The sequence below is a fragment of the Nicotiana sylvestris genome, chromosome 1, assembly GCF_000393655.2.
Source record: "Nicotiana sylvestris chromosome 1, ASM39365v2, whole genome shotgun sequence".
Classification (NCBI taxonomy): domain Eukaryota; kingdom Viridiplantae; phylum Streptophyta; class Magnoliopsida; order Solanales; family Solanaceae; genus Nicotiana; species Nicotiana sylvestris.
In genome coordinates this window covers 178,571,636-178,643,724 of record NC_091057.1, presented here as the reverse complement: position 1 = coordinate 178,643,724, position 72,089 = coordinate 178,571,636, and the positions used below count along the sequence as shown (strand labels likewise).

At 36.4% G+C, this 72,089-nt stretch overlaps 5 protein-coding genes across 6 annotated transcripts; 3 read left to right on the top strand and 2 right to left on the bottom strand.

Moving 5' to 3' along the window:
* The first annotated feature begins 16,147 nt into the window (after positions 1 to 16,147).
* LOC104247131 (CDPK-related kinase 5-like) lies at positions 16,148 to 23,790 on the top strand. Its single transcript, XM_009803084.2, has 11 exons — positions 16,148 to 16,874; positions 18,598 to 18,728; positions 19,001 to 19,042; positions 19,152 to 19,260; positions 19,368 to 19,446; positions 19,558 to 19,854; positions 19,931 to 20,043; positions 22,467 to 22,574; positions 22,666 to 22,728; positions 22,817 to 22,984; positions 23,121 to 23,790. Exons 1-11 carry the CDS (start codon positions 16,353 to 16,355, stop codon positions 23,259 to 23,261), a joined length of 1,773 nt encoding a protein of 590 aa, XP_009801386.1. The 5' UTR covers positions 16,148 to 16,352; the 3' UTR covers positions 23,262 to 23,790.
* Positions 23,791 to 24,296: 506 nt separating this feature from the next.
* Positions 24,297 to 29,253, top strand: LOC104247132 (pentatricopeptide repeat-containing protein At5g39710). 2 transcript variants are annotated; one of them, XM_009803087.2, is made up of 4 exons: positions 24,297 to 27,535; positions 27,726 to 27,845; positions 28,366 to 28,421; positions 28,852 to 29,253. In XM_009803087.2, exon 1 carries the CDS (start codon positions 24,938 to 24,940, stop codon positions 27,239 to 27,241), a length of 2,304 nt encoding a protein of 767 aa, XP_009801389.1. In that variant the 5' UTR covers positions 24,297 to 24,937; the 3' UTR covers positions 27,242 to 27,535; positions 27,726 to 27,845; positions 28,366 to 28,421; positions 28,852 to 29,253. The 2 variants fall into 2 exon arrangements, with proteins under 2 accessions (XP_009801389.1, XP_009801388.1); XM_009803086.2 differs by lacking the exon at positions 28,366 to 28,421.
* A 2,845-nt stretch (positions 29,254 to 32,098) lies between these two features.
* On the bottom strand, positions 32,099 to 33,925 carry LOC104247133 (protein ANTAGONIST OF LIKE HETEROCHROMATIN PROTEIN 1). The gene has a single exon (XM_009803088.2). It carries the CDS (start codon positions 33,752 to 33,754, stop codon positions 32,387 to 32,389), a length of 1,368 nt encoding a protein of 455 aa, XP_009801390.1. The 5' UTR covers positions 33,755 to 33,925; the 3' UTR covers positions 32,099 to 32,386.
* Positions 33,926 to 34,576: 651 nt separating this feature from the next.
* Positions 34,577 to 37,495, bottom strand: LOC104247134 (acetyltransferase At1g77540). The gene is made up of 2 exons (XM_009803089.2): positions 37,196 to 37,495; positions 34,577 to 34,959 (listed from the first exon to the last, which is right to left on the bottom strand). Exons 1-2 carry the CDS (start codon positions 37,448 to 37,450, stop codon positions 34,888 to 34,890), a joined length of 327 nt encoding a protein of 108 aa, XP_009801391.1. The 5' UTR covers positions 37,451 to 37,495; the 3' UTR covers positions 34,577 to 34,887.
* A 2,002-nt stretch (positions 37,496 to 39,497) lies between these two features.
* On the top strand, positions 39,498 to 44,509 carry LOC104247135 (zinc finger protein ZOP1). The gene is made up of 5 exons (XM_009803090.2): positions 39,498 to 39,849; positions 41,526 to 41,726; positions 42,355 to 42,478; positions 43,413 to 43,508; positions 43,591 to 44,509. The coding sequence occupies exons 1-5, from the start codon at positions 39,841 to 39,843 to the stop codon at positions 43,947 to 43,949; spliced, it is 789 nt and encodes a 262-aa protein (XP_009801392.1). The 5' UTR covers positions 39,498 to 39,840; the 3' UTR covers positions 43,950 to 44,509.
* Positions 44,510 to 72,089: the final 27,580 nt, after the last annotated feature.

The following is a 72,089-nucleotide window of genomic DNA, read 5'->3' as shown; positions in this document are numbered from 1 at the left end:
TTTAAAATGTCTTTACTCTTTAGCCACTACTTTAATAAACTTTAACTGCCGGGACAAAAATACACTTCTGCTAATGTCCTTAACTTTTGAACTTAACTTCAGGACTACATGTCCTTAACTTTTGAACTTGTAACTCTAAGTTCAGGACTTTAGGACTACATGTCCTTAACTTTTGAACTTGGAACTCTAAGTTCAGGACTTCAGGACTACATGTCCTTAACTTTTGAACTTGTAACTGTAAGTTCAAGACCAAGTGTCCTTAACTTTTGAGCTTGTTAGTCTAAGTTCAGGACCTATTGTCCTTAACTTTTGAGCTTCTCAGGCTAAGTTCAGGACCTATTGTCCTTAATTTTTGAACATGTAACTATAAGTTCAGGACCTATTGTCCTTAACTTTTGGGCTTCTTAGCGTAAGTTCAGGACCTATATATTGTCCTTAACTTTTGAGTTTGTTAGTCTAAGTTCAGGACTTCAGGACCTATTGTCCTTAACTTTTGAACTTGTAACTGTAAGTTCAGGATCTATTGTCCTTAACTTTTGAGCCTGTTAGTCTAAGTTCAGGACTAAATGTCATTAACTTTTGAACTTGTAATTCTAAGTTCAGGACCAAGTGTCCTTAACTTTTGAACTTGGAACTCGAAGTTCAGGACCAAGTGTCCTTAACTTTTGAACTTGTAACTGTAAGTTCAGAATCAAGTGCTCAAAGTAAATCAAAATAAGTCTAGTTTCATATCCGCTAGTGCTCATCCAGTTAGTCAGTTGAAACATACGAAAATATGATTTAATTATCAATATCGTCTTACTTGAAGTTTATGATATGTAGATATTAAAGCAAATTTAATATATAATATGGACTTTTTATGTGGCAAATCTAATATATGTTTACTGTCGAATTAAGGTAAGCATTTACCTCATCTTTTTTCTCCAATCTCTATATTGGGAAGCTTTTCATACATTATGGAATTTTAGTGAAAGTATAAAAAATAATTGCTTAGATAGTTAAAAGAGCCGAAGTGCATCAATGGAATTAATTCATGGCAGACGCATACACGACACGAGCCAAACCCATTGAAGATGAAGAAGAGTCTGCCATTTGTTCTTCTCCCTAATACATAAAAGGGATAGAAGAAAGGGTGACACAGTCCTTTCATATTAATTTTAATAGACTAGTGGCTTCTATTACTAAGCATTAAAAATGCTGAATAAAAAATAAATACCACTTTAAAAAGTGGCTATCCCACGCGATTTACACTACGTTGTGGTATCCCCGAAATGTTGTCATTAAATGATTAAATCTAATTGCAGTGGTCATGCTACTGAGAGGCGTCGACATTTGAAAAGTAAATAAATAAATAAATAAATAAATAGATAATTTAAAATAACAATTGATGCTATTTTTTATATTTATATTTTGCTTAATATTTATATATACATATTTAATTAGTATTGAGAAATTTTGATGAAATGGTGTTTTGGAACAAGATATATCCCCTCGTGCCTTAATTGGAGGTGTGACATATACATCTCGCTGAATAGTTTTTTTGTAACTCATCATCTATAATAGATATTGAATCCTTTGGAACAAAATGAGAATATGAGGTACCCTAAATTAAACAAATTAATCTAAATAATAAAAAGTAATTTATATATATATATCATTTAATTACCATAGTTAGATGATAAGCAAATGCGTGAAAAATTATGCCTTTTGATGTAATATTGTGTGCGAGTAAATATTTAACTTATGCGGGAGCAAGAATTTGAACATTGGGTCGTTTGGTTGGTGGGATGCAATAGACAAAGATATCCCATGGATATTCTACGAGAGTAGTTATTTCATCTATATGTAATAATTAACCCCACCAATTTCGTACAATATAATTTTCGGGATGAATTAATAATCATAACCAGATACAAAATAAAATAATCCTGCATTTTATGACGGTTGTTCCTTATCCCATTAACAAAAGACCCATTTACCTTTTAGGCTTTCACCGTCCCAAGTAATTATACCCAACAAAAATTACCATGTCTTTCTTGATTAATCTAACGACTTCCAATAATTCTTCCTTAAGAAGGTAACATCAGAATTAGGATTTAAAAAAGGTAAGAAAATATAATTTACACATATATACGACATAATCTAGTCAATATATACGATAATACCTTCTAAGTTCTAAGACAAACTCGTGAATTGAATAAAAACTCACATTTTGATTGAATTGACGTTAAGATCAAAGTTCTTAGCACCTTAACTTGAACCAATTGTCCAATGTCCTTGTGCATCTCGAAAATACAAGCAACAATTAAATTTAATTTGTAATTTTAAAGATATGTGATTTAGTTCGATACCAATTAATAATCAAGAAATTTGAAGTAGAAATAAAAGAGACAAGTGAATCAAACCAATGTAACTTAGCAGTAGTGACCTCGAGAAGGTGACCTCAAGACGGGCTAAGAGCAATAAAGTAAGAAAAGTAAAGCAAGAGCAGTAGAGCTAAAGGACAATGTTGATGAACAGTAGACAAAAAGCAGAGAATATTCTTCTCAGTGATTATCTGTTGTTACAAATGACTGGGATCCCCTTTATATAATAGGGGAACCCTAAATAAGGTACATTTCTATTTTCAGTAAAGAATCTTATTGGGACAGCTGTATAACCGTCTAGTACGGATTCGTACAGATCCATCCCGGAATTTACGCCACGATCTTGTGGACGTGGCGGGAATCTTGTCCTTCTGTAACAAACTCATAACGGTATTGTCTCGGAGTTGGTCGTACTCGGTTCCAGTGTTCCTCGAGCACTTATGTCTTCGAGCCTCTTATTCTACCTTCGAGCCTGAGCTCGGCTTCGATGTCCCTCTAGAACTTAGATCCTCGGGCATTACACTCTGTCTTTGAGCTCGAGTTTGGTTCATCGGGCTCGAACTCGACCTTGCCTGAACTCGGGCTTAAGCTACCCCTCGAGTCCGGGAAATCGGGCATACTTGATTTCGACTGTATACCGTCCTAGTTTTTGGGTAATCATCCATTGTTAGTATATAACACGCAAGGGCAAAGTCACCTTTTACAAAGGGCGGTCAACTGACCCCCTTCACTGAAATATTATGAAATATTACACTGTATATATAAGTAAAATATTGATTTTAGATGTATAATATATATTATTGAACACCCATTGTCGTAATTTTTTTTTAGTTCTTTCAAGTTTGAACACCCTTAAAAATATTTCTGGCTTCGCCATTGATAACACGTAAAATTTAACTGACATAAAAAATTTAATGGGATAATAAAATCAAATAGCTTCTTCATATTCGAAATCTGGTTGATACGAATTGTTATTACAACCTGTACAACTAGAGCAATCACAAATAATTCTCATAAAATATACCGTATATTTTTCTTTTTTACTAAATATATTACAGTAAGAGTTATGTGCATGTGTGGCTGCATATCATTGACAACAAAATTGATTTTATTTATTTGTTTATTGTTGATTGCTGATATTGTCACGTTGCGTGAGCAATGAGTATGATACGTAAAGTTTAATTTGGTGTTATGTACAAGTAGTCAAAAAGATGATTTGAGGAATCCCAAAATATTTGTGATTTCCGTGAAGTTCAAGTAATATTAGTTATATTTGCGTGTTTTTCTGGCAATAATAAAGTCTCTCCATGACTTTTAGTTGGATCATGATTTATGGGGATTTGGTCTCTCTCCACATGGTCAGATTGTAAAACACATTTCCTGACAATTTCACTATTTTATAAGTAACTTCTTATTTCATAATCTCTTTATTCTCACTCTTTCTTGGTAAAAATATATAAAGATTGTTGTCAAAGAATCTTATATGACGTATTTGAGGGGTAATTCTTGGCTTAGTTGTAGTACCATCTGTGGAGATTTTTGCAAACTAAATTGCTAAAGGATCTGTTTGGAATAACTTAAAATACTCAACAACAAAAAAAAACGTATATATCATATACTCATGATCTTTGAGTTTTTATAAGTTCCTGCTAGGTCCTATTAAAATGACAAATATAATCATTGGAATTGAGTGTGAAATGTATTTAAAAAGGAAAATGAAGCAACCCAATTGAAAATAAGATCCTTTATGCAGTCCTTGACTTTGATCTAATCGTCAGAATTTAAATTCGATGGAAACAGATAACAAACTTCCTTTTTTATTTCTGGTATATACTACCAATTAATGTCACCTTACACCCCTTTTGTCCTCTTTTATATGATATAAAAAGAAGAAAATTTGGTTTCCATCAACTTGTTCATACGGATAGCATGTTCTTTTAGTTTAACTAATTCTAATTGTTTTACACTAAAACTGTGACACAACTCACTAGTTGGAAATAAATGAAAACTGAATATGCTTAATACAACTCACTAGTTGGAACAACAACAACCCGGATACACACTACCTTCCCCAGACCCTACAGTGTGGGATAATACTGGGTATGTTATTGTTGTTGTTGGGTGTCAAATTATAAAAAATTAGATACATCAAAAAGTTATAGAGAGTCAAGGTATAGTAAATATATATAAATAAAATAAAATAATTTACCTATAAATACAGGTATATTTCGGCGAATGAGTGTTGATTGACACCCCTTGATAGCTTCTGGACATTCCATATAAAGCTAGCAGTGTAATATTTTACCCAACATATTATAGAAAATTATTTTTTTTAGATTATCAATTAATGTTCTGGAGAATTGCAATTATCTTTTAAGCAACTCGATGGTATAAATTATTTATACACCATTAATACATAAACGTATACTCGTCCAATTAAGGATCACTGGACGTGACCGATTAAGAACAACTACTGCATCTAAGGGTGTTTATAAAAGCCCGAAAAACCGAATCAAACCGAAAACCAAATCAAATCGATCAAAAAAATCGATACCTTTTGGTTTGGTTTGGTTTGGTTTTGGTTTTGAATTTTAAAAACCGATCAAATTTGGTTTGGTTTTGGTTTTAATCGGAAAAAAACCAAACCAAACCGACTATAGGAGTAGCTATTTCAAATTTATTATTACATATATATATATATATATATATATATATATATATATATATATATATATATATATATATATGTTGTTATACAAAGTTTTAAAATTTTTATGGTAAATGTTAATAGTTTGCACTTTTAATATAGTTCTTTACCTTTACATTCTAGTTTGATTTGTAGTTTTCTTTTGTTTAGTGTAAGAATTCATTTCGTGTTAAAAATAACATATTTAATTGAGTCCTTAAATTATTCATCACTATTTGATTCAATTATCATCAATATATTTTGGTAAATAATAGATTTCTCAAAGGACAATTGATTTGATAGTGTTACATTGAAAATGTGGTCGCCGGAATATGTGTTTGGTAGTGTATGTCTTATATTTAAGAAAAACCCGACAAATAACCGAAAAAATCGAAAAACCAAATCAAGAAAAACCGACTTAATTGGTTTGATTTGGTTTGGTTCTAATATTTGAAAAACCGACTTACTTGATTTGGTTTTTTTAGGGAAAAACCGATCCAAACCGAACCATGAACACCCCCTAACTGCATCTTAGAAGCTAGAAAACATTAAATACATCCACAAAGCCAAGGAGATCAATTGAGCAACAAGGATAAATTTCATGGGTGGTCATTTAACTTTGTATTCATTAGGCGAAAGTTACTTTTTTCTCCTTTTGTTACCTAAAAATCATTCAACTTTGTTTTCATTATCTAAAAGTCACTTTTCTTTCTTTTGTTACACAAAAATTATTTTACTTTGCTCTATTTATTTTAAAAGTCACCTTGGCCAGATTTTATAATACTTTTGCTTGAAAAGTCTATTATGCCCTTGACATTATAAATCCTCTTATTTATGTAATACCTTCTATATTATATACTATATAATATATATTTTTACCTAGGTATTTTACATATAATTAAAATAACTTAAATTATTTCTTTTTTTATTTTTATAATATATCCATACATTTAATTTTTCATGGCACTCAATTTGTTTAATCATATTTAAACATGAATATAGTTTAAATATAAAAATAATTTATTATTTATTTGAAGTAATAACAAACAAATTTTTTTAACAAATGATTGTTTTTCATAGTCAATAATAATTTTAAAAAAGTTTTAGAGATATTTGTGTTTAATATTAAAAAATTTAAAAGTTTTATCTATTAATATTATTTATTTGAAAGTATTAATTTGATGTGTTACTGTGCTAAATGTAGGTATTTTATTTATTGAATTAATTAATATGTCTTGGCTGAAAAATCAATGAGCTTTAATTTTATAATTTTCATTTAAAATATTTCATTAAGCATGGTTAAGAACATGAACTTGAGATTTGTTTACGGTAATATTATTGACAAATTTAATAATGCTACTTATATATCTTGAAATTAACGTTAACAAAAATTACATGTACGAATATATTATAAAAATAATAAATGAAATAATATCAAGTTATTTTAATTATAAGTACAATACTTGGGTAAAAGTATATTATATAGCATATAATATAGAAGTTATTACATAAATAAGAGAATTTATAATATCAAGGGCATAATAGATTTTTCAAGTAAAAGTATTATAAAATTTGTCCAATGTGACTTTTGTGATAATAGAGCAAAGTAAAATAATTTTTGTGTAACAAAAGAAAGAAAAATAATTTTTAGTTAATGAATACAAAGTTGAATGATTTTTACAAAACAAAAAAAAAAGACTTTTTTTGGGTGATGAATACAAAGTTAAATAACCACCAATGAAATTTACTCTCCACATTTTATTGAGCACAAATACAAGGAGTCACAATATGCTCTATATTTTTCCTGTTAAACTTGTCTCGAAAACTCATTTACATATATATTTAAACTTTGCCGATGATCTTTTAGCCCCTTAATCTTGTCTGGAATGAAATTATTACCACCTGTAAAAGATCACTCCCAAAGTTTAAATCTAAATATAAGTCTTGAAGTATAAATCCCTATTCATATGGATTACCACTTTAAAGTTATTTTAATTTTCAATCTCTGTCTTGAGATCCAAGTGTGGATGAGACAAGATCTACTACATTCAGTCAAAAAAGGAAATAGAATAAAAACAGATGTTCTAGAAGCTTAGCAAAAACTACCATTAAATATATTTTTCCCATTGAATAGTGACTCGGATCCAACCCGATTATATTATATAAATACAATAAATAAGAAAGATTATGTAGGCGGCGCTCGGACATAAAAATGTGAGACTTAAAAAAATAGTTATGAAGTTAAATTAAAAAAATATTTAAAAATTATAAATATATTGGGATTCCTTTGAAAAATATTGCTGGCTTGTGAGAGTAAAATATTATTTATTTAATAGAAGAGACAAAAACAACATTTTAAACTTGAGACTCATCTTATAAAAAATTTAAAGCTCGTCTTCAAAATTTTAGTTAATTGTAACCAAACATTGATTTAAAATTATTTTTCAAAAAAAAGATTTTTTTAATGTCCAAACGGCTCCTACAATCTCAAAATATAGGAGATTTAGTACCAACTAATGTTAATAATGTAAAAAAAAAAAATGGTTAAAAGGGATATTGTATTTATATGCTAATTAACAAAAAGAACCACATTAGGGGCATTACTGGGGTATCGAAGAGACCCCATAGTTGTAAAGTTATGCATGATTGTGTTTAAGTTACAACCCACAAAAAATCTAACTAGTTCAGTTCCTATGATGTCTGCCCAAAATACATCATTGACAAACATCGGAGGAACTGATAATGTCATAGATTTGTTCAAAAAAATTTCCTTTGCTGCTTCCTTGGTCAATGCATCAGCTACTCTGTTCTGCTCCCAGTAGATGTGCCTCACTACCACGCTACTAATCCTTTGGATGATTGACCTGCATTCACAAATTAGAGGGTCATAAATCAGACTTCCATTCAAAAGTATATTGATTGTTTCAGCTGAATCAGTGTTTATTTCCAATGGAACTAAATGGTTTTGCTCCGCCAGTTGTAGACCCCGTATGAGGGCCTAAACTTCTGCCCTTGTGTTTGTTGTTTGAGGGATATTGTTCATGTAGCCCAATATCCAGTCGTCATTGTGGTTCTTGAATACTCCTCCTGAACCTCTTATTCCTGGGTTCCCCCTTGCTGCTCCATCTGTATTCAGTTTGTAAGAACCTCTGGTTGGAGGTTCCAATTTTAACAGGATCTAGTGAGTTACCTTTGTTGAGTCATTCTTTGTAAGCATAAGGTATTCAGTTGCTTTTGAGACTGTGTTAGTCTCATTGATGTGCTCTTTCTTGTTATTGAATAAATTGTTATTTCTGGTTAACCAGATGTGCCACAGACAAAAGACAATGAAGCTGTCCCAAAAGAGATAGTTGTTGAAAAGTACATTTTTGATAGAGTTCCATGTTGATTGCCACTGGTGGTCATTGAAAACTGGAGCATTATTTGAACCATTTCCTAAAGATTTTGATAGAAAATTTCATTCCAGAAATGGACAACATTAGGACATTCAAAGAAAATATGGGCAATATTTTCCTGTCCATTGTTACAGTAATGACATTGAGGGACACAGTTGATTCCAATAGAGCGAAGGAAGCTCCTAGTTGGAAGTCTCCTATGGGTTATGAGCCATATGAAGTACTTGATTTTGTTGGGAGCTTGTAGCTTCCAGATCCATTTAAAGGAGCGTTCCTCCCCAGAATGGAGACTGGTTGTAGTCCTACTTAGGAATGAGTAAGCAGAACTATTTGAGAACTGGCCATTAAGAGTCAAACCCCATATAAGATTATCATCCTTAGTTGTAACAGGGAAATGAATACAGAGTTCAACAGGTTCAGAATACTTGGGGAATGTTAATGGACAAAGCTGATGTGTCCCAAATGCCCAGGTTGTGGATTGAGCTAACCTTGGCATCTAGGTCATTTTTGGGTTAATGGGCCCTAAATCATTTGTCTGATTGCTGGTTGATTATGGATTCAAGTGTCACTTAAAAAATTGACCCTATTTCCTTTGTGGATTACCCATCTGCTTGCTTTGTTGCATATCTCCCAGCCCTTTAGAATGCCCTGCCAAATTAAAGATTTTGGGTGTCTAGGGTGTCTAAATTCCCTAACTGGTCTAGCAGTAATGGACATGTTGCAATGTTTGTGAATGAGAATTCTAGCCCAAAGACTATTGGTATTCTTATAGGTTCTCAATGCAAGATTTGTGAGGGAAGCTTTATTCTTGATACTAGCCTTTTGGAGCCCTAGTCCCCCCCCTCAGCCTTGGTCTTAGTGACCACCTCCCACTTGATCATATGTAACTTCTTCCTTTCAAGGGTGGTGCCCCAAAGGAAGTTTCTTTGAATTCTATCAATCTGATTGGTAATTTTGGTGGGTAGATTTATGTATTGCATAACATGACTTGGAATGTTGTTCACAAATGTTTTTGCCAGGACTGTTCTCCCAGCCATGTTGAGGCATTTAGTTTTCCAACCAGCCAGCTTGGATTGCATGTTATCAATAATAAATTAAAAGTCTGCAGATGTTTGTTTTTTGTGAAGAATGGGGAATTCAAGGTATTTTCCAAAGGATGTTGTGTGCCTTACGGACAAATAATTGGTGAGGTGTTGTATGACATCCTGAGGGATGTTTGAAGAAAACAGGCCTCTTGATTTGGTGAGATTGATTTTCTATCATGGCTGCTCATTTAAGTTCTGCAATATTGAATGAATGGTATTGCAGTTCCTATCATTGGCTTTAGCAAAGAGGGTGAGGTCATCCGCAAAGAAGAGGTGGGATATTTTTGGTCCAGACCTACTTATACTTATGGGATGCCATTGGTTACGTAGGATTGCCTTATCAATAGATCTTGATAGTCTTTCCATGCACATAATGAATAGGTAGGGAGACATATGGTCTCCCTGCCTAATGCCTCTTGAGGGTTTGAAAGACTCTATTTTTCCTCCATTGACAAGAATGGAAATGGATAATGTACTGATGCATGACATGATGAGTTTAGATAAGCCTTGGGGGAAATTAAAAGCAGCTAGAGTGTCTCTAATAAAAGTCCATTCCAGCCTATCAAATGCCTAGGTCTATTTTTAGGATCATGTTACCACTTTTCTCCCTCATTTTCCTGAAGTGTGTGATATATTCTTGGACATTGATGGAATTGTCACAGGCTCTCCAATTAGAAAGGAAGCTTGTTTGGCTTGGCCCAATGATGTGGGGTAGAATAGGCTTTATCTTGTTCATAATGATTTTTATGACTAACTTGTAAATGGTGTTACAAAGTCCAATGGGCCTGAAATTTTTTAGCATTGGAACTTGGGGGCATTTAGTGATTAGGCACAATAGAGTTTGGTTCATGGTGCTATCTATAGAGCTTGTAGAGAAGCATTTTTGACAGAAATTTGTGACAGAGTCCCCTACTATGTCCCAATACTTTTGGTAGAAGAAGGGGTGGATGCCATCAGGGCCCGGAGATTTGAAGGGTAGGGAGAATACTGCCCTTTTGATCTCACTCATATGAAGAGGTTTGTCCATAAAAGCTCTTTGGGTTTCAGACAGAATGAGCGACATGGTGGAGTGGCTTGTGGGATCCCAAGGGGCTTTAGTGTGGGATGTTGTGTATAGATCAGTAAAGAAGCCCACAATTGCTGAATGAATGTCATTCTGGTCATCAAGCCAATTTCCATTCTCCTCTTTAAGAGAAGATTTTGTTCCTCCTTCTTCTATTGAGGGTGGATGTGTGAAAAAATCTGGTACTAGCATCACCCTTATTTAACCAGTTAATCCTAAACTTAAGTTTCCAAAAGTCTTCTTCATTTTTGAGGATTAGGTTGAGTTCAACATTTAACTCTGTTTCAAGGTGTAGCAGGTAACTATTGAATTGGTAGCTAGGAGATTTTTGGATTCCAGAGATTCTTGTCAGGATTCTCCTCTTTTGATGAAAGATGTTTCCAAACACTTCCTGGTTCCACTTTGTGACCAGAGTCTTGAAGCTTTCAGTGGATTGAAGAAGGGTGGAATGGTGTGAGAAGTCCTTATTGATGATGCTAAGGAAAGAAGGGTGGCTAGCCCACATTGACTCAAACTTGAAGGGCCTTGATGGTTTGTTGTTTGGAGGCCCTTCCAAGTTAATTTGTAAAGGGCAATGGTCTGAGTGGGTCCTAGAAAGGTGTAGTACAGTATCTTCAGGGTATTGTTCAATCCAGCCTTCATTTGCGAAGCACCTATCTATTCTTTCTAGAATTAGAGAGGTTTTGTTACTATACCTTTTATTTGTCCAAGTGTATTTCCTTCCTTTATAGCCTAGGTCTAAGAGGTTACACTCATTTATACAGTTCCAAAACAGGTTGCTACGACTCAGGTTTATGGGATTGCCCCCCAAATTTGTCCTTGGCCTTTAAGACTTCGTTGAAGTCTCCTCCTATAAACCAATTGGTTTTTATGTTTTTTGATATTGTGATTAGATTCTCCCATAGGAGTTTCCTATTTTCTAAGAGATTGCTAGCATAAATAGCAGAGAAGAGCCATGAAGGGTGGTCTAGACTTACCTTAACCATTGATGCCTTGAGGAGTAGTTTCCACTTCTTCAACTGCCACAAACTCCTCTTTCCACATAAACACTATACTCCCAGATGGCCCTACTACCGGAAACTGAATGATCATATTGAATTGAAGTTGCTGATCTAGGGTCTGATGTTCTGCCATCTTTATTTCATGCAGGACAAACATGACAAGCTTGTGCATTTTCATCATTTCTAAACAGTGCCGTTTGAACTCAGCATTGTTTCCACCCCTAACATTCCATATGATGTAGTTCATCATTGGAGTTGGGGGTGGTTGGTGAGTTCCCTCTTGAGGGCTCTTTGGTCCTTCCAGACCCGACATTGAGGTGGGGGGGGGGGGGTTCCTCTTGAGACTCAGGACTGGAGTTAGGTTGAGAAGGGGTTTTATCGGACCATGTGTTTGGGTTGAGACTAGGCTCATTCCATACTTGGTCATTGTTCTGGGGGCATAGTATTACTATTATCTCGCTGGTTTCTGTGCTGAACTCTATCGCTCTCACTGAGTCCAGAAGTAGTGAGTCCGTTCTTGGTATGGCATAAGGTTTCTTCTTCCTTTGAGGCATTCTTCTTCTTGAGGATCTCCAGCGCTTTGGAGATTCCTTTCTAGATGTTCTGGAGAGGTTGGGAATTTCTCTTCCCTTTTGGAGCAGAAGATGATGGTTTGTTTTGAGTTGGCTGGTCGATCATAACGAAGACTGGCTCCGCTGATGGATCCTCTTTCATTAGATCTGGGAGGAAAGATAACATTTGGAAGCTTTGTAGAATGTGGTTGTTGAGAGCTTGAGGGTCCGTTAATGGGGAGTTGCTATCGCTATTGACCATCGATTGACATAGGAGAGGTCCAAAGGCTGCCGGTACTTTGCTTAGTGCTTCCACCTTGTCTCTAGCTAGGTGGACTGGGTTTTGCACTATCGGTGTCACCTTCTGATTGCCCAGGGTGAAATTGTAGGAGAGTCTCTGGCCTTGTAAATCAACCTCCAACCAAGAGGTCGGTTGGTGGTCCGGTGGTGGTGGTAGGGAGGTGATGATGGTTGATTGCATTTCTTTTGCCATTTTTATGTTTCTTTGCCTTGCTACTTTGGGTAATAAGTGGGGTGAAGTTAAGGGGCTGTCGTTCCATCAGAACCCCTTTTGGTGTCAAACTTGGTCAGTGGAAGGGTTACTAGACATCGAAACTAGGGGTGGGATTGTCATTAATTGGGGATCTAATGCAGGTGACGGTTGTAATCTTTTCATCTGGAAATAGGAGGGGGGTACCAGATAGGGCCCTCGATTGTTGGTGATGACTGTTGATATTTCTCTATTAGAGGTTGTTTCAGGAGTGTTGGTAGGGGAAGCGTAGGTTTGTGTGTTTGGGTAGGGAATTGGGCTGACAGTTGTACCCTTATTGGAGTACCCGTTTAGGGAAAAGGGATCGGCCCCATTGGGTGTTTCGCCACTCTTGAGAAGTGTGGTATTGGGAGTTGGGCTAGAGGCCCCTTGGACGCTGGGCTCATGATTGGGGTCGGTGGGGTTGTCAGTAGCTGGCCCCGCTTTTCTTTTGGCACTTGTACTGGGCTGGGCCCGTGTGCCTGTTTTTTGATCTTGTTGGGACAGACCTTGTGGGTTAGTGTGGTTTTTGTTATGTATTGGGCCATTGGGCCTCTTTTGGGTATTTTGGGCAGGGTTAACTTTTTTTGAATTGTAACGAAGCGTTTGAGTTTGGAGAAATTTACCTGAGTTGGCATCAAAAAGTTTATCTGTAGCTCGTCCGTCTGTGGAGCATGTTGTGGTTTGTTCATTCTGCCATCATTTTTTATTATTGTTTTTGCTTGTCCCTGCTTGCGTTTTCAAGGGAAGGTGATAGTTTTCCACTCACTTTCCTCTGATATGACTGCTTTCTTTTGATGAGCTTCGTGTGGTTCATGGGTTGTTGTGGGTGTGGGTGCCATGCAGTTGCAAATTTGTGCAGTGTGCTCGATTTTGCCACAAATAGTGCATAGAGTCCCCTCTCCTTCGTAGATCACAGCCTGCTTATGGTCCTCTATTATTACCGATATTTCTACTGGAGTTTCCAGTGGTACTTGAATACAAATATGGGCATATCTTCCCCTTAGGGTAGATGATGTACATTGGTCTATCTTGAGAAGTTTACCCATCTTCCTACCAACTTTCTCTAGGATGTCCTGATCTTAGAACTCTGTTGGTAATTGAGGGAGTCGGATCCATATGGCAGTAGAAGTAAGAGTGGCTTCTTGAGGAACAAACTTTGGTTCCCATTTTCGTACAGATAGGAAATTTTCAGAGATGAACCAGAGGCCTAGGTGTAGAGCCTTAACCATACTTTCTTCTAAACTAAATTTAACTATGTAGAAGTCCCACCCTAGGTCAATCAAGATTAACTATTTGGATTGCTTCCATAGGTCGTTTAGTTTAGATCGAAGGAGATGGTGAGACATCTTTCGCTTAAAAACTTTGATGATTACAGAGTAACGCCATGGAAGGTAAAGGCATTTTTTGTCATCTTGTGAAAGGAAAATTGAACCCTCAATATGCTTCCCTTTGTCAAGATCTGGAATTGGTTGGTGGTCGATCTCATAGTAATCAGTTTGGTTGCTCGCTGGTTTGTCCAAGAGCATTTCCTTATAGGAGTGAGGAGGTAATTCTACCTCCATTTGGTTATGCTTATCTGGGGGTTCCGGTGGGAGTGGTGGCTTGATCGGAAGAGGATCCATACTTGATCTACTGTTTTTAGGTAGAATAGAACCTAAGAGGGTTAATGTCGGTCGTAAATGTAACATAATGTAAATTTTTACTTGCATGCTACGCCCCCTATACCAAATTAAATAAAATAATCTTATCAATCAAAAATTACAGTGAGATTATATAATATTTAGTATAGTTATTAAATTATATATATATATATATCGAATGTGAATAAATTTTTATTATCATAATAATTTATAAAAGCCACAATGAGATAAATATGGTAGGAAAGAAAAGTACTTATTTAGGGATCGATTGGTATGGGATAAGGGATAATTAATCTCGAGATTAAATTTGAGATAAATTTATTCTATGTTTGATTGAGATAAAATCGTTGTATAATTAATTTTGGGATTAATTATCCTGAAATTGTGATATTTATTTTTATTTTTATGGGGGGGGGGGGTAACTAATCCTAGAATAATTAATTATGTGATAACTTATTTCCCAACCAAACAAATCCTAAAGTAATTTTTACACAAGGCAGAATAGTTAAAGACCCCCATGAACTTGACCACTTTTAATGAGTGTACGCCTTAACTATACGTGATTTTAGCTACCCCTACGCTTAATTTTTCGAATATTATTACCCACCTAACTTACCACATGGCTTGAAAGTTGTTTCAAATGACTTGAGTGCACATGAGAGTGTATTTTTTTTTTGCCACGTCAGTTTAACATTCCCTTTCCCAATCCTTTCCCATCTCCTAACGCTAATAAATTAATTTTCCCCCAAAAATTAAGACCCCAATGGTAACAATCCCCATTCTCACCCCTATTTATTCTCTTATTTCTAATTCTTCGCCCAATTCCATAAAAGCCATTTTTGGCTCTTATCTTTGCCCAAATAACAATCATTCTTTTACTTGGAAGAAACAAGATAGAAAGTTTTTTGTTGCAGTGGAAAGTCGGCTCCTTTAAAAATTGCATGGACTACTGCAAAATTATGGACGACAATTTTTAGGATGTATTCTTTATTCGGCAGAAAATTCTTGTCGATTTTTTCAGTGGTATGAACTTCTATTTTCGGAGCGAGCAAACATTGTTATTCTCACAATCCTAAACTATTTTCAAAATATATTCAAACTCTAGTCATAAATCACAGGAAAAATTTGACTATATATCATACTAATAGAAAAAGGCACACATACATTCAAATGTGGTGTGAAAAGTAGAAATTTTGGCGAGAAAATCAAAGAAACCCAGTAGCCTTTAGCTCCTCTACAGTAGGCTCTAATTTACCCTAAAGCAAGATGATCTAAAACTTAGCAGACCTCAACGGAGAATCCAATTTACTCCCAAAATCAAGCTCAAGCGCTCACAATTGTCTCAGCGTTGATGGAAGTGAAGTGGTGAGAAACCCTAGGGTTTCTATGTGTTATTGACCAAATGAAACTGATGGTCGATTATGGAAATGGGTTAAATTTGAGGGGTTAATTGTGAAGGCGGGTCGAATATTTTAACAAAGTATCCAAATTATTTCCATCGTATATAGCCACATCGACAAATATTTCAATGTCTACAACGCGTGTATTCACAATATAAAGATTTAATATGTTACATGAGTAATAACATCCGAAAAATTAAATGTAGGTATAATTAAGGTACATGCTCATTAAAAATGATCAAAGTTCATAGGGGTCTTCTAACTATTCTGCCTTTACACAATGGAGTGGACGATTCGGAGAATTCCACAAGACTTGACCACAGGAGAGTGGAGCCAATTAGGGCATAGTTAATTTGGGGAGTAAATTCTCACGTGGATGACGCGTGGCTTTCGACATAAAAGTACTACTCCAATGCAGCTCCTCCTTCAGTCCCCCTCCATCCATTATAACGGAGCTGCCCATCCTCCATCCATCCATTACACACATATAACATACATAGTGTTTTCTTCCCTCAGGAAATCTCAATCTTCTAACCACCATTGTCTAAATCTCTACTCCTTTTTTTTTCACACCATTGTTCTCGATTCTTGAATTTTACTATGTTTTCCCTCTAAGATTCTGTTCCAATAACCATGGGTGCTTGTACCTCAAAGCCTCCTAATAAACCCAATCCTTTTGCCCCAAAAGATTCCCTCGAAATCCTTCCACCACCGGAAACTCCAAACCCACAGAAGGACAACAATGAAGTAAAAAAGTCACCTTTTTTCCCTTTTTACTCACCTAGCCCCGCTCGTTATTTTCTATCCAAGAAATCTCCTGCCCGTCAGTCTTCTGGTTCTAAGAGTGGTAATTCTACTCCGGCGAGGTTATTTAAACGCCCTTTTCCTCCTCCTTCTCCGGCAAAACACATAAAGGCTTTGCTTTTAAGGCGGCACGGTAGTGTGAAGCCTAATGCTGCTGCTATTCCTGAAGGAGAGGAAACTGAAGGTGCTAACTTGGATAAAAGTTTTGGGTTTTCTAAGCAGTTTAAGAGTAAATATGAGGTTGGAGATGAAGTGGGTAGAGGCCATTTTGGGTATACTTGTTCTGCTATTGCTAAGAAAGGTGAACTTAAGGGTCAACAAGTTGCTGTTAAGGTCATTCCAAAAGCCAAGGTTACTCCTTTCTCTCTTTCTTGTTCCTTATGATTATACTGCATTGATTTATATGTATGTGTTTTGAATAATTTACATGTCTGATCCTTGAAGTCTATGTTGAGAAAAGTTGGTTCTTTTAGGAATTTATTTCCTTTGATTAAAATTGTTTTGGGTTTAAGTTTTGTTCTATCTCTTTCTCTGCCTCTCTTCTTTGTGGGGGTGGGATGAGCAGATCATCCTCTTGCTCCCTTAATTCTCCCACCGCCGACATGTATTTTATTTCTTTAGTTTATTCTCCCTATCTTGTGAATTTGGTTTTTTTTTTTAACTTAAAACTGTTGTGATTCAAAATCAAATTTCAAGATTCTCAAGTTACTTTTTTTTTAAAAAGATAAAAATTCAAAATCCCTTTTTTTTGTGTGTGGGCATAAGCACTCCCTTTCTAGGAAATTGCTAGTAAGTGCTGTGTTAGTCTTGGCTTTTAGTAGTAGCTTTTGTTAAAAATTCCAATTGAAGTTTATGGGGGTCCATAAAATGTTTGAAAAGAGTATAGTGGCTTACACTATTAAATATTGAGGAGTTGGTGGGTTTTGAGCATTATAGAATTGTGCAATCTCTTGTCCATTTCCTTTGATGAAAACATAAATCAATTAGCAAACTTGCGTAGTATAGTGTCCCGGTCTGACTCCTAAAGATTTTTACTTTTTGGTTCACAAAATCACCTATGCAAGTTAAACTATTCATATCTTTCTCAGAACTTCAAGGGCTGACTTTCCTATGTGACTGATGCTAGTCACTGCTTTAAAAACTGATGAACATTGTAATTATCAACCAAAAAAAGGAACATTGCATATGATTATCTTTTTGCTCCAAGAACTTCTCTTTAAAAGGTGCCAGTATCATCACTAGGAAAAAGATATCCCTGTGATTACGCTAGAGCGTGACATACCAAATCAAAGGTAATCACTTCATGAATCCCGCATGGTTTAGACAGGCCTACAGTAAGTGACAAAATTTCAAGCAAGCTGTACATTTACATAGTGACTAACAAACTTTAATCTGATACTTTTCGCCATATCATTGAGGAGGCTGCAACTGGTATCTTATATTCCGTTGGTGTTAGAAACTTAACATCGACTCCTGCAGCCAATTTTCTTGTCACTTTGAGGTGATGCCATGACTCACTCTGTTTTATGAAATCTTGTTCAATCACAGGGTGTTGCGTGTAAGGAAATAGTGTACAAATTGATCATATATAGTGTATTAATCTTTTAAGGGAAAAATACCTTGTCTTAGACCAAATGAGAGATTCAATCACACTGTTATGCTTCATTCTGTTTATATCAATAACTATAAGAAAGGTAGACTAGTAAACAGAAAGAATGTATAAATTCATGAGAATAACTATTTGGGTGCTTAAAGAGCTTCTATAATTGACTACTTTGAGGGAAAAAAGAAAAGGTTTCGGTAGTAGATAGGTTTAGTGAATTTTTCTGCATGATCTCATAAGACCATATCATGTTTTGTAGCTTACAGATGGAGTTACATTGTTGCTAACGGTTACTTATGACCCGTTATAATTGTAAAACTAAAATGAATTCACTTTTGGGGGGTTTAAGTTTTGTCAGATGCAATTTATGTTACCATATTCAAAAAAAAGTTGTCAGATGCAATTCTTCACTGTATATCTTACCCTCTTGACAGCAGACTATCAATTTACTCCAACTTTGTTGCCTTTCAGATGACAACAGCTATTTCCATCGAGGATGTCAGAAGGGAAGTTAAAATTTTGCGTGCCTTGACAGGACATAACAATCTCATACAATTCTATGATGCATTTGAAGATCAGGACAATGTCTATGTAGTGATGGAGTAAGAATCTTAACCACTCGTTAGTGAGATCTAATCTATTTTTCTGTAAGGTTTTTCCTGTTTGTGTTAGTGATGCTTCTGGTCAGGGGATAATTCATGTAAGCTCAACATGGAGGAAGTTGTGTGGTGTTAAGCCACAACTTAGCTACTCAGAGAAAGTGCATGACTCTAAACTTTTATAGCATCAGGCTTAGAAGAATTTGTTTTGAATCCCTAGCATGGTTTTTTAAGGATATGAAAGCTAAGTGAACTTTATAAAAATTTCTGTTCAGGTTATGCCAAGGAGGAGAGCTCCTTGATAGAATACTTGCAAGGTATGTCTTTGGTTAATTTATGGAATTTGACTTCTAATCTATGGATTTGTCTTTTCTAAGTTAACTTTTTGGGTATAGTATTTTATTTCCTTCTCATATCTTTTGGTAGAGGTGGGAAGTATTCAGAAGAGGATGCAAAGGCCGTTATGGTACAGATATTGAATGTTGTTGCATTCTGTCATCTCCAGGGTGTTGTGCACCGTGATCTTAAACCTGAGGTAAACACATTCCTCAAACTGGCCTTGCAAATTAGAACTCTAGTTATACTTTTTTTTAATCTTCACTAGTTACAAATGTATCTCATTTTTTCCATGTCCTCTTTCAGAATTTTTTGTTTTCATCGAAGGACGAATCTTCCCAGTTAAAAGCTATAGATTTTGGCTTATCAGATTTTGTGAGACCAGGTTAGTCTTCATCATGCATATTTGCATGATTTCTATATATTTGTCTTCTCTATACCAATCAAAGAGATATTTGCCTTCTCCATTAAATGCTTTAAATATGATGTAATGCAGATGAAAAGCTTAATGACATTGTTGGAAGTGCATATTACGTAGCACCAGAAGTTCTTCACAGATCATATGGTACAGAGGCTGATGTGTGGAGTATAGGTGTGATAGCATATATTCTTCTGTGTGGTAGTCGTCCATTTTGGGCTCGCACAGAGTCTGGAATCTTCAGGGCTGTTTTAAAGGCTGATCCAACTTATGATGAAGCACCTTGGCCTACACTAACTTCGGAGGCTAAAGATTTTGTCAAGCGACTATTGAATAAAGATCCTAGGAAAAGAATGAGTGCTGCTCAAGCGTTATGTGTGTGTTTTCTCCTGTGAAATTTTTTGGCATTCTCTTTCTTTAAATAGCCTCTTCTAATCACCCCCTTGTGCAGGTCATCCTTGGATGCGGAATCACAGTGGTGCAAAACTACCACTTGATGTTCTTATATTTCGACTCATGAAAGCATATATGCGATCATCCTCTTTGCGTAAGGCTGCTTTAAGGGTGTGTATATTATTTAGCTGGAACAATTAATAGTACCTGATATATCTGTCTCTGCCCTTGATAGCTTATCTATTTATTTTTTCCTATCTTTTGGTTTTAGGTTTTGAAATGGTTTATAAGAGTTTTATTCTCAAAAACAAATAGTTTATAAGGTTTTTAAGCCACCTTTCCTTTTTGTCTTTAAATAAAGTTTCTGCGATTACTTTCTTTGGTAAGTTTTTTGATAAGGTAATCATTAATAGAGGAGCATTGACACTTTCTTTGATAAGTGATAAGGTATTCAACTATAGTGGACAAAAAGCAGTAAGCTAGTGCGTCAAAACATTGTTACAAGTTGTGCAGCTCCTCTATCATATCTAACAAGGAATCAGTATCCTGTACAAAGACCAGTTTGCACCAAAAAGCTAGCAGAGAGAAAGCTCTAAACTTAAGGATAAGTAGTTCTGTTGCTGCTTTAAACAAGTCTGTTTTTCCTTTCTGCCCAGAGAGTACACCAAATAGCTTGGGGTATAGTATTCCAAATTTTGAGGGATTTTTTGTGGGCACCATCTCTGTTCCAGCAAGTAAGGAACTCTTGAGAGGAGAGTGGGATAGTCCAACTCATGCCAAGAATAGCGAAAATAAACTCCACAATTGAGAAGTGACCTTGCAGTGAAGAAAATGCTTCTTCAAGATGGTCTTCACAGAGACATCTACTACAGAGTTTGAAAGCCTCTTTGCTGAAGGTTGTTTTGAGTGCAGCAGGCCTCCCTAGCCACTAACCAAGAGAAGCAGGAGACTTTCAGGGGAGTGTTGTTAAAACCAGATTTGATTCAAGGCAGGATTTTGTAGCAAGATTTCACTGAAAAAAGACGCTTTGGGTGTCCTCTAAGGGTTCGGTGAACCTTCTACCCCAATCCGTGCAGTTATGCAGTGTAGGATACTGGATAAGTCTCACCAATTACTTCTGAAAAAGAAAGATATGTCTCACCCATTATCAAGGATATGTGAGAAAAAGCTTATATTGCCAAAGGTATTAATCATCGGAATGGACAAGTTGCTTTGATTTTGGGGCAGTGCGCAATTCCATTTTTTCATAATTTTTTTTTAGTTCCAGGGATGTTTTACTATAAGATCTTTACTGTTAGGTACTTCCTTGATTCTGAATTACATAGATTGTAACTGGATAGTGATAGTCATGGGATCTGTGAAGCTCCTTCCCGTTATCACAAATAAGATACTTACCCAAGGAGAGAGGTCCAGGAATCAACGAATAACCGAAGAGGAAATAACATGATAATTCTTCTGCATTCACGAAGCTATATAGTTCTTAGGCCTCGGACGCAGCTGTTGTCCTAATTCATCTTGAAAGTGATGACAATAAAGTCTTACTAGGATAAAATAAACTAGTCTGGTGAATATATCAGCTTAGAATATATCTGCTAAGCTGAGGGTCTATCCGAAACAGCCTCTCTACTTTCCCAAGGTAGGGGTAAGGTCTGTGTACACATTACTCTCCCCAGACCCCACTTGTGGGATTCAACTGGGTTGTTGTTGTTGGTGGTGGTGGTGAATATATCTGCTAAATCCCTTTTAGGCTGTGAAATTATCTTGATAGATTATTATTCTACGATGGGAAAAGAGATTGAGGCTAAACTAACTTGTTTTACTTTAAGATCTTTACTGTTAGCTACTTCCTTGAGTCCGAATTACATAGATTGTGACAGGATAGTCATGGGATCTATGAAGCACCTGGCCATTATCACTAATAAGATACTTATCCAAGGAGAGAGGTCGAGGAATAAACGAATAACCAAAGAGGATATAACATGATAATTCTTCTGCATTCATGAAGCTGTACAATTTGTCAGTAGTTCTTGGGTCTCGGACACAGCCGTTGCGCTAATTCATCTTGAACGTGACGACACTAAAATCTTTCTAGGATAAAATAAAGAAGTCTGATGAACATATCTGCTAAATCCCTTTTAGCCTGTGAAATTATCTTGATAGATTATTATTCCACGATGGGAAAAGAGATCGAGGCTAAAGTTACTTGTTCCTATTGGTTTTGTTTCTTCACTCTTGAGCTCTTAGTCTCGATAAGTTCACTTGGACAACTTTCAGGATGCATATTGCTCTTACATGGTTTAGTTTAGATGTTCCGACAAGAAAAGCAAATGATATTGCTTCTTTCTCATATTGTGGGTTCATATAGCTCTATGTTGTACTCTATTTACCAGAATTCTGAAAGGTGAAAAAGGGGGGAACTCTTTAATTTAATCCCTAGGTATTCAGGGTGAAGTTAACCTGATTAATGCTGAATTTTTCTAAATTCTATTGATTTATGTAAATTAATATGGTGATTCTGCCTCTTTTATCAGCTCTGATGCTCATAGTCTTGGTACATTTGACTCGGTAAATTGATAATATTTTTGCCTTTGCAGGCAATGTCGAAAACTTTGACAGCAGATGAACTGTTCTACCTGAAGGAGCAATTTGCATTGCTGGAGCCAGACAAAAATGGCAGCATAAAACTAGAAAATATAAGATCAGTTAGTATCTCAACTCTCTCATCTTCAGCTCTTCCACGTTTTTTGCTAAAGCCTGAAGGTCTTATCTCCTTACTCTTTTCGTGCCATGTAGGCGCTGATGAAATATGGAACAGATGCTATGAAGGAGTCGCGCATTCCGGATTTTCTTGCCTCGGTACTGACATAACTGTCACTTGTGTGTTTCCCTGCTTCTTCTATGCTTGGAGCTTATGAATAACTGTTTTTTATGTCATATTTGACAGCTAAATGCACTTCAATATAGAAAGATGGATTTTGAAGAATTCTGCGCAGCTGCCTCAAGTGTTCATCAGTTGGAGGCACTTGAGCGCTGGGAACAACATGCTAGGTGTGCATATGAAATTTTTGAGAAGGATGGCAATAGGGCTATTATGATAGAAGAACTTGCATCTGTAAGTTTCCTTACAAATGCCATGTTCTGCTCTCGCATTTGCATTGTATATGATGACTTTTTGAGTGTACTGAGTACTTACTGTATGTATCATGACATGTTTACTGCCTGAAATTGTGATAAAATCTCGCTTTCAGGAACTTGGACTGGGTCCTTCAGTACCAGTTCATGCCGTTCTACATGACTGGATAAGGCATACAGATGGAAAGCTCAGTTTTCTTGGATTTGTGAAATTGTTGCATGGTCCTTCCACTCGAGGACTTGCAAAGGCGCAGTAATATGTGAAACATGCTTTGGAGAATGTTGGATGTACCGTGTCTAGACAGTGTGGCTGAGATAAACCTTCAAGCGTTTCAACATTTCAGTTATCTGCCACCTTGCACTGAAGCGTCAAAGAGGCCTGCCCTGAATTGGACTGTCTGGAGTATCTTTGATTCACGGGTTCCACTTTTATAGCACGTATTGATAGCTTTTGTTTCCATACCCTATAGTGTAAAGATTTCTGATGGTGTGTGGATTGCTGATTGGATTTGCAGTTGTGTGCTACTAAGGGGAATGATCCTAGTTGCAACTCCTGCCAACAGGGATTAACAAGATGTAGTTACTTCTAGATATGCCACTTAAATTGGGAATGTGGTACTCAGTATAGAAAACATAGGACCTTAGTTGATTCAATGCTGGAATTGGATGATTTAGTTGGTGTATTCTCTATTTGTTGTCCAATTTGAGTCCAGGCTAAAGTTGCCTGGCTGTTAAATTGTACCCTTTTCCCTAGCCAGATAAGGTGCTTCTGTTTCTGGTGCTTAATTATACAACTCCATAAACTAAGGCTGTTAATTATCTCAATATCCGAACTGAAAATTGTAGCAACCCTATCTATTTTAACATCCAACCAAGTATTAAAAGGTCTGTTTAATACTAATGGACTTTGTCAAAAAATACATTCCAAAATCAAAGGGAAGTTAATGGACATGGATTTTGCCAGTTAATTTCTGGCTTGAACGTGATGCAAACCTATCACTAACGTACTTCATACTGTATTTGAAAGTATATGTTTATTCCTATTTACTACTTAAAGGGTCAAAGTTTTGAGAATGCTCTGCTTATAACATAAGACGTGACGAAACAGAAAACATATGAGTACTAGAAAATGAAATACTTCAACCCTTAACCTAAGTTTGAAGATAACATGTCCTTCAATTTTGCATGTTGACAAACTCTATTTAAACGAAGCAGATGTTGGTGATTCAAAAGAATATTGTGATGGAAACTCTGAAAATAATTGCTTGTACTAAAACAATAGGTGATCAGGCAGAACATAGCCCTTGATGGGAAGGTGTGGAGGGTGAGCATTAGGGTTGATAATTAGTAGGTAGTTGAGCGTTTCTTTACTCCTTTCTGGTTGTAAGGCTAGCCGGTTAGTGTCTTGTTTTAGTATGCTAAGTGGTACATGTGTTCGTACTTTTTTTCCCGCTCCGATTTCCAAGTACCTTGCCATTATACTGATTATTGATATTGTTTTTTCCATTTATTTTTCTGATTCTTAGCTCGCTGGTACTATCTTTCTGACGCATGTTGTTGTTACTGTTCTATTGTCTCATTTCATCTTCTTGTGCTGATGATATATCAAAATAGTCTTTCCACTCTCAAGGTAGAGATAAGGTTTGCATACACACTACCTTCTCCGGATCTCATGCGTGGCATTATATTCTGTTGTTCTTGCCCTTGGTTCTTTCTAAAATTCCAAATGAACTTTCAGAGGGTAATTGCCGGGTCTATTGAAGTCCTATGTTCCATATAACAAACTTGTTACTATTTTCTTTTTTCGGATGTCAGCGGGGGACCCTCCTAAAAAAGTGGAGTATATGATTCTGTAATGTAATCGCTATTTCTTCTACTTGTAACTGGTCCATGTTACAAGTTACAACAGTCGCCGTTGCTCCACTTTTCCGACATGCTTCTTGTTAAACCCTACCGGAGGGCCCTCCATAGCTCAGCTCGGCAGGTCCAACCCAAAACCCTAGACTCACCATTCCCTTCTTCCTCCGATATCATTTTTGTGAACAGGGCAGTTTCTATCCTCAAAGGCCACGACCCAATTCCCTTAAACTCCTTATCTTCTCAATTCACACCTCAATATGCTTCTTCCCTACTTTCCCAATCCCAGTTTGATAAACCCCTTGTTCTAAGATTCATCAACTGGGCACGTCATCGCCAATTCTTCAACCTTCAGTGCAAGTGCATTTCCATTCATATCCTCACTCGTTTCAAGCTCTACAAGACCGCCCAATCTCTCGCCGAGGACGTCGCTGTGAAATCTGCCGATGACAAGGGTGAATTTGTCTTTTTATGTCTCAAGGACACTTACCATTCTTGCAAGTCTAGCTCTGCTGTGTTTGACTTGATGGTAAAATCTTACTCTCATTTGAAAATGATTGATAAAGCCATGAATGTCTTCGAATTAGCTAAGTCTAATGGGTTTATGCTTACTGTTTTGTCCTATAATTCTATTCTTGATGCGTTGATCAGGGTCTCACGTAATGGGTCTTTTGAATTAGCTCAAAAGTTTTATGATGATATGGTTAATTCTGGGGTTTCGCCCAATGTTTATACTTACAATATTATGATCCGGGGGCTTTGTGTAAAAGGGGATTTGAATAAGGGTTTGGCTTTTTTCAAAGAAATGGAAAAATGTGGCTGCTTGCCTAGTGTTGTAACATATAACACAATAATCGGTGCTTACTGTAAAATAGGTAAGGTTGATGAGGCAGTTGAACTTTTGAAACTAATGCAAGTTAGGAACTTGGAACCAAGTGTGGTCACGTATAATGCTATTATTAATGGGTTATGCAGAGAAGGAAGGATGAAAGAGACGAGTGAGGTTTTGAAAGATATGAGGGGAAAGGGATTAGTTCCTGATGAAGTGACGTATAACACTCTGGTAAATGGCTATTGCAGAGAGGGTAATTTTCATCAAGCACTTGTTTTGCACTCGGAAATGTTAAGGAATGGGTTGTCTCCAGATGTTGTGACCTATACTTCTTTGATCAACAGCATGTGCAAGACTGGGAATTTGCATCGCGCGATGGAATTCTTTGATCAATTACGTGCTAGGGGATTATATCCTAACGAGAGAACTTACACGACATTAATTGTTGGCTTCTCTCAGCAGGGTTTTATGAATGAGGCTTATAAACTTTTGAATGAAATGATTTCAAGTGGCTTTTCCCCTTCAATTGTGACTTACAATGCTTTAGTTAACGGGCATTGTGCATTGGGCAGGATGGAAGATGCTTTAAGTGTAATTCAAGAGATGGAACGGAGAGGGGTGGTCCCAGATGTTGTAACTTATAGTACAATGATATCTGGGTTTTGTAGAAACCACAATTTGGAAAGGGCATTCTGTGCTAAGCAGCAGATGGTTGAGAAAGGGGTTTCACCTGATGTTATTACTTATTCATCCCTAATTCAAGGTCTTTGCGAGCAGCAAAGCTTGACTGAAGCTCGTGAGCTTTTCCAGGAGATGCTGAGAGTGGGTATTCAACCTGATAAGTTTACATATACTACACTTATTGGTGCATACTGTTTAAAAGGGGATATTAAAGGCGCTCTTAACCTGCATAATGAAATGATAAACAAGGGTTTCTTTCCTGATGTCGTCACTTACAGTGTCCTAATCAACGGGCTCAACAAACAAGCTCGCACTAGAGAAGCAAAAAGGCTTCTGTTCAAGTTGTTGTATGAGCAATCCGTTCCTAATAGTGTCACATATGATATGCTGATTGAAAGTTGCAATGATCTTGATTTTAAGAGTGCAACAGATCTTATTAAAGGATTCTGCATGAAAGGTTTGTTAGATGAAGCGGACAGAGTTTTTGAGTTGATGCTGCAAAAAGACAAGAAGCCGAGTGAAGCGGCTTACAATCTGCTTATACATGGTCATTCTAGGGGTGGGAATTTACATAGAGCCTTGCATCTTTATAGAGAAATGGTAAGTTTTGGGTTTGTTCCTCATACAGTTAGTCTTATTGTGCTGATGAAAGAACTATTTAAAGAAGGGATGAGTGAAGAATTACATCAAGTAATTCAAAGCACATTGGGGTCCTGTAAACTTGCTGATGGTGAGCTAGCAAAAGGTATTGTTGATGTAAACTACAAGGAAGGGAACATGGATGCAGTATTCAATGTACTTACTGATATGGCCAAGGATGGCCTTTTTCCGAATAGTGGGAAAACTGCTTTTTCTCACATGCCATGATAAAGTATTTATCATCTGGAATGATCACACTACTTTTGTCATGTGCATGTTAGAGTGCATCAAGCAGCAGAAAACTGGGCTGCAACATGTTGCTTTCCACTCCTCTATGTTTCTCATACCATTGTGAACATAGGAAAACAGTTGGAAAACTTCTTTTCAGAAAACAGTTGCTAGAAATCCTCTGAAATAGAGTTGTTGGGAAGCTGTCACCTTATTCAGTCAAGCAACTTTCTCGTTCGATATGGTTAATTTCCTGATTTGCTTGTAATTCAACAGTTTCCCACAAGCTGGAAGGTCAGATATTCAACTCCTATTTTTGGATTTAACATGTACCTCAATTTTATAAGTTTTCTGCACATGAAATTCTGCATAAGACTTTTGAACTTCTTGAGAGAGTTCAATTACATTTAACCTTAGATTCTCGCATTTGGAGATGTCAGTTTATGGTTATCAACTGCAAATTATTTTGGTTTTTTCTCTTCAGAAATGGCACCATCTATCAAGGCATGCGGAGAATATGGAACACCATCCTTGCTTGCATATGGTGGGCAGATTGGAAAGAGAAATTGAGATGTTATGAATACAAAGCCAACTAATTTAGAAGGTAAACTTTAACTGTATAGTTTTGCGTTTCTTTAGGGGTGTAAACAACAACTTGTAAATGGGGCAGATATGTTGGGATTCATGAACCCCACTTGTGGGATTACAGTTGTTGTTTCATGGAATTTCCTCCATTGATAGAAGGGAGGTTTTTGGCTTTTGGGGTCATCTTGTACTATTTAAAGATTAAAGCTCCTCCTTAGTGCTGAACTGCTGATTGTTTTATTAAGAATACCTTCCCTTTCAAAAAACATGACACTATCATATTAATCATTCCCTCCCAGCATCTATGTCATGTATCTCATGTAAACATTGCCTTTTGTATTGGCTGATTAACTGAGCCCATGCCAACTAGATATACCATACTCTCATGTCTTTCTGTAATATATCTGCTCTACGTTAATTGTTGGTCCATATATCAAAAATGTGTTGGCAAAAAGCTGAACACCCTTTTTTTTTTAAAGTAAAGGCTGAACGATGTTTCAAATCCCTTTAAGCAATAAGTAGGGGTTTATTTGGAACAGGTGAATCAAAAATAAGAAAGAGACGAGTTCTGTTTGAGAAAGTGTGCAAATTTCAGGTATGACATCGTCTTTTGCTAATATGTTTAGTTCTCTTACTAAAATTATACTTAGACAAAGACGTGACCGTAGGACCAATTTCTTATGCTTAACCAATTAAATTTAGACAATGATATGACTGTAGAGGAAAGAGCATTTTTTTATGATTAACCAATCCTAAGCTGTTATTGTTTAACTCTTCTTTGCTAGTACCTTTTTTCATGGTTTTGGTATGGTTAACATAGATACTTTAATCAGATGAGTACTTTGCGGATGCTTGTAATACACTCTCTTTAGCTACCTGCATTGACGGGTTTTTTCATTTGCATCATTCTGATAAGATGATAGTTGCAGTCTTTGTGATAATGCCTAATGCTATCAGCATCCTTTGAATTTCCGAGGGGCATATATTGTGAAGTTGTTTGCTAAGCCAGTGCATGTTGCTTGTAGATGATGTTCCTAAAATTGGTGGTCAATGCAAGTTAGCGAAAGCTGAGCATTTTAGTACAAGCTATAATAGTCCTCAGTTTGCCTTGTGGCTACGGGGTTGCGGCAAGCATGTCACAGCTAGTTGCTTCATGGAGTGCAAAATTGGCATTGACATAATCTCTCCTCATGCATTTGGAAGTGAAAGCATGCTGCCTTTAACAAGAATCCATGTTTAACTGTATCGATGATGTTTCCTTGGTTAGATGCTGGACCTCTCAATATTCGTTCAAAATTGCCCCTGGCTTTTATGTTGGTCCACTCCAACATTAGCAGTTTGTTCCCAGAGCAACTCTGGTGCTATATATTCTTCATATTTCTTACATCAATTTTAAGCAGCTGAACGGCACCCCCGTGTTTTGGAAAGTCTGGTTATGCTTACTTAGTAGTGTTTTATTTGATTTACCAAAATCCTGTCCACTGGACTTTTTAATTCACCTCTGTTTTAATCGGTTGTCTTCTACTTCCCAGGACGACATAATTGGTATTTCCAACACATTGGTACATAAAACTGATGATCTTTCCAATTTGTGTCTCGTCTTCAGTTGAACGTACAATTCTCCCCTCAGTACCCCCAACCCTTTTCAATAAGAAAAAGAATAAAACTTCCCTGTTATGAATGAACTTGTGTAAAAAGGTATAGCGTACTTGTTTGAATGGCTCATTTAAGCACAGTATCCAGCAATCTCTAACAAGCGATACCCCTGCTTTCTTGCCTTACTAAACTTGTGCTGACCGCCGGGAAATTTTTAATTGCTGCTAGATGGATTTTATTTGTTTTAACAGTTGATTAAAATGTTGGTAAATCTTGGTGATTTTAATCCTACTTGGCTGATGCTAGGCAAGTATAAACGCCCCTTATTTCTGCAAACGGGCTTTCACTAAAAAAAATCTTTTAATCTTCGAAAACTAAAGGGAAGAGGGCCAAATATACCCCTCTACCTTCAAATATTGTCTACATATAACCTTTGTTATACTATTCGGCCAAATTTACCCCTATCATTAGCAAACATTTAAAAATTACCACTTAATCTGTTAAGTAATCCAAAATCTCCCAAATTCTTTTTATTTAAATCACTTGTTGTTTTTCTTGCTCCACTATTTACAGAAATTACTATTAATGTGAATGCTAAAGTTACTAGACTATACAAATTATTCAGGAATATTTTTAATTACCCAGGCACCCACTTCTCTTCTGGTAATAATGGGTTTGAAATTGGTTTAAAATTATATTTAGTTTTCAACCATATACATACCGTAGAATCAGTGGGTCTATTTATTGTGTATTATATGCAGTTGATCATCTAGTGTTCAATCGACTAACTTAAGAGTGCACAATGTGTAGACATTTGATTAAACCAAAGTTAAATTCGACAATGTAAAGTCTCTGAGGAACTTCAACTTCAATCACTAATACTTGCAAAGTCTTCGTACATTTGGTGCACGAATTCATTAGAATTGGGATGTTATAAATACTTTTAGAATTTAGACAAACTACCTAATTTAGATTCCTCAATTTACTATACTTTGTTTCTTAAATGTTATGTTATTTAATATTTTTTTCTCCAATTCAAAAAGTAGGTAAATGCCAATTATTTCGAAAATAGTGGACCAAAAAGAAGAATCAATGACTTAATTAAAATAATTTGGGAGATTCTCGATCACCTGACGGACTGAGGGGTAATTTTTAAAAGTTTATTGATTGTAGGGATAAATTTGATCCGATAATATAACGGAGGTTAAATATAAACAATATCTGAAAGTAGAAGGGTATATTTGGCCCTTTTCCCAAAACTATTTTTTTTCTTTAGGAAAAATAAATAAATCCAGACGTTATTGTTTCTGGTATAGTCAGACATCTCTAGAACAACATCCCTATATAACAACACTTCACTATAAAAGTCAAACTTTTTCGGAACCAATTAAATCAAACGGGCATCTCTTGACAATAACACTTTCTGTTTTTCATAAAATGTCCATCAATGAGATATTTCACTTGAAACTTCTCCTAGCTAGCACACAATTCCAGCAAGCACGTTAACACATTCTTCCTTTACTTCTTTCTAATATGAGTACCTAACTGTAATTTCCCAAACAATGTCCTGAATTACATTGTCTATATCTGGAGCATGTCAACAGAAAGTAGAAACAGACATTTCCCACTTCCGTTAACTGCATTAGCTCCCCGGCCTCAACTCTCTAACCCCCAAGAAACAAAAGGGCGAAAAACAAAAACAAGAATTGATTCAACATATTACAGAATTGAAAAGCAAATTCAAATCTCTTTTTTGACTTCTGACCAGGAAATCCAACTTAAACTTGCCTTAAAACCAAACTGTCAGGTCCTATATGATGAATAGGTTAATCAACAATATATCAAAGAAAATGAGACTTGTAATTTTACAACCCAAACATTATCTGGTTCAAATGAGTGTAGCTCATCCTCTAACACCCTTGGAGGGGAACCATTCTCTTTTGAAGACGTTCTTTCCTGTTCGCAGTGTGTTCAACACAACTTTTTAACTTCTAAGAATCATAAACAAAGGAGAACAATAGGAAGTCACAAATGGCACTTCCTGATAAAAGGGTAACAAATGGCACTTGGAAAAGAAACAGTTCCTATTGAACATATTGGAACATACATACAAGAACAGCACATTGCCTCTAAGTTTTTACTTTTTCTGATGTTTAGGTAAGTATATTTTGACAAAAGTTTTAGGTAAGTATCAGATTCTCAATAAGACAATAACATTGAATATACCCAGCTAGAATAACTAATGTGAACCAGAAGGTATGCAACACCTGAGTTGCACCAAGTTTCGCATCTCTTTGCTGAGGTAGAAAATTTCCATTCTAGCTCACACTTAATTTCAGTATTGTAGCTGATACAATGCTAGAGGACTTGTCTATGAGCAGTTTTTCATGCATTCAAAAGTTAAGGACGACTGAAGCATGGGCCAAAGTGGAAGCAATTCGATCACTGTCACTAAAAGAAAAGAAAAAAAGTATATAGCGAGCAAGCTGGTCCAGACACCACCGTCCTCAGAAAAGGAAGCAAAAAAGAACACAAGTCCGCATTAGGTTGATGATCTGGGATCCCGTTCTTTGAGGTTGGTAAATCCAGAAATTTGTGCAATCAGAAGGTCATAACTCAAACTAACAATTAGACAAGGTGAAAATTGTAGCTGCATAAAGCCACATATCTCAATGATTTACAGAAAAGACGTAGATCTTACTATATTTTTCATTCAACATAAGATTTAAAAAGCAGCAACTATGCCTCACAGGAATCAAACAAACCGAATCCTTGAGGTAGTTCAAGGTTATCAACTAGACTACAGGTACTGCTCAGTAAAAAGAGGATCTTTCCTACCCCTTAAGGTTTGTCAAAGAGCAATATCAGCTAGCAGGAACCAAAAACTAGAATTAACAAGTAGTAAACTTATCCTTACATCAAAGCAACGCATTAGAAGATTTCCCCTCCTCCTGGTAAATTCTTTCATCTCAAAGATAGGCGTTGATATAGATCATCAGCCAAGGCCTGCCTCAAGCTTTCACCATAATAATAGAATGACTTCTCGTTCTCTAACACCCTTGGAGGGGAACCATTCTCTTCTGGCTCCCTCCAAAGCTCTGGCTCCGGCTCCCTCGCAATCTGACACAAGTTATGCAACACACAACAAGCAACAATCGTTTGTGGCGCATGACTTAGTCCCACATTCAAATTCTGAAGAATTTTCCACCTCCCCTTCAACAAACCTATAGCTTCCTCAACCATCTTCCTCCCCTTCATCAAGCCCTCATCGTACGCGTTTTGAGCAGGCGAACCAGTCCTATTCCATGAAAACGGAGTGAGCAAAAAAGACAACAAAGGAAAACACCAGTCCCCAACAATATAAGGCCTCACATGTTGTCCCCTAACATTAACCCCTTTGTCCCAAACAATATCACCGGAAATCAACCTATTATACAACAAACTATCCCTAAAATGTGTAGCATCGTCAAATCCACCTGGGGCTTTCACACAAACATCCCAAAATATCTTCTTGTGATCAGCAACAACCTGAAGCAATACGGAGGGGAATCCATATTTACTAAAGTACATAGAAGAGTTAACAGTGTCTGACGGAAGATGCTGCAGCCTAACAGCCGTTCCATCAATAGCTCCACATATATTAGGGAGTGAAGTCAGCTCTTGAAACCCTTGAGTGGTCTCCACAAGACGGCGGCGACTCACCGGAATCTTGATAAATTCAGGGTAAAGCTTAGTAGCCAAGAGGCGGGTGACCATGTTAGTAATTTTCGAGATCAGGTAAGGTTCAAGACCATAACGGGTAGCTAGGGTTTTAGCAGAAAAGCCGTGGAAGAGTCTAGAAAGTACCATAGCAACAGCGTAATCAGACGGGAGAGAAAGTTGGGACTGGGTAATGTAGGGTTTCAGCTTATCGACAACGGTGGTGAAAACTGGATATGATAAGCCGTACAGGGAACGCCACTGAGCGTCACGGAGAGGAGCTTCCATGGCCCAAATATGTTCAGTGGAGAGAGCACGGAAGGCCGAGACGGAGAATTCGGCGGCAGCGGCGGCGTGAGACGGAGAAGAGGGGTTGTTGTTGTCGTTATTAGGTGAAGTTTTGGGTTTTTTGTTGGGTGAGTGGTGGGTGGCTAGGTAAGAGAGAACAGAGGCGATGGTGAAGAAGAGGAGAGGGGCGGCAGAGGTGGAGGTGAGGAGGGAAGTAGGGGAGGTGGGTGAAGCGATGGAGGAAGAATAAGAGGAGCTGGAATCGGAGAGGAGAGAGGTGGTAGGGTCAAGGTGGTTCTGAAGGTGAAGAAGATTTGTTAGCATCAGCAGAAAAGATTGATCCATTGTTTACAGAGAGGGAGATGGAGGAGGTTGACTGTCGATTTCGCCGGAGAACACCGACAGGTTGGAGTCACCGGCGGCAAATGTCAATCAAGCCACTTCATATCAGAATCAGGCTACGAGAAGGGGGTGGAATAATTACGATAAAAGAGCAAATAAGTCCTCGTAGTTTCACAAATGTATCAAACAAGCCCAGTTTCATTGTTTTAGTTGGTAAACAAAATTAAATTGAACGAGTTCTTGCACTTTAATTAGTGCTATTGGTTCGGTTTTTAATTATTTCAATTTGGTATTTTCTATATTCAATTTCCTAAATATTATATTACTACCATATTAAATTAAATTTGGTACAGTTTAATTTTCTCTTCGATTTTGACCTATATAACTTCAATTTGATCTGGTTGGATAGAAATCATATCCTTTTTTTTTGGTCTTTTAAGGATAGCAAAACAACGTTATTAGTTCAATTGCCCGTAATCTCAAACTATAAAGAACATTTGAAAGTATAAAATAAAAAGTAACAAAACGAGGGCATAAAATTTTAAAGTTTTGCCTCTGAATAATTTTAAATATTGTTATTCTTGTCTCATTTTACTTATTTGTGTTGAGATATGTAGCTGGTCAGTCCTTTAGCTGATTGTTTCATGCCACACCACTTATAGTAAGCAAAAGCCCGGCTATTGTTTCGTTAAACATAAAATGCTTTTACTTAGTGCTCACTGCTCATTGCCAATAGCAAAAGACACAGAGATAGGTAGATGCCTATATTAAAGTAGCGAGGGGCCTATTGCGCACAGAGAGACATACTTGGAAGTCAAGGGAGAATTAGAGGAGCAAAATCCAATCAATTATGAGAGTGAAAACACAGAGTTGTACTTGAGAGGTATGTTATTATAAACTCTGAGCTTTGCCATTGGTTCATCGAAAGCAGGAAATGGATCCAATTTATAGCAAAACACTCTACTATACTGTACATATACGAGACAGATAGTACAACAGAACCCAGCGTGAGTTTGCTTGCCTACGCTTACAAGGGCTGGATCTTTTGCTCCTACATCAACCAATTCGCACACAATGAAGACTCCATTAAGCAGAAGCGCAAGAGGTAATAATTCAGAGAGAAACAACATGCTGCTTCAAATGTGAGATTTCAGGTCCTCTTTGTGCAAAATAGAATTCCAAGAAGGGTTCCTTGGAAGGAATGTATCCTGCATGAGGAACAATACATTAGTTCAGCCTTACAGCAATAATGCAGCTTTTAAATGAGACACTGACCGAAACGCCTTGATTTTGTTTATACTAATCTAATCTATGATAAAATACTGAAGCCAGCCATGGAAAATACAACTATGCCTGGAGGAACTGAAAAATTATTGTTAAGAGCAACTTAGATCACTCTTTATCAAAAAAGAAAAAGAAAAGGAAAGAACAACTTAGATCACTATTTGGTTTGAACTTGGAAGGAGGCCATATTTTCTAGTTAAACAAAATTCATACATGAATAAGTAAATCCTAGTTATTTTTTAGTAGGATAATGTAACTGTAATAATAATATTACCAACTAAAATAAGAGCAAGTCCATATCATGCAACTGGTTCTTAACTTGGAACTGAAATTATGCCAAGAAAAGTTACAACTAGGATTCTATACAAAAAGATCACAGCAGAGTTCATGATTGATTTTTGATAACCAAGAGTTCCCAAGGTGTCAGCTGGCGCATGCCACATGGTTTGAACCTCAGTGAATAACGAGCTTGCCCCTCTACTACCCTTCTCCACTTAAATACCAGGCTTTGTATCCGACTAGGATTCGAACTCGTGATGTGCGGTTAATCCACACTTCACACGTGGCGCTCTTACCACTAGACCAAAGATCTGTGGGAGAGTTCACCTTTGATATTTAACAGCTACAGCGACCAATCTCTCTGTTGAAATCTACAGAATGAGAAGACACAGGCAACTAATTCTTCAAGCCAGGACTATGTTCTGGTGACTCATCCTTTATTTATCCATGGAAAGGGGGAGGGAAGTGGTGAGGAGCACCACTTCTAAGATTACTGTACCCACTGCAATACGTTGGTGTTTGTTTGTGAATCATTAAGGAAGCAGTTTAATGAAATCAAGCAGGTTGGAGCTCAGATGACTGCTATTGTTGCAGATCTTATCATAAGGAGGGACAAAGGGGATGAGCTTGTAAATAAGTTCCCGATGCCAAATTCAGATGTTTATGAGAAGAGTTGCAAGCATCTATGTTAATTCTTTCCTTTGATAACATGTCGGTGAAAGACCTTCAAGATTTGAGATAGATCTTGTTCCACCTAAAGCTCTTAATTGTTGGCGTTGTTTGTATGATAAAATAGTCGGTAACTATGCAGGATATGATGCCAAATAATATCAGTTTTGGCTTGAATGTTGACTAGCGCAAGAGGATGAGAGGACACTCACTTGTGATCTTTTACAGGAAAATAGGACTATCTTTTTAGTCAAGGTTTCTCTCCAATTTAAACACAATCTTCTATTTCTTTAATTTATAAGGACATAAGGTCCCAGAGTATTGGGTACAAGAGGATGGATCTATCTCCAAAATCCGAAATGGAGAGACATTTGAAGACCATTTGAGATTCTTTGAGGGTCTGTAAACTTGTGTTCATTTTCAGTAGTTTAGACAGCTACAAATGATCAACCATGACACCTAAGGACATAAGGTCGCAGAGTAAACACGATTTTCTATTTCTTTAATTTATAAGGACATAAGGTCATCAAAACATCAGTTTTTTTCCTCGTCCCTCCTTTTAATGTGCAACTGCAGTAAAATTGTCAGTCACCTTTGGTTGTACCTCAAACTAATATCAGCTGGTGCATCGGAGGAAGAAATCAACTTGAATTATTGCAGGCTGTCTTGGTTAGAAAGCGGAAGCAGAGAGAGAGAGAGAAACATAGTTTTTTGTAGCTAGTTTTAACAAAGAGCAATAGCTTTTAACTAAAACTAACAGTCAAAAGCAATATTATGGATAAAAAGAACTCGTCGGGTAAAAAAAGTTGCATCTTGTATTTTCAGGAAACATAAGTGCATGACATAATATTGGAAACTAAACCAAAGAACATGTTAGAAAGAAAAATATAAGCTGTACAGCTTAAAGAGAAGTTGATATGCATAGTAGGACACACGAGTAACTTGTATAGCAGTACCCCTTCCATTAATTAGGTGTGCCATTTTTTGCTTATAGGCTATAGTTTAACAAAGCAAAAGACAGATTAAAAAAAGACCTATCTACTTGAATTTTAACAGTTGAAGTAGGTATCAGCAGAGCAAGAAATTTAAGAATCAAAAAGATTATTAAATAAAAGGACAACATTCATATGGAAATTAATAAACTCAGGACGCAAAATGCACAATTTGCAAAATCCAGGAAACAAAATAAATAAAAGACCAAAGGAGACTCACAGAGACGTAAGAACAGGAGGGAATGACGTGTAGGGAATGGGATTGGGCGTGAGAAAAAGCGGCAACACAAAGATGAGAAGCGAGCCCTAATCCGCGCTTGCTAGGAGGGACATAGGTATGGAGAATGTCCATGATCACTTTGTTTCTCAGCTCGTACTCCAAAAAGGCTTCCTTGTCCTCCGTCTCGAATCTTCCTACTCTCTCGTTCCATACTATCTTCGGTACCTCCTTTCCTCCACTGCCTGCGGTAGCCATCTTACTTCTCCCTTTGGCGTGTCTGGATTTGCATTTGGGAGTATATCTACACAGAACACCATTGAATTGGTGTCGGAAGGAAGAAAATTCTAAACCTAGTCCCTTATCTTCGGGCTTTGATTTAAAATAGTCCTTTTAAATAAACACTTGAACGGTTTTAGTCCTTTTATGTTTACCAAAATTGAGCACCTTTGCTCATTAGTATTGACGATAGGCTATAATTACGTATTTTCGTCGATTATTACATTTTAATTCACTGTACTTCAATTGGGTTTGAGTTTTAATCGCTAATGTTTTGTACTAATTGTGTGTTTTATGCCTTGTAGGAGTGATTCCGAGCTATGTAGATGTTATGGAATGAATTTATGTGATTTGGAACTTTGAAGTCTGAGTAAAAGCCCAATGAATTAAGCCGAGATCGTGTTCGGGGGATCCCGATAGTTAAGAACGAACGAAGAATCGAGTAGGCATATTGCGCATTATCTAATAAAATGCACATAACTTTTCGTACAGAACTCAATTTGGGCTCCACAATATATGATTGGAAAGCTAATTCAAAGGGCTACAACTTTTATGTTTTACGTTTCTCAAAATTCCAAATAGTCCACAGTAGAATCCGCGGACGTCCTGACCTGGAAAAATATCATTTTTCGTGTAAGAGAAAGTATAATTGTTTTGGCCCGACCCTACTTGGTATATATACACAGAAAAACGATATTTTGAAGACCTTTGACATACTTTGAGCATAATTTAGACCTAAGGAGGCTAAGGAGACCAGAGATTCGACCTAAGGAGGCAAGAACACATTAGGAGGAAGGCGGAGAATTCTTCTACGAGTATTTCACTTCCTTCTTCCTATTTCCATTATTGGTTATGAATTCTAGTTGTGTATTTTTTGCATACCATTATGAATAGCTAATTTGTTATCTTGGGTTTTGATGGAGCCTCTTGGAGGATGAATTCTTGTTATGTTTTGATATAATTTAGCCTTTGAATTTATCTATTTGTTCAACTATGTGCTTATTTCAGTTGATTGAATGGTCATCGATTGACTGTGCCTATTTATTATGTGTTGCTTGAGAAAGGATACATATTTAGATAGTTGTTGAACAACGTCACTTCTAACGTTTGTGAGAAATCAATACAGTGGGTTTAAAAGTAGGTTTAGAAATAACAAAACCTTGAAGTGGTCATAGTGAGCGGTTAGATGAAGCCAACTGGCGTAGTTCGAGAGAATATGTCTAGTAAATTATTGTAGTTGCTCGAGAGAAAATTACGACACCTAAAGTGCTCACGATCAGTAGAGAATACATAGGCAAAATTGTAGGGAACATAGCGGGAAGAATTCCGACAATTGGAAAAATCATAACTCTAAACCTCCTTAATTTAGTCTCCAACCTTTTATCTCGTTAGTTGATAATTTTACCGCTTTCTAGTATTTGCTAGTTAATTAGTTAGACATATAAATTTCAATTTTTATAATTTAGAAAATTGTTCAAACTTGTCTTCTTAGTGATATTAAACAACTATAGTTAAGCCTTAGTTCTCTGTAGGATTCGACTCCGGACTTTTAGACCGGATTATATTTGCAGCAACCGCTTATCCTTTTTAGGACTAGAGTTGGGCGTGATCAGTTACTAAAATACACATAATGTTATCTTTTATTGAATTGACTCGTGATAAACACGTGAGTAGTTTAAATTGAAGAAGCCATCATGACGAACTTAGACCGAAATCATTTTCCCTACTTGTACCTAAAGGAAATTCTTATTCAATGTAATTAAATACACCATTCACTTCTTTGATCCTTAGTTATATGAAGTAACAAAGGAATGTATATTTATATATGTCAAACCCTCAATAACATCCATTATTGTTGAAATCTTATAATTAAAGACTTTTCATGAGGTAAAAATTAGGAAAAGTGAATAGGGAAAAGTATATAAGATAATTTTCAATTAAGCGGCATGTACGCTTTTCGAATTCTATGAAATATAACTATAAACGTGTGATATAAATATAACAAGTACAAAATTTGCTCAGTTTTGGAAAATATAGATGACTAAACTGCTCATGTGCATTTTTTCAAGGATTATTTTTAACCAACCCAAAAATTAAGAGACTACTTGTGTCAGTTCTTCTCTCACACGCACCAAACCATTTCTCAGAACGGATCGGGCCGGCGCGATACGAGCCTTTTAATTAAAAATTAAAAAAAATAATAATAATTTTGGGGTCAAGATCCTCAATAATTTTACCTTATTTTGCTCAAGAGTAGGGTTTAGAAGAAAAGGCCGTTGATTTTGAATAGCGAAACAAATTTGAGTCTGGGAATCAGCGTTCCTTCGTGTGCTCTTTGCATTCAATCCATTCGTATATCCGTTGCAGTCATGACTGAGGTATGACTCTACTACTCTTGCAATTTTACATGCAGCTTCTAGATATCTTTTTTCTGTTTCATTCTAAATTCATATAAATTGTAAGTAGATGATTGGAATTACTGATTATGGATACCTTTTATGTACTCCTGATTGAAGAACTGACTCAATTTTGCAAACTGATATTTTCGAGTTTCTGGGTTGGTAATCTTGGGAACATGACTTGGTTTAGAGTTCTGACTTATGCTTTTGTAACTATGTTAGAAACATTAGAAAAATGGCTAAGGTGTCATGATTGAGTTTACTATTTGAGTTTGTTATGCACCTTTAGTTGCAAGACAGGTCAAATAATGTAAAACCCTCTTTCAAAGAACACAGAGCAAAGCACTGTCGAATTTGTGCATGTTTTCAATTTATGATCTCGATTTGGAATGTTACCACAGATGATTATCTTTCTCAGGGGTTGCTTATAGTGACTCCTCCTTCATGCTTCTTTCATGGTACAGTTGTTAAGTGTTATGTGTCAATGTATCCGCCCACATGTCTCATATCATCTGTATTGCTTATGGTGTTTAATATTCTCTATTGGCTTACTTGGCCCTAGATTTAAACTCATCAATTTTTATCTTTCGTTTCTACTTTGTTTCACATTTCACTGGTTTTTTGGAGTTGTGCTGGACACATTTATTTAGTGACTTGTTTGGATGGTTGTTACCTATTGTGTTGTATCGTATTGTTACTTTAAATACAATATTTATTTTGATTGTTACATAAATTTATTGTATTGTATTGTTAAATCTGTCGTTACATAACGACAAAAAGTGCCACTTTATGTAACAGCTGATTTGGTGTGGTCACGTCGTTACCTTTTTCCCCCCTCTGATCTCGCCCTTCATTATTAAATAATCTTGTTTTATCATTTTTCTTATCTTTTTATATTATAATTCTACCTCGAATCATAGTTTTTCTTTATAATATTGCAAGTTTATTCTTCATATTGATGGTGTGTGATATCATAAAATGATGACAAACGATACAATCTATCCAAATATTATATTCTATATTATAATATGATACGATACATTATGAAACGATATGTAACAACCATCCAAACAAGCTTGTAGTGTTTGGATTAATTTGTGGGGTCACGGGATTGCTTCTTTTTTTCTTTTCCTGTACAAATCAAAAGCCATACTCCTTTTTTTTTTGTTTTCAAAATTTGGCAAATTAGCTATTAGTGAAATTTCTGGCATTCCTATAATCATATTTAGTTACGAACATTTGGAATTTGAATAACTACAACAGTTTCATTCCATCCATTATAAAGTATTTTGTTTCCTCAATCATCTTTTATTTGGGTTGCTTTTGTTTCTGATTTAGTTAAGTATTGCCTTTTTATTAATGTGTTTTGTGCTATTTCAGAATATCCGGCCTTCTTCCAAACTATCGTGCATATTAGTTAAGAATTGCCTTTTTATTAATGTGTTTTGTGCTATTTCAGAATATCCGGCCTTCTTCCAAAGTATCGTGCATATTTCCTGTTTCCCTAACCTGCTTACTTACTGAACTTTGATTCCTACTTCCTTTTCCTGCCACTTCAGATTAACGAAACCCAAGATAATTATACTGATGTTCAGTTTCTTGTGATTGATTTGCAAATATTATTTTAGCTAATTCTTATTTTTCTCATTGTACAGTTTTGGGTTAGCCAAGGAAATAAATGGTGTGATTTCTGCAAAATCTTCATATCAAATAATCCTACGAGCATTAGGAATCATGACCTTGGTACACGTCACAAGGAAAATGTGGCCAATAGGCTCAGCACAATGCGACAAGAGAAAGCTGCAAAAGATAAAGATTTAAAAGAAGCAGCCCGTGCACTGGAGCAAATTGAAGCAGTAAGTGCTATTATATTGGAATATATGTTAACATATGAGGTTAAACATTTTTGACCAGGGATTTCAGTTTTCTGGTACAAAGGATGGCATATCTGGGGCTTCGAATGGAAAAAAATGATGTTAGTATTTGCCTTCCAAAATAGGATAAAATGGTTATGTGCAGCATATGTAAATGTTATTTTACTTTGTTTTTTTTTGTGTGTGGTATTTGTCTAAACCTGAAGGCTTTTCATATATACCTGGAAAGCAGATTTACTCTTTTGGATGCACAGACCAGTTAACATTGCAGTCTGTGTATTCACTTATCAGTTTTGAAAAATGTTAAAAGAAACTCTCTTTCTCCTTTGTGTGTGTTTGGGGGGGGGGGTGTATGGAGGGCATAGATGCATTTCCTCTCTAACTTGGAAATGCATTTTAAGATAAGGTTTTGTTTCTGGATTCATTGACATACTCTTATTACATAGGGTTCTCTTTAACTTCCACGGGAACTATTAATTATTTTATTGTGTTAAAAGTATTTACATAAATCCGACCAGTTTTGTGTTTTGACTTGTTTTATAATTTGAAAGAGAAATGGATGAACCAAACAAAATGTGATGGATTAATTACGTCTTTCTTTATTTGCCAGAAAGCCCAACGCAGCTACCAGAAGGATATGGCTCGAGTTAAAGAGGCCAGAAGTACCAACATACAGGCATTGGTTACTCATGATAATGGTCAAACTTCTGCCAAGGGATCTGCTGTATCTGAAGGTGTATAAATATCTGTTGTGCTATTACGTTACACCTTTTACTATATATTATAATTGTGCTGGCTCTGAATTAGAAACATTATGTTTAATTGGTTATAAGTGGAGATACTCTCCCCCCCAAAAAAAATTGGCTATAAAAATAAAGATATGTCATGATTAGTTCATAGTTTTTAATCATTTTCCAATCTTCAGAAGAAAAAAAACATTCAATAAATTAAATTGCATATGAGTTAAATTGGTAACTGATAACATTTCAGTGATTCTCCCACTTAACTTTCTGGATTACGGATAGTTAATGGTAAAGAAGTGTCTTATCTTTCATGTATAAAGAAATAATCTCTGCTATTAGTTTTCCATTTTTCTTGCTTGGTTTTTGGTTTGCTAAGGTTTTTGTATCTAATGCTGGTTCTTTGCAATTCCTTCGCGACCACCTTGGTTAAATACAGTGCTGCATATCACACTTTTTACAGAATACTTTGATTACGTTATGCAAAAACAATAGAAAAATTAACTAATCCGCTTCTTTTCAAAGAACTGCTTTATCCGGTCATTAAGAGATTGACTATATGAAAAAACATCACGTCTTTCTCCATTTTCGCGTATACTATTCTGACTTCCAGATGATTTACCTTTTGCTTTGGATACACCTTTTTGAGCGGGTAAAAAATTTCATGTCTGAAAGAGCTTGCTCATTTTGTTTTAGTGGCCAAGTTCTCTTCAAGTGTTTTAGGTGACACAAGGTTGGTGAAGTAGGAAATTAACAATACTAGGTTGGATTCTAACTATTGACAATACAAAGGTTTATGTACCTAAGAGTCCTCCCTTTCCACATTTAGGCTATCTACACCACTTATTTCAAGTTTGAGTTAAAATGTTGGTCTTCTTAATGTTGTCTTGAGTATTACGCTTGAGCTAACACTGTTTTGGTATAACAGAGTGGGAGTATGACAGCTCATCAGGCTATTATTACAATCAAAGTAATGGATGTCACTATGATCCTAACTCTGGCTTCTATTATACAGATGTTTTAGGTAAATCTTCTTTCCCAAAGCCCCATTTAGCTACCCCATTCCTTTTTTCCGGCAGCATGTTTAATTGATTGAAACATGACAGGTAGGTGGGTAACACAGGAAGAGGCACTTGCTGCAACTCAGGTTTCTTCAACCTCTGCCCCAAAGAAACCTCTAGGGAAAGCACCTGTATCAATGATGAGTGCTGGATCTTCAGAAAATAAAAGCACAGAAGCTCCCCAAAGTGGTCCTCCACCAGGGCGTGTTGTTTCAACCCCTCCAAATCCCATGAGATCTGTTAAAGGTAAACCTTCTTCACTGACAGTTAGCAAAAGAAAAAGGGAAAATGAGAAGCCAAAAGTTGTCACTGAGGAGGAAGCAGCAGCACGCAAGGCCAGGGAAGCTGCAAAGAAGAGAGTTGAAGAGAGAGAGAAATCACTGCTTGGCCTTTATAAGCATTGATTCTTATGCTTCATCAAACACTTTCTTGTTTAAAGGAGGTGAGTTTTCATTATGATTAGTGCTGGCAAAATGGATAAAATTTTCAAGTATCCGTCCAAACTGCCCATTTAATAACAGGTTGTATAATTGACTCATTTAAAGCGGATCAAATATTGCTCATATCCATATAACCCATTATAAAAGATGGATGATCAGAAGGTCAGAAATGGATTCCATGAGTTTAAAGTTTGCCAGCAAGTTCCATTGTTCTCCGATCTCTCCCCCTAACTTCGAAGAAGTGACCAAAAAGAATTTGTGTTTGTTTTCGTTGGTTAATCTTTTTAACCGTGGCTAAGTTTGTTGTCTAGTCCTACTCTTCGCACAGAAGGATACTCGTCGGGTGTGGCTAGGCTTTTCTTTAGCTCTTCCTTTCTCTTCTGTTTGGATTTTCCTCTGGGTACGCAAATATTGTAAATTGTTATTCAAGATATATTTTGCTCTGGGTACGCAAAATTCTTTGTTATACTTAGCCTAGTAGAACCTAAATTTGACAGTACATAATTTATTTGTGATTACAGAAAGTGTGCTCATCTTCTCCTGTGTGGCTTGGATAAAGAAACAAATGGAAAATGGTACTAATATTTTGGGACCGGATTTGCTCCAGTAGAAGATTGCCCAATAATGCTTAATGGCACATTTGATTTATACCATGTGTTCAAGGAGCATTTGATGGCTTTGATCTTTCCATTATTTACCAATTTTAAAACAATTAAGAAGGCTATAATAACGTAGATGGAAAGAAAAAAAAAACTAGAAGAAACTAACCATGTTTCAAGTAACAATGTTTCAAGTAACATCTGAAGAAGATAAGTGTTCTTTTTTTGAAAAAAGTTTAAGATGTCTGGACTAGACGTTGAATAAAAGATCAAAATGTATGAAAACGGTCCTTTTTGTTATAAAATAAAGACCGTAAAGTAAAGATAAGTATAGAGAGAACCTGATATATTATTTGAATTCAAACTGATGTACATAATGAATTGAAATCTCTTCTATTTATAGAAGAAAGGAAGTTGTTGTGTAAGCTGCTGTGTATGTTGCTATTATACCAGATATGAATAATCTTCTATTGAGAGTAATGTTTATCCATAACAGAGTACTAAAAGGATAAGCTCATTATACCAGGTATAGATAATTTTCTACTGGAGTAATGTTTATCCATAACGGAGTACTGAAAGAATAAGCTCATTGTACCCGGTATGGATAATCTTATATCGGGGGTAATATTTATCCATAACGGAGTATCGAAAGGATAAGCTTATTATACCCGGTATGGATAATCTTCTACCGGGGTTAATGTTTATCCATAACCGGGTACCGAAATGATAAGCTCTTCAGGAGGCTTATTTCCAATAAAGTACTAAATTGATAAACATATTTACGGCGGAGTCCCATATGAATAAATTTCTTCAGGAAGCTTATTTACAACAGAGTACTAAATGAACATCCATAATATAATATATTTATAACACTCCCCCTTGGATGTTCATTAAAAGATAATGTGTCTCATTAAAACCTTACTAGGAAAAACCACGTGGGAAAAAAATATAGTGAAGGAAAAAGAGTACACATATTTAGTAATACACATTGCTAGGTACCTCATTAAACACCTTATAAGGAAAACCCTGTGGGAAAAAACCTTAGTAAGAAAAAAAGAGTGTATCGTGTATTTTACTCCCCCTGATGAAAACTTTGTTTCAAATATTTGAGTCTCCGCATTCTAATCTTGTATTTGCATAACCAATACGATCTGCACCACCTATATATGCATAACAATTACACTGAGATAGAGTATTTCAGGACCAAGGAGTTCATCATCCTCTTCTGGAGGTCAGAACAGATCCTTATTCACTTCAAGTGATCTAACACCCATTGATGTACTTAATGGGTGTGCTTTGTCCATGAAAAAGCGTTTAAAGTCCCTTTTTATATAGGCAAATTGATGGATAAAGATCTCGTCTGTTGAATATTTAATTTGCAGACCAAAGACAAATTTTTATTTTTGCAAGATCTTTCATCTCAAATTCTTTCTTAAGACAATTGCCTTTTGGAGCTTTTCTGGAGTTCCAACAAATTTTATGTCATCAACATAAACATCAAGTATAACAAATTCTGATGACATTTTCTTTATAAAAATACATGAACAAATAACATCATTTATGTAATCTTTTTTCAGCAAATATTTACCGAGGTGGTTATACCACACGCGCACTGATTGCTTTAAATCGTACAAAGATCTTTATAATTTGATCAAGTACATTTCTCAAGACTTTGAATTATATGCTTCAGGCATTTTCAATCCTTCAAGGATCTTCATATAGATTTAATTAAATAAGTCATATATGTTAAGACTTGTATCTAAATGGTATGACATCTTCAAGTGTCTGGACTGTTGGTCCGATCCTCACAATCTTTTACAATATTGTGCACTATATTGTATCAAATATATCGTCGACGATCATTTTGTGTCAGTTCCTAAGCGACATAATTTGATGAGATCTCATCACTTTCTTTATTTTCAGATACCTGAACTTATTCGGGAGTTTCATGAAATGTTATGTCGTGGGCTCTTCTAGAGCTTATTTCCTCCTCATTATGATCATTTTGATCATTAGCTCCTACCATTTTTCAAGGATTTTTACCTTTGGAACCGATTAGTCTACCACGCTTCATGCGTACAGTAAACTCTATCCTTCAGAGACTTTAATTTTAATAGGAGCATTTGTAGCTGAAATATGATATTAAATTTTGGATAAGCAAATGCTTCTGGCATTTGACTTGAATTATCTTCTAAGTGGGGATCATATTAATGATAATTCGATTCATATAGCATATTTTTCAACTGTTTATTTCATCCCCCAAATGTTAGAAAAATTAACATATATCCCCAATCTTCTCTGGGAAATATATCTTTGTGTATTGTGGTAGAGAAATTAATCATATACCACACATCAAAAGATAGTAAAAATATTTGATTTCTGATCTTAAACCAATTGTGAGGGGAGGACTTTATCATATATTGTTGGTCTGATGCATACAAGTGATGTATGCAATTTAGAATATCTTAGACCAATACATGAAGCTTTGTTCTCATAAGCAATGGTTTAGCCATTAGTAGGAGGTATTCAATGCTAAACCAGCTTAGATATAAACCAGTATTATCAAGATGAACTGTCTTGATTTCATAATTTGAAAGCTATGCTCTTAATTGAGAAAAACAATCTCAAATGCCAAACTACAGGTTGAAAATAAACATACATGTAACCATCATATATATGCATCTATAAGTGGTTCACATGACAGCTGAATGAGCTCATATTCACCTTTTATATATTTCAGAATCAGGAGTCTTAGTCCTAACTTTTGTTGGCATAATCAATTTATTATGAGAACAAGCAACACAGGAGAATTCTTGAAGAATCTTCTAGTTCTTCAATATATACTTATCTGAATTCTTAAATAGCTCATTCAAAAATGGCAAATGAAAACTTCAAGTTTATCATGGCATGTTCTATCTTTTAGTAGACTTCTGGTTTACTATAGCATAAACTTTTGCATTAGTAAACTTCTGATTTACCGTGACTGCTTTTGCATTAGTAAATTGTTGATTTACTGTGATACATGATATAACATAAATTGAAGAATAAGACGGGTAACTTCTCACATACATATTATTTTACCCCTTATGACTGCAGAAACATGAAGATTTTCAATCTTCCAGTCATTTGTAGTCTCAATATGATAGTCATTTGTATTAGTAAACTTTAGGTTTAATACTTCATATGTTTTGACCATTATCATATAATATGAATGACATATTTGTATATAAGATCTTCGAGAGCCTTCATTTATTATCCACAATCTAATATTTATCGGATACCACTAGTGTCATGTGTCTTCTAGGCAAACAGTTAGCTCTTCAGGAATTGTTGATACATTTTATACTATCAAATATTGCTCATACACTTCTGGTGTCATGAAAGAAAATCACAATCAAATAAACAATGTAAAACAATTGTTTAAGTACGAGAAAACTCTTCTTCATAATATTTTCCTACTTCAGGAGGCAATTTCAATTGTGTTACTTCTTCAGGAGCAAATTCAAAATACGAAATATTGAGTATATATTCTCTTAAGTATATTACCTCTTATGGAGGTGAATTGTAATATATTCACGTCAAGAGCGCGTTCATATTTACTAGATTTATTAATATTGTCACATTCACTTCAGGGAATGGGTTAATATTATCAAAAGTTCTCATCCTTCAGGAAATCGAACATAGTTATCTGAATGCGCATTAATCACATCAAATTATGATGCCTCAACCTCTTTTAAAATATTTGCTACTTCAGGAGCAAATCGAGGCGTGGATTTAATATAGAGAATATTTATGTAGCTTATCTTCAATTGTAACCATAGAAAACCTAAATTATCACTTCTGGTGATCATAGGCATATACCACTTCTGGTGGTTAACAAAATATAATTACAATTATAGACATGTAATTTTTGACCCTCCCCGAGATTTTATATATTTTAGCATTTAAATATTTATTTAGGTCTAATATCGCTATTTTAACTAGTTTTGACCCTTTCACTTTATTTTATCACAAAATAAAAATTACAAAAATATTTTCTTTAATTTTAGCTAATTAGTATTTTCATCTAGCAATTTATCTTTAAAAAAAGTCAAAGAAAAAGAAAAATATAGATTTATATCTAGTTGGTTTTCTTATTTTATGGTTTTATTTTTTCCATTCCTTTAAATGAATAAGAAAGAAAGCAAAAAATGAAAATCACAAACTCTCACGTTTTTGGATTCATTTGCACAATAGAAATTCACAATTCTTGTCCTCGCCTTAACTCCCTGCCACGTCACACCACTACACATTCCATTCATTTTTACATTGCATACAGAAATATGGCATTTTTTTTACTGATAGGGACCACACGGTATTGGCTAAGAGATCTCTTTTCTTTTCTCCAAGCAATTGAGGAAGGGTCTGGAATTTTTCATTATTATAAAGGAACAAAACCTAAAAACAAAGACCCAAGGAGAACGAGCCCTTGATCTCTTTAACCAACCAGCCGCCGCCACCAATCCTAACGGAACACACACAATCGCCGCCGCCGACAACCTAACGCCTCCCCACTTTAGATTTTATTAAAATTCACTCTCTCAAAATTTAAAAGATACACATACATATAGAAATAGGAAATCCAGTCAACCTCCATCCGTCAAAAAATGTTTATGATTTTTGATAATTAAGCTGCGAAAGGAGAAGTATTCTGCCCTCTTCACGTTTCAATTTTCGTTTTGAAGATGGAATTTGTTTAAAGTTTGAGTTTGAGATCGAGTTTGGGTTCAAGATTCCGGTACCGATTCGAGATCCCGTCCGGGGTTCGCGGTTCCTACTCTTTTGTATTGCTGCTTCTTAAATGAATTTTTAGATCCGAACTTTGGAATTGTTGATCTCTTCTGCCGCTATTAATTTTTTTTTTGCTTCAACAGGTTCATTTTGTTCCCTTAACTTAATATGGATTATTGTGAATCAAACTTTAGGAGATCCGTTAAAAGATAGCTTAAAATCAGTAGTGATTTCTATGATCTCGTTTAATTCCTTGATCCAAAATTATGTTGCGTTGATTGAGCTTCCTTTAAGTTTTATTCCTTAGTAAAATTTCTAGTTTGAGTGAATTTAACTTGTATTCAAATATTTAGTTTCATACTGCTTTCACATTGAATTTGCAATTAGTTGTTTGAGGTGTTTTTGATAAAATGAAGTAAAGTGTTCTGTGCACTTCTTTTTCTTTCTGCAAGTAATGGCATGAGCATTTAAAGGTCTTCATAATTCACTTATAAGGGTATTCAAAATAATCATGTGTTTTAGTGATTTAAATTAAAAGTATTTGAAGTATTGTGCTAATTCACTGTTTGAGTCGAATATAATTCTCAATTCATCTTATAGTTGAGATAATGTTCCAATTAAATGGGTAAAATGCCTTGAACGTGGGATTTACCATACAGCTTTAAGATTTTAGCCTTTCGATGGTTTTTTGAGAATTCCTGTTGTTATAAGTACTTGGGCAGGCAAGCCATAGGATTAGTTTCGAGGCAAGAGGTCGTTTCTTTAGTTAAATTTATCCGGAGAATGCCCCGAAGGATTTGTATATATTTTATCCGGGGTATGCCTGAAGTATTTGTATTTGGAGGCCAAAAGTAGAGCTCTTAGTATTTTTATTTTTATTTTCATTTTTGTTTCTCTTTTATTAGGTGGAGATCACCTCTAGCCTCTTGTGTGTTTATTTTGTTTTTGTGTCTTTGCCTCAATTAAAATATCCTTTAAAGCCAGCTTGATCATGTACGCAGCCGTACTAGTTACGGGACTTGAGGAGTGCCTGACACCTTCTTCCCGAGTCAAATAAACTCCCGTATTCGAATCTCTGGTGCAGACTTAGTTTGGAATCCAAAGTGTTTTAAAAGGAAAATTATTTTTAAAAACGGTGACCTGACATACCAAAACCAATGTCAGGTGACGACTTTGAGTTTTTTTTCTTGTGAACACAATTTTGTCACTTTTTAATTTAAAACCCTTTTGAGCTTTACAAATCTTTTTTATTATTTAAAGAGGGGTTAGTGAGGTTGTAAAAAAGGGGTGTGGCATCTCTGGTGACTCCGCTGGGGAGTTGCAGGTTCGAGCTGGTACTTGATCTTGCTGGCTTTTAAGATATTCGGTTGAGGTGTTTGTTTTTTTTATTTGCTTTGTTTATCTGGTTTGTTTGTCTTATTTCCTTGTTTTGTTGATCATTTGTTTATCGTTTTTCTTATGTGTTACTGCTTTATAAACTGTCATTATTTGCATAACCATGAGTCTTCTTTCTACAACAAGTCTTTCGGAGTGTGTTTGAGCGTACACGGCCTTTTGTGAGTTACCCGTATCTTTAGGGGGTGGCGTGGGAGCGTGGAGTGGGCGGACAGCTAGAGCAACCGCCATCGATGATCGAAGCCTACCCTGCATTACTATTGAGTAGCGAGAGAGGATCGAAGCAACTTTTACCCGATTTAGGGTCGAAATCGATTTTCATAGAGAGCTAGAATTTGGAGTCGGGTATCTATCTAGTTTAGAATTGCGTATGTGTTCCAAATTACACTTCTATACATTTTTGGGATTTTTGTTTTACTTCTACTTTTATCAAACTACAATGGTAAATGATATTAGATTAAACTAAGAGTTAAACTAAAACGGGTTGTTCAAATGGTTTAAAAGGCACTAGGGTAGTGACTTTCACCTAGGTGGTCAATTGACAGATACTTGAGTCTAAGACATGATTGACATGTTTGGGGAGTATGATATAACCGTTGCACGATTTTACCCACTCTACACCTCTCGGTGGTTTGAGTGATTTTGCCCGAATTGACATTCTCAAGATCAATTGGGTATGCGAGTTTGCACAAGCAATCAAGGTTCAAGTCGGGTATTACTCTCTCGAGGTTTAACCCTTTAATTGGGGTTGTCAATCTCTTGAGTGCACCCCAATTCCTTGTTGGACCAATTTCGGAAACTTGGGCTCTCTTTTTCAAGAAGAAGAGCAAGTCAACCAAACACAAACCAGTGTTTGCAACCACTAATTCAGCCATTAAACATGAAATTAGCCCAAATATCAAACACCCATAGTCAATCTAGCCCTAAAATACAAGACCCATCAATTACCCACACTAGGATTGAGCCACGACCCTAGCTTATGAGTTTAGCTACTCATAATTAAAGAAGAAAATCAAGAAATAGATGAAGAACAACTCATATTAATTAATTACTGAGATAAACAATAAGATTCAATGTTGAAATGTAGATAAAATTGCCGAAAATAGCTAAAGCATTCGAACCCACGAGCGCAGCTACAACTAAAAACTATCTGATACCCTAAAAATAAGAAAAGAAGCTATTTATACTAAGCTGAAAAATCTAGACAAAAATACCCCTGCGGGGCTAGTGCAGACAGCACAAAATGGTGTGCGGCCGCACTAAGGCTTTGTACTTGAAAACCCATCTCTATGAACTCAGGCACTGCGGACCGCAGAGAATGGACTGCGGCCGCGGAGGCTTCTAGTGCGGTCCGCTTGAAATGGAGCGCGGACCGCATTAGCTTGAAACTTGGAAGTTGGCAACTCTCTCATCCTTCTTACGGCGGATTGCACTAAATCGAGTGCGGCCGCATTGATCCTAGTGCGTCCGCATTGCCTTTTTTGCCTAAATACCACCTCTCTGAACCTCCTTGTGCGGATCGCACAAAATGGTGTGCGGCTGCATTGGGCTTGTTTTGCCTAAGCTTTGTCTTGTCTTGGTACTTGTGCAAGTTTCACTCCTTTTTGAGCTGATCTTTGACATCTTGTCACTTTGTTGATCAAACCTGCAATCAAGCACAACTTGTGAGCCTTTTGGGACTATTTTGTACAAATTTCTAATCAAAACATAAGCAAGAAGGAGTATAAAATGCATCAAAATCCCTAGTTATCAATCGACCACGTGCCACTCCGAATTGCCTTGTATAGTGAACCCCAGACTTAGGTCAGCATGTAGGTCATTCTTATTTGCATCATGTCATTTGGACCTAGTAAGGCTCGGTCCCAAGCACTGTGTCCCTTTGTATGAAGCCTATCTAATTTTGTAAAAAATGGGCCCGTGGCCCAAAAAGACATCTAATCATCTCTATGTGATACATGTTGCATCTTTGAGGGTAAAAAGATCATTTGACGGATATATGTTTGGAAAAGAAGGGTGGAAAATGAAGCAAGTAGGGCCCAATTACTCTTTTCAAGAAAAAAAGCCAAAAAAAAAATTGAAAATGAAAAATCCAAAAAGATTTTGCACTTTCCCATCATTTTCCAAAAATCAAAAAAAAAAATCCAAAAAGATTTTACATTTTCCATCATTTTTCAAAAACACAAAAAACTATAGTTTTTCCAAATTAGTTGCATTTTAAAGCTTTCTCCCGTGTCCGATCTTCCCGAACTACGCATACCTGATTCTCGTCTTTCGGGGCGGGATACGTAGGCAACCCACATAGGGTTCAGTCTTCCTAGTGAGTTTAGGTTCTTGCCTTCGCGGGGTCGTAGCCAAATCTTGCATGTCCAGCCACTTTTGGCCACATCGGCAATTCTTGCAAAATGGGGTCATTTTCGCAAAAGTGGTTCAATAACCCGTCTTAGGATATTGAGACCACAACTAGGTGTCATATTACTTTAAGGTTCGTCCTTTTTGAGTTTGCATCTTTAGTCACTTCTGGCCATATTGGTCGTTTTTGCAAAATGGGTCATTTCTGCAAATTAATTTTGGGTCATGATTATTGGGAGTAGAATCCATATAAGCCTTAGTGAGGTATTTCCATATCTAAGTAGTCACCCTTGTTGAGTTTTCACTTCTAGCCATTCCTGGCCACGTAGATTAATTTTCAAAAATAGCTCAATCGTGTATTGCATGTGTCCAATAGGAAGTGTTGTGGTGTCGGAAAGTGACTTGAGTCATTGATCTATTTGGTATTATTTTTCTCATTCAGGTGTGGATTTATTTACCAGGACTCGAGCATGACAAATACCCTAGGACCACTGCATTCAGGAGCTGCTTAAGCCTTAAAGAGCTTTTTTATATTATGAGTCTGTTTTTATGTTTGTCTTTCCCTTTGTAGTCATGTCTAGTAGTTTTGAGTCTTTTAGGTGGTGTAAGATTTTGTTAAGTCTTTTATCATCACATTTTCCATTTGTATTTGAAAAACCAAAAGAAAAGTTATAAATGAAAAATTCAAAAAGATTTTTAGTTTATTTGTTCATTACTTTTTTCCAGAACTACGCTTGATCTGATTCATGAGGGACATGATACGTAGGCAACCTACATAGGGTTCGATCGAATCATTTTTCTTGAAAAAAAAAAGAGAAAAAAAGATGAAATTGTGGATGTGAGAAACGAGAGAAAGAAAAGAGTGACAATTAAAAAGAAAAAGAAAGGACGGAAAATGAGTAAGCCAAGAAGTGCTAGAAAAGAAAGAAAAGAGAAGGTTGAAGTGAACCAAATTGGGATGATGCCAAATGACCTTGTGACCCTCAAAGTAATTCTAGAACCATTAATTGTTGCTAGGGGTATTGCACGCAATGTGATATTTCTATCTGATAAATGTCCTAACGCTAACATGTTGGCTTTGTTTTGCTCCTTTTTTTACTTTCATTATAACAGAGGGTGGTTAGTTTGTGGCACTTTGGTGATTTGTCCATACAACACAAGGTGATTTGCTCCTTAACTTAATATGGATTACTGTGAATCAAACTTTAGGAGATCCACTAAAAGATAGCTTAAAATCAGTAGTGATTTCTATGATCTCGTTTAATTCCTTGAGCCAAAATTATGTTGCGTTGATTGAGCTTCTTTTAAGTTTTATTCCTTAGTAAAATTTCTAGTTTGAGTGAATTTAACTTGTATTCAAATCTTTAGTTTCATACTGCTTTCACATTGAATTTGCAATTAGTTGCTTGAGGTATCTTTGATAAAATGAAGTAAAGTGTTCTGTGCACTTCTTTTTCTTTCTGTAAATAATGGCATGAGCATTTAAAGGTCTTCATAATTCACTTATAAGGGTATTCAAAATAATCATGTGTTTTAGTAATTTAAATTAAAAGTATTTGAAGTATTGTGCTAATTCACTTTTTGAGTCGAATATAATTCTCATTTCATCTTATAGTTGAGATAATGTTCCAATTAAATGGGTAAAATGCCTTGAACGTGGGATTTACAATACAACTTTAAGATTTTAGCCTTTCGGTGGTTTTTTGAGAATTCCTGTTGTTATAAGTACTTGGGTAGGCAAGCCGTAGGATTAGTTTCGAGGCAAGAGATCGTTCCCTTAGTTAAATTTATTCGGAGAATGCCCCGAAGGATTTGTATATATTTTATCCGGGGTATGCCCGAAGTATTTGTATTTGGAGGCCAAAAGTAGAGCTCTTAGTATTTTTATTTTTATTTTCATTTTCGTTTCTCTTTTATTAGGTGGGGATGACCTCTAGCCTCTTGTGTGTTTATTTTGTTTTTGTGTCTTTGCCTCAATTAAAATATTCTTTAAAGCCAGCTTGATTATGTGTTCAACCGTACTAGTTACGGGACTTGAGGAGTGCCTTATACTTTCTCCCCGAGTCAAATGAACCCCCTTATCCGAATCTCTGGTGCAAACTTAGTTTGGAGTCCAAAGTGCTTTAAAAGGAAAATAATTTTAAAAACGGTGACCTGACACACCGAAACCAATGTCAGGTGGCGACTCTGAGTTATTTTCTTTTGAACACAATTTTGTCACTTTTTAATTAAAAACCCTTTTGAGCTTTACAAATCTTTTTTATTATTTAAAGAGGGTTTAGTGAGGTTGTAAAAATAGGGTGTGACAACAATGAGATATACGAAATATAATCACTTCTAGTGGTTGTATATTTCTTGCAAGATCTGCTAGAGTTTAAGTTGATCTAGTAATGTTATTCATATTCTTCAAAATGACATAAATAAGATATATTATAGTAAACATCATTATCAAATCATAATTTTTCTTTATGTACAACAATTACATAACCATAATATCTATTACGAACAACAAAAATTAAAATATTTACATTTCTACAGATTCACCACAGATTACATGACTTGTTTCTCTTTCTGGGAGTGCAAGGTAATAAGTTACATCCAAATGCATGAAGTCTAAATTATCTTCAGAAATAAAATTTGCTTCAGCATTTTTCTCTATCTTCTTTAGGGAGGCTTGATAAAGCTCAACCGGGTGTTTTGGCGTAAGGCAGGTACGTGACCAGTGCCCTTTTCCTCCACATCTATAGCATGCATTTTCTGCATTTGGTGCTTGCACCGCTTCATGCTTTTGTTCCTTCCTTTTTCACTGCTGGTGGTGAGGAGATTTCTTTGGTGCATTATTATTACCATGATTAAAATTTCTTCCCCGACCACGGCCATGACCATGACCCCTTCCACGTCTTGCTTGGTGGAAGTTCATCTCATTCACTTCAGGGAATGGACAAGAACCAGTAGGTCGGCTTTCATGGGTTTTCATTAATAGCCCATTATGTTGCTCGACTATAAGAAGATGTGAGATAAGTTAAGAATACCTTTTAAATCCTATCTCTCGATATTGCTGCTGCAAAAGCATATTCGAGGCATGAAAAGTGGTGAAAGTTTTCTCCAACATATCATGATCAGTAATATTATCACCACATAATTTTAATTGGGAAATAATTCTGAACATAGCAGAATTATATTCACTTATAGATTTAAAATCTTGTAGCCTTAGATGAGTCCAATCATAACGTGCCTGTGGAAGAACGACCATCTTTAGGTGGTCATATCTATCTTTCAAATTATTCCATAGTATGACTGGATCTTTAATAGTGAGATATTCCATTTTCAGGCCCTCATTAAGGTGATGGCGTAAGAATATCATTGCTTTGACACGGTCTTGGTTTGATGCGTGGTTTTTAGGCTTGATGGTGTCTGCCAGACCCATCGCATCAAGATGAATTTCAGTATCAAACACTTAAAACATGTAGCTTTTGCCCGATATATCCAGGGCTACAAATTCATGTTTAGAAAGATTTGACATTATATAGAAAAAGAAAGTTCGTACCTCAGATACTTTCAAAGTATTTGCTCGAGATGGCAGAGTCTCGTGCTGATAACGTATTATAAAATAAAGACTGTAAAGTAAAGACAAGTATAGAAAGAAACTGATATATTATTCGAATTCAAACTGATGTACATAATGAACTGAAATCGTTTCTATTTATAGAATAAAGTGTGAGACCCAATGTTTTTTTTCCTCTACTCTTACATAATATACGTAACGTGGCGTGGTTATATTAGGTATATACGATTGGGTATAGCACATTGAGAGAAGAAGACTGAAAATGTAGTGTAATATCAAGGAACTAAGTAAAGCTTTATGTCAAAAGAATCCATTAAACAAAGGTTCGTGGTTAAAGAAATGGCTCGGGTGGCACCCCGTACGTTCGGAAGGTTTAAGTTAATTTACACATGTGGGATAAGACCAAGAGTATCTAATATGCTAAGAGTAATGTGTTATGAGGTATTATAATATCAAACTGGTGACATTCTAAGTTTTGGAATCAAGCAAGTTGCGAAATAAAGGTCGGCAAAAGTTATCGTAAATTTCTCTAATAAATTTTTTAAACTTTGGGTCAAATGTATCAGATTATTTCTCCTAATATATAAGGAGTTATGGGACCCACAACCTACCTAATCGAAGGTCTACGAGTCTAGTTCACAACCAAAAAATCCTCATATCAATCCAACATCGGAGTAAAAAGTTATGACTGTTTTACCGCGAACTATCCAAGCTAAAACCGGGTCGCGAACCGGGTCAGGTAAAAAAAGTAGTACAAGTCGGCAAATTCGACTTTTCAGACCTAAAAACATTTCATTTTCATCCTAAAACAGTAAGAAAGCTGAAGAGAAGGTTCTATGGTTTTCTTAAGTGATTAAGGTGCGTTTTTAACGATTTCTGCCGTTAAAATTTGCCCATGTGCCTAGAAACGTAATCTCTACGCTTTGCAATCGTTTCCCTCTTCTATTTGATGTGTTTGGAGCTATTCTTGGAAGAAAGGAATTTGTTGTTCTTGCTGGGTCTTCAGGATTTATACTTGGTTTTCCAAGGTAATCATCTTGGGACTCTTTTATGATCGTTTTTACAAAGTTCTACGGACGTTTCGTCAAGTTAGGGTCATATGGCAAATCTGCCGATTTAAACTCAATTATGAACTATTTATAAGTACGTATAAGCTGCATATATATAGTGTTTTCGAAGCTTAGGATGTAAGGAACAACGTTCGTGAAGGAACTACAGGCATTCGGACGTTCGTTGGAGAGGTATATTAAGGCTAAACTCTGTCCTTCCTTTTAGCACGAATTCTGGGAAATTCCTAAGACGTCAAATGTGATATTTTACTATTCTATTGCTAGAAAGACCTTCTGTGAAAGGCATTGGGATCGTAGCTGAAGTATTTTCATGATGCTATTAGGTTGATATTCCACTCGTTTGATTAAATTGGGTATTCGACATCTATATATGTCATTTGTTCGGCTTTCTTAACTATATGTCTATATTTGTGAATTCTTATTCGTCTTTGGGTTATGTGACTAGAAAATAAAGGCATTTAGTATTTGCGACCAGTCCTTCTCCCTTGTTAAAGTGTATCTTAAAATCTCTAAAGTGACACGTCGATTTCCAAAAATCTCAAATATAATTTTTATGTTTAAACTACTAAAACACTTGATTTTTGAAATACTTTCTTTTACTAAATATCAAAAAATCAGGTATAAGGACTAAGTGAAGTACCTTAAGCTTTTTATGAACATCTTCAGAGTTAAGTTATCTTTCTAAAAGTCGAGTTAAGTTTTCAAGCTTATTTATTCAAAGAAAACATATGAGGTTCCACGAGATAATTGTATGCGATACGAAGATGATTATGAGATCATGAGGATAAGAGTACCTATGAGCCAAGATTGGCTAAGTTCTTGTTATGGCCTATTATGTGCATTCAAAGTTCATATCATATATGGCATGTTCATATCATATATGGCATGTTATGCATGTTATAAGGTTGGGTATGTCATGCATTTGCATCAATATATATGTATTCACAACATATGATTACACGAGAATACCATGCATATTTGATTACTATGAAGTCGGATGTCGGCCATGGAGGCTATCAGAGTTTCAGGTGGTATCTCTATTACTTTTTTTTACATCAGCTATGTATGAATCTAATGTCTGCCTTACATACCAGTACATTTTTATTCGTAGTGATGTCCCGTTGCCTGGGGACATTGCATTGTTGTTTCGTGCGTGCAGGTCCAGGTAGGGACTATGATCGACCCCTCCGCTAGGATTTCGGGGTTCAGTTGTGAGTTGGTACGCTCCACCTCTTCCTGGAGCTTTCATAGAATGGTTACTTTTGTTATACAGTTTGGGTATAGTCGGGGCCTTGTCTCGACAGTGCTTATGACACTCTTAAAGGCTATTGTGGACACAATATTCTGGGTTTCTTTTTGTAGCTTTCAGTCTCCAGCCCATCGGCTTGGCATGTATATATATGTGTGTAGGCATGTATGTCTCCAATCGCAGTTTCGTCGGCCAACTAGTACTTTATTATTTTGGCTCGTCTACCTTTGTTTATATGGCTTATTGTTATTCAGGTCATGACCTTAATGGTCCAGGCTTAGTGTTTCAGATGCTGTGCTGCCCGATCTGTTGGGCCCCCAGTTTAGTTAGCTAGTATGTTTAGTGGCTAACTCGATCAAATACAGTATCGAGTGCCAGTCGTGCCTCCCCTAGTTTGTCGACCAAGTTTGTCACGTCCCAAACTAGGGGAGGCACGACTGGCACTCAATACTGTATTCGATCGAGTTAGCCACTAAACATACTAGCTAACTAAACTGGGGACCAACAGATCGAGCAGCACAACATCTAAAATACTAAGCCTGGACCGTTAAAGTCATGACCTGAATAACAATAAGCCATATAAACAAAGGTAGACGAGCCAAAATAATAAAGTACTAGTTGGCCGACGAGGCCGCGATTGGAGACATACATGCCTACACACATATATATACATGCCAAGCCTATGGGCTGGATACTGAAAGCTGCAAAAAGAAACCCAAAATACTGTGTCCACATAAGCCTCTAAGAGTGTCATAAGCACTGTCGGAACAAGGCCCCGACTATACCCAAACTGTACACAAAAGTAACCATCATATGAAAGCTCCAGGAAGAGGTGGTGCTTACCAACTCACAGCTGAACCCCGAAATCCTAGCGGAGGGGTCGATCAGAGTCCCTACCTGAACCTGCATGCACGAAACAAAAATGTAGTGTCCCCAAGCAACGAGACATCAGTATGAATAAAAATGTACTGGTATGTAAGGCAGAAAGTAGAATCATACATAGCTGATGTAAAAAAAATAATAGTGAAACCACCTGACACTGAAACTCTTATAGCCTCCATGACCGACATCCGACCTCATAGCAATCAATTATGCATGGTATGCTCGTGTAACCATATGTCGTGAATACATATATATTGATGCAAATGCATGACATACCCACCCAAATGCTTGCAATGTCGGTCTCTCCCGGTAGCTAACCGATGTCATATTGCCAACCTGTGGCCATCTGTACAATATATATAGTTTTTCGGGAAAATAGGCCCCTTACCTCCGATTATAGCTCAAAGTCCATGCATAATATGCCATGTATGGTATGAACTTTGAATGCACATAATAGGCCATAATAAGAACTTAGCCTATCTTGGCTTATTGGTACTCTTATTCTTATAATCTCATAATCACCTTCGTATCGCATACAATTGTCTCGTGGAACCTCATATGATTTCTTTGAATAAATAAGCTTGAAAACTTAACTCGACTTTTAGAAAGATAACTTAACTCTGAAGATGTTCATAAAAAGCTTAAGGTGTTTCACTTAGTCCTTATACCTGATTTCTTGATAATTAGTAAAGGAAAGTATATCAAAAATCAAGTGTTTTAATAGTTTAAACGTAAAATTTATATTTGAGATTTTTGGAAATCGATGTGTCACTTTAGAGATTTTAAAATATACTTTAACAAGGAAGAAGGACTGATCGTAAATACTAAATGCCTTTATTTTGTTTAGTCACACAACCCAAAGACGAATAAGAATTCATATATATAGACATATGGATAAGAAAACCGACAAAATGACATATATAGATATTGAATACCCTAATTAACCGAACAAGTGGAATATCAACCTAATAGAATCATGTAAATACTTCAGCTATGGTCCCAATACCTTTCACAGAAGGTCTTTCTAGCAATAGAATAGTAAAATATCACATTTGACGTCTTAGAAATTTCCAAGAATTCGTGCAAAAAGGAAGGACAGAGCTTAGCCTTAACATACCTTTCCAACAAACGTCTGAATACCTTTAGTTACTTCATGAAAGTTATTCCTTACACCTAAGCTTCGCAAACACTATATATATGCAGCTTATACGCACCTATAAATAGTTTATAATTGAGTTTAAATCGGCAGACCTAACTTGACGAAATGTCCGTAGAATTTTGTAAAAACGATCATAAAAAAGTCCCAAGATGATTACCTTGGAAAATCAAGTATAAATACTGAAGAAATAGCAAGAACAACAAATTCCTATCCTCCAAAAATAGCTCCAAACATAGCTAATAGAAGGGGGAAACGATTGCAAGGCGTAGAGATTGAGTTTTTAGGCATAAGGACAAACTTTAACGGTAGAAATCGTTTAAAACGTATCTTAATCACTCAAGAACACCATGGAACCCTCTCTTCAGCTCCCTCACTATTTTGGAATGAAAATGAAATGTTTTTGGGTATTACAAGTCGGATTTGCCGACTTATACCACTTGTTTGACCCGACTCGGTTCGCGACCTGGTTTCAGCCTGGACAGTCCGGGGTAAAACAGTCATAACTTTTTACTCCAATATCCGTTTGATGTGAAAATTTTTTGGTTGCAAACAAGTCTTGTAGACCTTCGATTCGATAGGTTGTGGGTCCCATAACTCATTATATATTAGGAGAAATGATCTGATACATTTGACCCAATGTTTAGAAAAATTATTAGAAAAATTTACGATAACCTTTGCCGACCTTTATTTCGCAACTTGCTTGACTCCAAAACTTAACATGTGACCCATGTGATATTATAATACCTCATAACACACTATTCTTAGCATATTAGACACTCTTAGTCTTATCTCACAGGTGCAATTTAAATTTCTTATTCCGAGATAACTATACGAAGCCTAGTAGTTGGAATCTTCAGAATTTGATTTATTTTTTGCAATGTAACAAATATAGCCTCGCAAACAACGTATTAGCGGAAAAAAATGAAACCAAGGAATTGACTTGACCCATTCGCGGACGAATGTTCTTGGGGGGGGGGGAGACTGTGAGACCCCATGTGTTTTTTTTCTTTTCTCTTACGTAATATACGTAACGTGGCGTGGTTATATTAGGTATATACGATTGGGTATGGCACATTGGGAGAATAAGACTGAAACTGTGTGGTAATATCAAGGAACTAACTAAAACTTTAGGTCAAAGGAATCCCATAAACAAAGGTTTGTGGTTAAAGAAATGGCTAGGGTGGCACCCCGCGCGTTCGGAAGGTTTAAGTTAATTTACACATGTGGGATAAGACCAAGAGTGTCTAATATGCTAAGAATAATATGTTATGAGGTATTATAATATCACACTGGTCACATGCTAGGTTTTGTAATCAAGTAAGTGTCACACCTGCTTTTTACCTATACCCCGTAAAGGGACGTAAAAAGGGAGTTTTTCCAATTAAAGGACAATCAAAACGAGATTTTATTTAAAGATTCAGAGTCGCCACTTGGGAGATTTATGGTGTCCCAAGTCACCGGTTGAATCCCGAATCGAGGAAAATATTGACTCTGTTTAACAGTCTGCTAACCAGAAATCCATGTAAGGAATTCTGTTAACTCGGGAGAAGGTGTTAGGCATTCCCGAGTTCCGTGGTTTTAGCACGGTCGCTCAACTGTCATATTCGGCTTGATTATCTGATTTTATACAATTATGAACCTATGTGTAAATTTTAACTGTTTATCGCTTTTGTTATTATTTATTCAAAGAATTGCAATGTCGTGAGAATGCATCTCGAATTACACCACATAAATGTACCCGCAATTTTCGATACGTTCCAACTTCATTGAGATTTGGATTTGGGTCACATAAATGTGCACCCGATTTTAGGTAGATAACATTATTAAATACGCGCCTAAAGATACTAACGCATTGTTATTTTGAGAAAAAGCCGTAAAGTTCGCTATGCGGCCTGTCTCAAAATCTAAGCATTTGAAATAACTGTCCGTTGAGGGCCCCGCAGTTTGTGTATTCTTGTTTGTCGAGGCTCGTCTCATTCACTATTTTTTAATGGAATTTGCAACGTCATGGACATGCATCTCGAACCACGTCACAATCAATGTACCCGTGATCGGCGACACATTTCGACTCCGTTGAGATTTGGATTTGTGTCACATAAATGTGCACCCGAGTTTAAGAAAGTAAATTATTAAAAGTACGTGCCTAACAGTGACTAACGCATTATTACTTTTGGAAAAAAGGCCGTGAAATTCGCTAAGCGGCCGATCCCGAGTTCTAAGTATTTTATATATACATTTAATGAGGGCCTCGCAATTTCGCATTATATTTGGCGAGGCTCATCTCCTATTTTAAAGGTCCACCCTAAAGTAAACTATGATTTTTCTATATTATTTGTCTCTAAAAAATCCTCATTAGTTAATATTATAAAATTCGAGCTTCAAGTTCAAGTCCAGATCCAAACAAAAGGGAGCGCCTTTCAATTTGGAACCGCTACCTAACTTAAAACTCACAACGGGCCGTTTGACTACTAACAAGCCAATTGCCAAAAAGGCCCAGACCACATAATGTATGCTTTTGGACAAAAATCCCAATTTTTCTGATTGTGTTTACCAAATAGCATTAGAGTTCAACGTCATACATTTATTCAAATTAAATACTTCATTCATGTCCACTTATCAAACAGCCACTTCGTTAAATGGTGAGCCGATGCTGATATTAATTATTAATCTACACTATTAAACCTATATTGAAATAAGGAATTCAACAGGACGGGAGAGTTGGCATTAATATCTAATCCGTTAGTATTAACTAACGCAATATGAAAATTTGCTTAAAATACGTGTTTATCTTAAAATCAAACTGGACCGGGCCATAACAAGTTTAAACAGTCCAAAGATCCAACGGAATACGTACAGAGGCCTACTGAGATTCTTCGTTGTACTATCATTGTCACACCTCCTTTTTACCGCCCCACGAGAGGCGTAAGGGAGTTTTTCCAATTAAAGGACAATCGAAATGGGATTTATTATTAAGATTCAGAGTCGCCACTTGGGAGGTTTATGGTGTCCCAAGTCACCGGTTGAATCCCGAATCGATGAAGATAATGACTCTGTTTAACAGTCCGCGAACCAGAAATCTGGATAAGGAATTCTGTTAACCCGGGAGAAGGTGTTAGGCATTCCCGAGTTCCGTGGTTCTAGCATGATCGCTCAACTGTCATGTTTAGCTTATTTATTTGATTTTTTACATGTTGTAACTTATGTGCCGATTTTAACTTTTAACCGCTTTTATTCAATTTATTAAAGAAAATTGAACGTCGTCTGAGACATGTGTTCGGATTGCGCTGCAAGAAATGAACCCGTAATCCTAAACACATCCGATTCGACGTTTTGGGATTTGGATTTGGGTCGCATGAAATGCACACCCGAGTTTAGGGACGATAACATTATTAGATACACACCTAAAGATGCTAACGCGTTATTATTTTTGAGAAGGCCGTGAAATTCGCTAAACGACCCTTCCCGAAATCTAAAGAGTCAATATCTACATTTATGAGGGCCCCACAGTTTGTGATTTATTTCGGCGAGGCACAACTCATTTATTTTAAGGATATCCTAAAACGACTACGTTTTCTATTTCGTTTGTCTCTAGAATAAAAGAAGAAAAGTACCTAATTTATTTACATGCTTGAGATTTATTATTGAAAAATTTCGAACCTAAATAGTTAACATCGAAGATAGACGGTAACATGGGGGCAGAACAGTTTTGGGCCCAGGCCCAGCATACCGGGTGCAGAACTGGACCTGGGCCATTTCTATTTTAGCGTCTGGCCTGCTACTTACTTTTACACTTTTTAGTATTCACAATAAGGCAGAAATGGAATCAACAACTACAAAAACCCCTTTTATGACTCTAAATAAACAAGTCTGCTAACTAAAACAGTTTAAACTACTGATTAATTAACCTAAAGTCTTTATACGTATTTGAAACATGCTTTGTAAAGAAATAAACTGAAATATAAGAATGCTACCACTACATTATTGGTTCTTTAAACTAACATGCAGGGCAGTCTATCCACTACCACTGCTCGATACTCAGTTGTACATAGCAAAGCTACTACATGCTTTTAACAGATGAAACTAACTACTATATTACACAACTTAAAATTTCAGAATATACAAAGCTAAATGTTAAAACTTCAGTTCTTCATTTCATATTCATGCTTCAAATTTCAGACTTACAAGGTTCAGCAAATCAATTGTGTACCTGATATTTGGAAAAGCAAAGAAGGAGAGGAAGATCAGTAGTGCAGCAGTAAACACACAGCAGCAACAACAGTAGGTTCAGCAACAACCAACAATACAACCAGTTAAACCAATAATAGGTAACCCAGTAGCAGATTGAAAACCAGCAGTAAACTTAAGAATACCCAATAGTAACCACAAGAAACCAAATAGCAATACCCAAATGAATCCCAATGATCTAAGAAAACAAATACAAGGCGAAGCGGGGATGGACAGTAATTCTCAGATTTTGAGTATGCAAGAGGAGAACAACTGAAAATCTTTTTTGGGTGTAAGCTTTAGCTTTTATCACTTCAACTAACTGAAATTTTAAGGGTAAGAATTCCAACCTATATGCACTCAATATACGACTCTTAAAATTCCCTATATCTCACTTTTAGGTTCTATTTTTTTCTTTTCTCTCCAAATCTGTTTTTCTAATACTGAACTGCTAATCTTCAAAATTCAGTCCCTAAATCTGTCCTCAGTGTCCCCTATTTATAACAAAGAAGTGTCTGTTTAAAAGACCAGTCAACCCCTTTTTTTATTCAAACTTTAGCCTTTTCAGCCTGTATATTCTTTCCCATGTGCACTCCTTAACCCCTTTTATCATTCAGCCCATGATATTCTGATTTCCAACCAATAAAGGCACTTAACACATTATCACTCCCACCATTGATCCCTATTTTATTCATTAGTTTAGTGGTATATTAGTATTAAACTGACATACCATTAAAACTGAACAATTTTCAGGTTTCTAACATCCCAAAATACCCCTCTGGGAATCTGAACTACTGCCCTAACAGCTGATTTCTAACTGATCTCTAATGTACTACAGCTATAACCAATTTACAACTAAATTCAAACAATGATTCGATCAAAATGTGAAGCAGTATGAATCAGATTATTCTAACATTCAAACCTGTAAAACTAATCGACGACATTTATCCAATCGACTATACGAATTACATACATGTAACAACTAATCGACAAACAACATACACCAAACAGGTCACGAAATGACTTTAACTTTTTTGAACTCTTAGCAGGGAACCTATCTAAAATATTTGACGAGTTTTAATCCAGTTCGCACATAGTTCATCATATAGATGTATTTAACAGTCAAACAGAAAAAAATCGACCAAATAAAAGGTCTGTGGGAGATGAACAGAACTGAGAAAAAAATAATATAAAATCAATTAAAATAAAATACAAACAAATACCAAATAATACACAAAATATGAATAGAAGGAGAAGAAAGACTTAACTTTGGAAGCTCAAGAATAAACACGACCCAGTCTCGAACCGGCCTTGACCATTCGAGGTCGAACGGACTTTAATCGAAGTGTTCTCAACTGAGAACACCTCGATTAGAGTCTTTTGGACCCCAACTCCTCCTTTAATTGGACAGACCCCCATGATTTTGAGCTCTAGGGTTCATGCAAGTCGATTTGGGGCTCGAAGAGTTCTACCTAGATTCTAATGGAACCACCGTTGATTAGGGTATGATGGATGTCAGGGGAGTTACTGGTGTGAATTTGGGGTGGATTGGGATAGATTAGGGTTTTGCTCGAATCTTCAAACGAAGATTCGAGACGATGGGGAATGATTCGAGGCAAGATGTTAACAGATTCGTGTTCAGGGTGGTTGGGTGTATCAGGGGTGTTATTTTGGTGGTCATCGGCGTCGTGGTTGCTGGGTTTACGGCGAGAGTGAAGCGTGGCGGCTAGGGTTTGAAATGGGGATGTTTGGTTCGTCTCTGAGAGAGACGACGGAAGGGGGGTGCTCGAATAGGGGCGAGGTAAGGGGTTATGCTTATATACGTCTTAGAAGAATTGATCATGGCCGTTGGATAAAGAGTGATCAATGGCCAGGATCCCTTGGCTAGTGTAAAACGGTGTCGTTCCACTTAAAAGGAGATCGGGTTGGTCCGGGGTTAAATGGGTCGGGCATCTGGGGATGGCTTGAGGCCGTTGGATGGGATTGGGTTAACGGTTGAGATTGGATGGCCCTATACGACATCGTTTGGGTAAGTGAATGGCCTGATCTGGGCCGTTCATTTGAATCAATCAATGGCTCAGAATGGGGATGCCAATACGGCGTCGTTTCACCGTCTGTGAGACCAGGTCGATGTGGACTGGGTCAGCCATAGATTGGGCCTGATCTGCTTGGGTTGAACATGAGCCCAAAACCGAGTTTCTCTTCAATTTTGAACTCTTTTTTTTATAATTAAACAATTAAACAAAAATTCCTAAAAAATGTCAAACCAAATTTAAATTACACAAATATTTGACTAACACTTAACAACAATTAACACACAAAAATAAAATAATTAATTAAAGAAATAAAATCATACCATGATAACAAAAATAGAATAAAAATGCATATTTTGTGATTTTCCTTTTTTAACCAAATTACGGTTAATTAACTCCTAAAAATGCACAATTAATTCCTAATGCATGCAACAATATTTTTTGTATTTTTAATTGTCTACATCAAAGTGAGTATTTACGGACAAAACAATTACCAAAATTGTCACGCAAATTCTCAAAATTGTACCCGAAGGCGACTTGCTTTATTTTCGATTTCTTTTTGGAGTGATTTTCCGTGAAGCAAAAATCACGTGCTCACAGCTGCCCCTCTTTGTCCGAAAGCACAAAGAGCTTTCGTGCAAAGATAAAGTGAGCAGATACGAGCGATTTTTGCCCGTTAGAATACTCTGTGTGAAGCATTTTTTTTTTGAAAAAGATTTAAACGAACCTTTGCTTCAAAGGTCTCCTACATATCCCTGGCTAAAAGGGAATCAGGTTAATGTAGTTCGGGAAATCTTGGTAGCTGGGGCTACCGGGGAACTGTGGTTCTGCTGTTACTGCTGTTGTGTGCTGTTACCACTGCCTTACCGATCTCCTTGTTACACCGTGTCAAAAGAAAATAAGAAGTTAGGCTAGACTATGAATCATAAGATCTTATCTATATTCAGCATGTTTTGGCTGCTTTGCTTCTTTGTTGGCTTGTGTATCTTCCGCCGCTTTTCCTTTTCGTAAACTTGGGGATGTCACTGGCCTTTTGCTTTTCTAAATACCAGTTCTCACTGTCTTGTTTGGTCCGCTGGGGATATGGCTTCCTTCATTAAGCTTTTCGGCGGTTCCTTTAGGGATACGACTTTCTTCATCAGATTTGTTATGCTGGGAATAATTTAATGTTCAAAGGCCGCTTCTCTCGAGATTTCTCTTATCTTTCTTTTGACTCATGCGCTTGAATTTGCACTGGGACCTCTTGTTGTAACCTTCTGCTTTCCGGTGGGTTACTGGTTTCAAGACCTGAAACGTAAGGACTGAAAAATATTTCTTTTGTTATACAGGTGGGCGCCTATTTATCTAAGGACATGAAAAATATTCCTCTTGTTGTACAGGTGGGCGCCTATTTATCTAAAACATGAAAATTATTCCTCTTATTATACAGGTGGGTGCCTATTTATCTAAAACATGAAAAGTATTCCTCTTATTATATAGGTGGGCGCCTATTTATCTAAAACATGAAAATATTCCTCTAGTTCCTATTTATCTAAAACATGAAAGTATTCCTCTAGTTATACAGGTGGACGCCTATTTATCTAAAACATGAAAGTATTCCTCTTGTTATACAGGTGGACGCCTATTTATCTAAAAACATGAAAAAAATATTCCTCTTGTTATACAGGTGGGCGCCTATTTATCTAAAACATGAAAGTATTCCTCTAGTTATAAAGGTGGGCGCCTATTTATCTAAAAACATGAAAAAATATTTGAATTTGTTTCCTCGTTCCTCCGAGAAATTTTTTGACAACGCCAGAAAATTTTCTGCCCCAGTTTTGATGACCTTCCTTGTGGCGTGTCTTTCTACCATCATCAACCTTTATTTTCCTGTAGAAATCAAAGAAAATCTTATTAGTTTAAAACATGGTGAGTGATCGTGTCACTCCTGCTGGGGGATGGTTTTTCCTTTCCCTTTCCCTTGCTCTGCGCTCCCAAAACTGATTGGGGATAACGTTACTTGCTGGGGATGATATTTCTGCTGGGGATGGTTTTTCCATTTATCCCTTCCCCGCTCTTTTGTTTCAAAACACACTGGGGGAGTCTTTTTCAACTCCAAAACTACTCCCTTAAAAAGTTTTATTTTCCCTCAATACTGCAGGGGATAAAATGTTATCATCTGGGGATAACGTTATTGAGGATAAAACTGTTGGGTTTATTTTGCTGCGGATGAATTCTCTCTTTCTCCTTCCCCCTTTCTGTGTTGTCCGACCACCCTTTGGTCAGTGATCCATCGAAGTTCTGCTGGGGATCCTCTTGGAACTTGGTCCATAAGTTCCTCAACTGTTGCTTTCCATCTTTTCTCCATGTTTCCCTTAACTTTCTAGGCCAGTTTGTCATTTGGTCTTGCAACAAACGCCTTTTTGTCTTATTGCCTTGTCTTTGGCCTGTCCTCTTCACATTTCGCTTTGTACCATTTTGGCAACTGGTAGTAAACTCTGAAAAATCCTTCTCAAAAACAAATTTCTGGAAAAAGTCTTTTAGACAATGAAATGAAAAGATAGAAAAAGAGAAAAATCTTTCTGAACAAATGCTGGGGGAAAAGAAAAGGAAAGAACTTATCTGGACGGTATGACTGGTCCCAACGATCATGTCGTGCATTCCGGATTAATCGACCCAGTCTATTTGTATCAATCAATCTTCCTGATGGCCTCATTTGCCAGGAATAAACAGACGCCCAACTTTTGCCATATGCGGATTCTTTCCGCCGATCTCATCTTGTCGCCTCATAGTGCCCTTCGAGGGGTTTTCACTAATAAGACTCTCTCCTTTCTCTCAGCTCTCGTCGCCTTATGGTTCCTGTGAAGGTTTTCACCACAGGACTCTCTCATTTTGTTTCTCTCAGCTTACGTCGCCTTATGGTGCCTGTGAAGGTTTTCACCGATAAGACTCTCTCATTTTATTTTTTTCATCTGGGGATCGGAGTGTTACCAATAAGATTCTCTCTACTGGGCATTCTTTTTCCTATCAATTTCTTTAGCTTATGACCCTCGTCCGGTCGGGGATCAGATTACCCTTGGCTTTCATCTGCCTGACTTGGCGCCTCTCAGATAACGATCGGGAGGTCTTTTTGGACATAATATGTGGGTTTTGCGTGGGTAAAGAAAAGAAAAGGTTATCAAGAAATTCAAAATAATTTGATGGGTAAGATATTACAACTCTTGGAATCAAACCTCTTTTTTTTTTTCAAATTTTTTTTTAAAAAAACATAACTTCTGCCCCAGTTTTCTTGTTTGGGGGACTTTTGATTTTTCGTGACATTTTGTCACATTGTGACCGAGCCGTGAAGCGCCTACGTATCTTCTTGGAGGAATCAGGTCGAACGTAGTTCACTTGATTCCTTTGTTTTTCTTGTGACTTTTCTCTTGTTTTTTTTTAAATTATTTTCTCCTTCTTTTCTTTTCTTCTCTCCTTGTTTCATTCTTTTTGCATTTTCATTAATGATTCCAAAAGAGGGGTATGAAAGAATAAATAAGGCTCAAAGGGGGAAGCAAAGGTTAAAAGTGTTTGGATAGAAGAAAGAATTGCCTCCGTCATTTCATTATCCAATAATTACCAAGTACAAACAAACGAACAAATAACTATCATAATCAAAGAAATTACACATAATATCACTTGACTGCATCAAAATTGATATCCATGTCGATGCATCTTCCTTCGACATCGGTCAGACATAAAGCGTCGTTGGATAACACTCTGGTCACAATATAAGGCCCTTGCCAATTTGGGGGGAACTTGCCTTTTGCTTCGACCTGATGTGGGAGGATCCGTTTCAATACTTGCTGCCCTACTTCAAATTTTCTGGGGCGCACCTTCTTATTGTATGCTCTTGCCATTCTCTTCTGATACAACTGGCCATGACATACTGATGTCAATCTCTTTTTATCTATTATAAGTTCAACTGCTCCAGTCGAGCTTTGACCCATTCATCATCATCAATCCCGGCTTCAGCGACAATCCGGAGAGACAGAATTTCGACCTCTGCTGGTATCACTGCTTCAGTTCCGTATACCAACAAATAAGGAGTTGCACCAACTGAAGTACGAATAGTAGTGCGATAACCCAACAATGCAAAGGGTAGCTTTTCGTGCCACTGTCTGGACCCTTCCACCATCTTCCTCAAAATCTTCTTTATGTTTTTGTTGGCTGCCTCAACTGCACCATTCGCCTTAGGACGATACGGGGTGGAATTACGATGTGTAATCTTGAACTGTTGACATACTTCTTTCATCAAACTGCTGTTAAGATTAGCACCGTTGTCTGTGATGATTACCTTTGGGATTCCAAATCTACAGGTGATATGGGAATGGACAAAATCCACCACTGCCTTCTTGGTTACTGACTTGAAAGTCTTGGCCTCTACCCATTTGGTGAAATAATCAATGGTTACCAGAATGACCCTATGGCCGTTGGTCGCTGCCGGCTCAATAGGCCTAATGACATCCATGCCCCATGCAACAAATGGCCATGACGCTGACATTATATGCAATTCTGTCGGCGGAGAATGAATCAAATCTCCGTGTATCTGAATTAAAGGACAATCAAAACGGGATTTGTTTATTTATTTCAGAGTCGCCACTTGGGAGATTTAGGGTGTCCCAAGTCACCAATTGTAATCCCGAATCGAGGAAAAGAATGACTCCATATTACAGTCTGCGTACCAGAAATCCGGATAAGGAATTCTGTTAACCCGGGAGAAGGTGTTAGGCATTCCCGAGTTCCGTGGTTCTAGCACGGTCGCTCAACTATTATATTCGGCTTGATTATCTG

Coding starts and splice junctions, on each gene's coding strand:
- LOC104247131 (XM_009803084.2), top strand. CDS start 16,353: ATGGGTGCTTGTACCTCAAAGCCTCCTAATAAACCCAATCCTTTTGCC. Junction 18,729..19,000: donor AATGTCTATGTAGTGATGGA/GTAAGAATCTTA, acceptor ATTTCTGTTCAG/GTTATGCCAAGGAGGAGAGC. Junction 19,855..19,930: donor GAGTGCTGCTCAAGCGTTAT/GTGTGTGTTTTC, acceptor CCCCTTGTGCAG/GTCATCCTTGGATGCGGAAT.
- LOC104247132 (XM_009803086.2), top strand. CDS start 24,938: ATGCTTCTTGTTAAACCCTACCGGAGGGCCCTCCATAGCTCAGCTCGG.
- LOC104247133 (XM_009803088.2), bottom strand. CDS start 33,754: ATGGATCAATCTTTTCTGCTGATGCTAACAAATCTTCTTCACCTTCAG.
- LOC104247134 (XM_009803089.2), bottom strand. CDS start 37,450: ATGGCTACCGCAGGCAGTGGAGGAAAGGAGGTACCGAAGATAGTATGG. Junction 34,960..37,195: donor CCTCCTGTTCTTACGTCTCT/GTGAGTCTCCTT, acceptor TTCCTCATGCAG/GATACATTCCTTCCAAGGAA.
- LOC104247135 (XM_009803090.2), top strand. Junction 42,479..43,412: donor GGGATCTGCTGTATCTGAAG/GTGTATAAATAT, acceptor TTGGTATAACAG/AGTGGGAGTATGACAGCTCA. Junction 43,509..43,590: donor CTATTATACAGATGTTTTAG/GTAAATCTTCTT, acceptor GAAACATGACAG/GTAGGTGGGTAACACAGGAA.